The sequence below is a fragment of the Carex rostrata genome, chromosome 4 (genome assembly GCF_964058835.1).
Source record: "Carex rostrata chromosome 4, lpCarRost1.2, whole genome shotgun sequence".
Classification (NCBI taxonomy): domain Eukaryota; kingdom Viridiplantae; phylum Streptophyta; class Magnoliopsida; order Poales; family Cyperaceae; genus Carex; species Carex rostrata.
This window is the reverse complement of record NC_135921.1, coordinates 13222729-13289180: the sequence shown is the minus strand read 5'-3', so window position 1 is coordinate 13289180 and position 66452 is coordinate 13222729. Positions and strand designations below refer to the sequence as shown.

Sequence of the window (66452 nt, the reverse complement as noted above, 5' to 3'; positions counted from 1 at the left end):
CGGTATAGCTGTTTACTAAAACTATAATTTTGGGAAATAAATACAAAGGAAAAAGCGCCAGACTACAATTTTGATGCTGGACTATACCTTCATCCGGATGTCTCGCGTGTAGTCACCTACTTTCCATCGGGATTCCATGAGTCAGAGATAAGATAGCAAAATTGAGGATAATGAAAACCTAAAGTACTTCTTTTTGCCTGAAGCTCAGGACATCGGGGAGGTATCAAGAACCGTAATCGACGGTCCAAGAAAAGTAGAAATTGGTGGAAGTAGTAGAACGCGTTGTTTTCAACTTTTGTCACTATGCTCTATAGGGATAATCCACGAGCTCGTAACTACTAATGTTACGAGCTCGTTAGTAGTTACTCGCTGGGGAAAAGAATTTAACGGAGAGAAGGGAAGAGCGTAAGAAAAGATTAGTTGTTCACTTGACTTGACTCCTTTCTTAATCACTTGAGCTTGCTGCCTTTGTTGCCGCCGCTGCCGTGTAGTGGGATTAGGGTTGTGGGAGGCTGGGAGGTACGGTCCATAAAGCCGCCTCTGATCTTTCTCACTAACCATCTTCCTCCTCATCTTTTTGAGCTTCCTTCCAATGCTCTCCTCCCACAACTCAAAAAAAGCAAATGAATTTAAGTTCTTTTTTTGAGTTGCCCCTGTGCTTCTATTTCTTAAAAAACTCGTCGCTTGACTTTCTGGTACGAAGGAAGGGGCTAAGCTCTCAACGTACCACCTAATATGACTAATGCATAGGAATGTGATCCACTGGTTAGTGTGGAGCTCGAGAGTACTCCGAATTCTCCAATCAAGCTCTTGCTCTTGTGGAATATTTTTTAGAAAAAAACACACACCTAATCTTATCAACCCAAGCCGAAAAGCAAGGCAGGAAAGCACCAACTACACAAAGAAAAGAAGAAAGAGGAGACCTCAAATTCCCACGTTCCAGCGTGCATTATGCCAACAGGTCCCACGATGAGCACTGCTTTCAGAAGCAAGTCGATTTTCCTACTTCTCCGATCAGTACCACTGTCCCCTCCATTCTTCCTATGCCTCTCTTACTACTAATTAGTTCCTCTTCTTCTGCACCTACCACGGACTCGTCAGTGGATCTCTCCTCAGAGCCCTCGAGGAACCTTGCCTGGTGGGCCCTTAGGTGGATCTATACTTGTGCGGATTACTTTCAGTCGAATCAAACTCAATCCGATACTTATTTAAATTTAAAAATAAAAAATTTGTTTTAAAATTCGTGCCAAGTTAAAAAAAACGATAGGAATTTAATAATTACACGTGCGGTACCAAGATGATCCAAATTCCTCCCTTACATTCAAACTAGAGAACGACACTTTAAAGTCTGTAATTATCAGTGGTATATAATTTTTTATTTTTTTTGAAAATGCTGAAAATAAGAATATTATTTATTATTAAATTGCCGCGATGAGATGAAGGAATAGAATTGCCATTATAGAGCCTTAAAAGGACTTGGTCCATTTCAGGTTGATGTAGTACTCTGACTGAATTATGCTATTGTATACATCACAATTTTTTTTATTATAGATTTCATTATTGATACGGTACTAGTGGCTTTGTTGCGGCGTTGCCGCAACTGTTTTTTGGGGAATTCACATCCTCTCCAATACCTGATAAGGGAATATTTTACAATTACTAGATCTGAACCGTACTTTTTAACTTGGCACGAATCTCAAAGCCCAAAAATACAGCCCCCTACAGTGATCCAAATCCCAAGCTGATTGAGATTTAATCTCAAACCGTAAAGTAAGTGATCCTCTGCAATATCTGTGCAATACCTGAGAGGATACGGATTCTTTTTTGGGTGCGTGTTTGTGTAAAGTGGAAATTAGGATGGTATACTTGGGAATTTAAATTTGTTATGGCTTTACAGTACGGCCATTACAGGAGGTTATTTTTTTAAAAAATGGAATTTCTACCTCTTCAGCACTGATTACTTGAAAGAACATGAAATGGTATGGCACCAATTGTCAGACCTTGTACGAGTTGGGTCATTTTCATGTGTAAGAGCATCTACATCTCTGAAACTCTTTGAGTTTCTAATATGATGTGGCAGTTTTTAAACCAGTTTCAGGGATGCAGATGAGTTTCTTATTTAGCAACTTTGCTTCAAAGTTTCTTAATAAGAAACCGTTTATAAATTCTGACGTGGCCAAATAATTCGCTGAAATTCTTTTCTCTTGTAATTTATTTGCTAATGTGGCAATTAAGAAACTCTAATTTTGAGTTTCAGGGATGTGAGAGTTTATAAACTTTCAGAGATAAAGTTTCTAAAAAGATGCTCTAACCTGATGGATTGATGTAATTAAAATGGTCTGAGTTGAAGAATGACTGTGTACGTTTCAGGAAGTAATTTAATTCACCATAATTAATCTGCTGGTCCAAAAATGTGGCTCCTCATAATTCACACCTAATATTTTTTCGTATTTTATTTGAAGGAGATCGTACGGAAAACAAGATAAAATCGAGAAATTTCAAAGATGAAGCTATTGAACTTGAATTTAATCCCGATATGTTTATTCTCCAGGTGATTTTGTAACTTTAGTTTCGCTTGAAATAATCGAAAGTTTGATCGAACAATTGTTGAAACTAGATTTGGGCCTTAAAACTTTTTTTTTGGTATCATATCAAACAGAGGTGCTTTTCCACACAAATTCGCTCCCTTTCTCTCAACCTTGTTTGGATGGAGAGTAGAGGAAGGAATGAGAGGTAAAGAATATAATGTAATAGAATGGAATAGAAAGAAAAATTAACATATTTAACTTTTTTGTGTTTGAATGATTAATGAGAGAAAATAAATTTAACTTTTTTTTCCGTCTTATTTCTTGTTTGGTTGATTAAAATTTAGGAGGTTAATGAGAAATTCGGTGACTGTTGTAGGTTTGAGGGAAAAATAAAATTATATATGTAAGATATAGAGTTGGGCATTTGTATAATTTTTTCTAAAAATATTTGTAATAAAATTTATTTTTATCTGTTACACTCCAATTTGAAAAGGAAACCGATTCTATTAATTATCATGATACAAGGTTAAACCTTTTATCTACTGTACCCTTCACCTCCGACATAATTTTATCAACCAAACACGATTCAACGGAAAGTTTTTGTTCCTTTCCATTCCATCCCTCCCTCGACTCTCCATCCAAACAATTACGTTTGAAGGCAGGCGAACCAGAGTCAAATGGTATTTTTTTTTTTTTCCGAATGTCTGATCCAATCGGATTTCAGATTAATATATGTTTTAATATATGTTTCTTCCTTGGTATCTAAGATTGAAATTATTTCTATCAAGTTTGAAGTCTGGTTGTTCAACAAAGTTCTTTATGAGAGTTGAGCGGTTGCTTAACAGAATGGTGGATTGAAGGAAGAAGACGAATAGACTGAAAGAAATATTTCGAACGAATTCTTTTTTCTGATTCAATGTCTGTTGCAAACTTAACTTAATGGACACCTCCATTTAGAATTACAGGTCAATATAATTTTAAAAATGATTAAAAGGGGATACAAGAAAGAATGTTAAATTTGTATGAAGATATTTGATATTATGATGTTTTAATAAGTAAATTGGCTATTTCAAAAGTTTGGATGGGTACATTGAAATTTTTTTCTTTTTTTGAATGTTCAAACTATTAATATTAGCTATTAAACACGACCTTTGGATAAAAGTTGTACATAGAAATCAAATTTCATATTTTTGAATTTTTAATAATTTTATAGATAGATAAAAAATCACAATTTTCGGCCGTTCATAATTTTTATATCAAGTAATTTTTCACATGAATATCGTAATTAATGATTTGAATTAGTTGTTTAAACTTTAAAAATAAAAGTATGAATCTATAACACAGATAATACCTTAATATGCACATTATCGTAGACTCACTCATTAAACTGGATCTGGATCCCCGAACGTAACTCAAATTTTGAGTTACGATCCGGACCATCCAGTTGAAATCCGAAGAATTTACGGAGCTCTTTAATATTTGTGCAATTCTGATCGTCAGATTTAGCCAAAAAGGATCTACCCAAAAAAGGATTTAGTCCTAATCATTTGTCAGATTTAGCCAAAAAGGAACTCAAAGCTCTTTAATTATAACTTTTGAAGTATTAAATCCTAATAATTTGTCAGATTTAGCCAAAAAGGAACTCAAAGCTCTTTAATTATAACTTTTGAAGTATCAAATCCTAATCATTTGTCAGATTTAGCCAAAAAGGAACTCAAAGCTCTTTAATTATAACTTTTGAAGTATTAAATCCTAATCATTTGTCAAATTTAGCCAAAAAGGAACTCAAAGCTCTTTAATTATAACTTTTGAAGTATTAAATCCTAATAATTTGTCAGATTTAGCCAAAAAGGAACTCAAAGCTCTTTAATTATAACTTTTGAAGTATTAAATCCTAATCATTTATCAGATTTAGCCAAAAAGGAACTCAAAGCTCTTTAATTATAACTTTTGAAGTATTAAATCCTAATCATTTGTCAGATTTAGCCAAAAAGGAACTCAAAGCTCTTTAATTATAACTTTTGAAGTATTAAATCCTAATCATTTGTCAGATTTAGCCAAAAAGGAAATCAAAGCTATTTGATTATAACTTTGGGGCCCACACACACCCGTCTCTACGTGACCTTGTTTTATAGTGAGTGCTTCAATGTTTACTAATTTGAACTCAAATTTTTTGTTTAAAAGTTTTAACTATTGATCTAAATATAAATATTGATCAATAATACGGATCCATATGCGCTGTATAGTCTCACTCTATTGCAAATACCGATTACTTTATTTTGGTGTTATAACTAAAATTAATCTTAACAACAAAAGCAGTTGCGTAAGCAAACTAGTGTCCTGGATTCATAATTCATAGTATTAATTACTGGGTGGGTTGGAACAAATGAAAATTTTATACTTCTAAAATAAATATAAGCTTAGACAATATAATTCACAATTTTACTTAATTTGTGGACCTTGTATATTCATCATTTTCATTTTGTCCGGAAATTTTTATTTATATCTTTTAAAAATAAATAAATCAAAACACCTTCAAAATAGAGGAATTTCACATATACCGGGGCCGCTAAGCCAATCTGCGGCCTATTTATGGAGATGGCGCATATTGGCTTAGAGGTCCTCAAATTTTAAATATACTCAATATTACAGTGTATTTTTTGGGCTTCTGGGAAGCCGCCAAGCCAGTCTGCAGTCTCCCATAAATGGACCGCAGACTGACTTAACGGTCCGGATAAATGTAGAATTTCCCCATTTTGGAAGTGTTTTTTTTTTTTTTATTTTTTTTTTATGCTATTAATAAAAATTTCGGCATTTTATCCTTATAAAAATGGAAAGAAATTATAATCGATCTGATCATAGTCATTTGATAAATCAAACATTATTCTCACCGTTGGATAACAAAATCACACAAACATATATGAGTAAAGCTAGCGTGTGACATGCTCACCAAGAAAGTTTGGTGAGCATAACTCTAAAAGTATATCGGATCGACGTCAAATGTCAAATCCAAACCGTTGAAATCCATGTACTTTATGAGTGATGCATATATATGCAAAATTTTGAAAGTTTCGAGTTTATTTGCTACACGGTCAAGTGGTCAAAGAAATGAACATTTTATTATAAGTTATTTTATATATTCAATTTTTATTATTTCTTTGACCACTTGACCGTGTAGCAAATAAACTCGAAACTTTCAAAATTTTGCATGTATATGCATCACTCATGAAGTATATGAATTTCAACGGTTTGGATTTGACATTTGACGTCGATCCGATATACTTTTGGAGTTATGCTCACCAAACTTTCTTGGTGAGCATGTCACACGCTAGCTTTACTCAACATATATAACAAATCTCTGTAATATGACCAACCACATACACCAATTAAATCAAATCACACCTACTAGACAAACTACACATTATATTGCATAAATATTTGATATTGCTTGATATTGCACGATTTCAACTTCTTACATTGATGTTTTTTATCGGATACTTGAAATTTGTCGAACAATAAAAAAAAAAAAGAGCTGGAGGGGTGAAGGCTCAGAGAGCAATTTGAGACAAAAAATGAAAAACAAGACTATGTTTTTTTTATTAAAACCCGAAAACATAGAAAAACAAGATTACGATCATGATTTGAGGAGCCTACTCGATTATGGGTGATTTCACCTAAGCTTCAATCTAGGTCTTTAAGGTTCTTTTCCGATGTCATCTTCAACAAGTCCACAAGTGATTAGAAGAGGTGAACATCAAGTCGACAAGTGATTAGAAGAGGTGGACAACGTAAAAAATGAGAGACATGACAGAATGAGAAGGGATAAATGAATCTATTTTTATTAATTACGCAATTAATTATAGTTTTAAAATATTAAACAAGATTAACATGTTTTTGGTAATATGTGAGTTATTATAATTTAGGAGGATACATATATTACTGTAGACCTCTTCGGTCGATGCCCATAGAGAATAATTAATATATAATAAATTTTATTTTGAATATTATAATTTGAGGGGATTCAATTAAGCCGCCTTCATTTTTTTTCCTTTACTAGTCAAGTGCCCACGCGTTGCGGTGGGGATTGACAATATTAATGCATTTCTTTGAAGAGTGACAAAATTAGTTTTAATAAAATTCACGTATCATTGATTTTGATAGTAGACTAATTGAAGAGGGAATTTTTTTTTTTCCATTCTTTTAAATTTATATATATGTATATACAAGGAGAAATTCTTATCCATTTGATCAATAAGGTTGAAGTTTTAAAAATAAGACTTAAATTTGATCAATTTGAAAATTTCCATATGATTCAAACAATTTGCCCAAGTCACAGTGAAAGAAATAATTATTATTTATTATCAATTTTTTAATGCGTTTAACAAGCATTTATCTTTCTTTTAAATCCATGGCATAAGTTCAAAGTTATTTGGTTTCAATAATTTAGAGCTTGGACCATAAATCAACGAGGAGGGTTCAAATGCCTCCATGTTTTTGTGGCTCCATCATGCCTCCATCTCTCCCTATCATTTTCAAAGTTCAAACAGTCGATCCGAACCGCTCAACCTAACATCCATACTAAAATATGTTTGGAGATCAAATTTTATATTTTTAGGAATTTTTTTACTATTTTTTTAGATAGGTACAAAATCAGTAAATCTGAACCATCTAAAAACAGTATTTTTGTATCTATCTAAAAAAATAGTACAAAAATTTCTAAAAATATAAAATTTGGTCTCCAAACATATTTTAGTATGGAGGTTAGGTTGAGCGGTTCCGATTGACTGTTTGAACTTTGAAAATGATGGAGAGAGATGGAGGCACAAAAACATGGAGGCATTTGAACCCTCCTCTAAATCAACTCATAAATAAAAATCAGCCCTAAAATTAAATTATTTTACGTGACCGACTTGCTCGTTGCTCAGATTATCATTAGTGCCAGTTTTAATTTCACTCTGAGATTCATACATAACATAATTGCACGGTTGCTATTTTGTAAAATAACATGCAAAATATGAGATATCCGAACTCTGAGATCTCTATACACCAGGTAAATTGTACATGCCTCTCTATACACCACGACTTTAATAGTACATGCCTTGTTTACTGTTATTTATAACAAGAATTCCAATAAATTGCCTCACAGTATACAACAAGATGCTTTGCAACAATCAACATTTAAAGTACTTCCAGTATATAATCCAATATTTCTCAAATTCACAAAAACACCCAATTATGTACAAAATTGCATGCCAAGATACCAAAGTTCATAATCTAAGGCATTGTACCCTAACCTTGCCATCTCCATGCTTTTATCACTTTCGAAGATGAGAAGCACAGGGTCGAGCGCCACGTCATCAGCAACCTTCTAGCTACAGCTCCGGCCGAAGCGGTGGCGATGGCGGCGCTGGAAGAGCCAGCGGAGACGGAGACCGCAACTGGTCAGCATGGAGAGAGGCGGAGCCGTGGAGGTGAGGATGAAAGGGAGAAGAGAGGAGAATGGAGAAGGCATGGAAAATCCTAACTCTGTCTTCGTCGGGGAGGAGGAGTGAAAAGGAGAATCGAGAGGCGCGCTAACGCGTCTGGGAAAAGAGAGACCGACAGAGAGGAGAGAAAAAGGGCGTCTGGGAAAGAGAGAGAGAAAAAAAAGAAAACGCGTATTATGCCTCGGAAGAAATCAAGACGCGTTGAGAAAAAACGGAGACTGAAACAATTTCTATGTAGCTTTCCACGTGACGAGCACTTTTCGAACTATATTAAATTTCTACACGTTTGATAACATGAAATAGGTGCATAAAATCGAAATTAATGATTAATGGCTAAGATTGAGATGTATTTTTGATGAGCGGTTGAGATCTATTAAATCAATGGGTGAGATTTTGTCTGGGTGAATAGAAGCTTGGGACCTAAATTTTTTTGCGTGGTATTTAGTAGTGAGGAACTGAGGATGACGATTATAGTTTTCATCTTTTTATTTATTAATAACAAAAATTATAAAACTATTATTTCAAAATAAAATCATTAGATGTGATCTATATTATTTTTCTATATAAGTTTTAAAAGTTATCAATTTTTTACTTTGATTTTATGTGAATAAGTTAAAAAATCAACGATTAAGTTTTTAGTGTCAATCAAAATTAAGTTATAATATTGATTACATCTAACCATTTGATTTTGACAATTAAATTAAAAATTTTAAGTTATTAAATATATAAAAATAAATACATAACACAAACATCTAATGAATTTTAATTAGTATTAAATTTTAAACTAAATTTAACAATACCCGATGAAATGGTCGGATCCGTCAGAAATTGACATCATTTTCTCCCGCTGACAGGGTAAATATTTTAACAGAGTCAACGGCCGAGATAACACCTTTCGATTCGCATCCATACGAAACAGCTAGAAATTCCCCCGGATTCCCCTATTAGCAAAATTGACATCATTGTCTCCCGCCGACAGGGTAAATATTTCAACAGAGTCAACGGCCGAGATAACACCTTTCGATTCGCATCCATACGCAACAGGTAGAAATTCCCCCGAATTCCCCTATTAGCAAAATTTCGGGTAAAGATTTTAACAGTTAGTTTTGGCTTCATACAGAGAACGAACCATATGCAGTGCACTGTTGATTCTATAGTCCGAGCGTTGCATGAAGCCAAATTTGCTTTGTTAAAGCCTTCTGCTTTTGGTGGGTCTCATTTGTCAGTGATAGACTGATAGTTAATCACTTACAGTAACAGTAAAAAGTAAAAAGAGTGTTGCATTTAGAGAAATAATTACGAAGACAAAGTCTTCTCTGGTGTCCCTCTCTGCTCATTCCTTGGTCCACCTCGCGCCTCCCCCGAGGAATCCGTATCCTCTGTAGTATTGTAGAGGATCACCCTCACTTCATTCTTCTCCCCCGAGTGAATTCTCCCCCGAGTCCCCCCTTCTTCCTCAATTCATTCTTCCTTCAAATATTTTCAAACACAAATTGCAATGTTGGCAACTTATTTCAATTTATGCTACAAAAGGGTTCTATGTTCTCATTTGGTTCAAAGGCAGATCAGGAAAAAAACGCCCAAGAAAACCCACTTCGTTGTTTTGGAGAGGTTCCAATTTGGTTTGGTTCTCTTCTGGTTTCTAGGGATGTGGTGTCAGTGAAAAATCAATACAAAAAGGTGTTGAGATTTTATCTTTTGTAGATATTTATAGATGCAACGATTTTGCCGCTATGAGTAGATTTAATGGCGAAAAGTTTGAATCGAGAAGATTTAACGGTGAGATGTCTTTCTCGAAGCAGAGAACTGTAAGGTTAGTTGTGCCTTTTAGAGCTCTCAACGGTTTCTATTCGAGAAGCACACCATTACAAGATTGATTTTATTTTTGGAATATTTTTTTGGATAGTTAGAGGAAACCGCCAATTTTGATTGGTTTTAGTTAGGTTTTGAACATTTTTAAGTTGGAAGTCAAAATGGGTTGATTGCTTCATCTTCTCTCTTTTGGTCCTACCATTTTATATTCCTAATTAAGAATAAATAGTTTTTCACCATGGGAAAAGAAGTAAGAGTTTTCAATCTGGAGCTAGCAGTTACTGGGCTAAGCCTGTTTATATTCCAGACCCGATTGGTCTGTTATTAGAAGGAACTACTTATTATTGTGCTCCAAATCAATCTCGGTTTGTTCTATGACTGGTATGGACTGGTAAAATCTGGTAATAATACATCCATAGTACCAGACCCCATTTGAGTCATCTCAAATTTTATTCTTTATATTATAGGTTCTATGATGAGAGGCAAAGACTGACAGTACCGACTACTCAAGTATCCCGACCTGGCATACCAACCAGTATAAAACCCTTAAATCACAAGGGCCAACCTGATAATTTTCCATGGCACAAACGTATCTTTGATCCTACAAGTGACTTTGTTTTGCGCTGGAACCGAGTCTTCCTTTTCTGTTGCATTTCTGCACTATTCATTGATCCGCTATACTTCTATGTACCGGCAATTAATTATGATGATGAAAACGGAACCGCTTGTGTCAAATCAGATACACAACTGAGTGTGGCTCTGACATGTTTAAGAACACTCTGTGATTTGTTGTATGTGATTAATATTATAATCAAGTTTCGCACTGCCTACGTAGACCCAAGCTCAACTATGCGGGTTTTTGGGGGAGGTGAATTAATCAGGGACTCAAAAAAAATTTCTTTGAGGTACCTGAAGTCAGATTTGGCCATTGATGTTGTAGCTGCTTTGCCATTACCACAGGTAATTCATGTTTTTTTTCCCCAAAGTCTAATTCTTGTAGGTATTGTACTTCCAGTTGTATTTCCTTGAGAGTATTGCACAAATTCACTGTGTTGATAATCAATTATAATCACTTTCTGGTGCAGTGAGGCCCTTTCCTAAAAAGGGGGATAAAGAAATAATCTTTACTAGGCATAACTAGAATCCTTGATAAAAGATTACCTATTAATGAAGATATGCAGTCGTAGTACGGACCAAAGTGCGGTATGCATAGTACCATAGCCTCTCTTGTCTGTATATAAATGCTAACTATACCATACATCTTCATTTTGCAGATAGTAATGTGGTTGATAATACCTGCAATTAAATACTCAATGTCAGAGCACAACAACAACATAGTGGCATTGATGGTGCTGTTGCAATATATTCCAAGATTATATCTCATATTTCCTCTCAGTTCCGAAATTGTGAAGGCCACTGGTGTGGTTGCCAAGACTGCGTGGTTGGGTGCCACATACAACTTTGTCCTTTACTTGATTGCTAGCCATGTATGCTACTGTGTTTTTACATGTTTAAATCACAATATGGACTATTATTTGTTTGGTAACGTGTGGTATTGAGCGAGTGTGGTAAGAACAATTACATAAAACATACCCAGAGAGTTTGATAAAAGTACAAATAAGAACTAAAGAGTTGACAAGTATTATATTTTACCATGGAACGGTATTGTTATCTTTGATTAGGTTGATTGAAAACAAAAAATCTTATATCCCACTGGTTTATAAAAAATTGCCAAAAATGGCCCTTCATACCAAGCATATAACACTTACCATCTAACCAGGTGTTGGGGTCACTGTGGTACTTGCTGACAGTCGACAGACAAACCACATGCTGGAAGGAGAAATGCACTCAAACTCAAAGTATACAACCGAGTTGCAATATCAAATACCTTGACTGTTCATTTTCGAGAGATGAAGGTTATGAGAATTGGATAAACAGCACTCAAGTGTTTCAAAACTGTAATGTCTCTAACACAAACAGTACTTTTAATTTCGGTATGTTTATACCGGCCTTGAATTATGAATCTCCTGCCAAGGGATTCATCGTCAAGTACTTGTACTCCTTCTGGTGGGGCCTTCAAAATCTAAGGTATGTATGGATGCACATTATTGAGTCTTACACTTGTCATTTATATTACCTTATTTGCAAATAATCCTACACTTTGATCAGTTTTCCTAATTAACATCAATTACGTTTTTTTTTGTTTGAAAGGTCTTTTAACATCAAATATTATTTGGTGTCCAGTTATTAGATAGAGATTTAGTTAGACCAATAAATGGCTTATTTGCCCTAAGTTTGTTGTACTGGCTTATTATATCTTTTCGTTACTAACATAAATTTGGGTAGATTCCTAACTCCTGTTGGCTGAGTTCTCTTTGTTTTCATTTTAGTTTTTTTGGGACTTGGGATAAAAGAAACAGTTAGTTCCATTTAGGGCCAAAATAGTCAACACTCAGTGGGATACCCCTTTTCATCATTTTTTATCAACAATTGAATTGTAAATGTCTCGGAAAAAATATTATATACAAGTCATAGATATGAGAAATATTAGGTCTTATCTGCATATTTATAACTGTATTCCCAATCATTTAAAATTTCTAAACTCAACTAAACCTAACTATTTGTTTGGACTGAATTTGCAATGGATCCACTGTTTTCTTTTAACTCAACTTGCTTACCATGTTTTCTCTCTGCTTTGTTTGATCAGTTGCTATAGCCAGACACTGACAGTGAGCACATATATTGGCGAAACATTGTATGCTATAATTTTAGCAGTTGTCGGTCTCGTCCTATTCGCCCTTTTGATTGGAAATGTGCAGGTATTGTGCAAATCAAGGATTGCCATTTGAGGTGACATCAATTGCATATTTCATTAATGCTAATTTTGCCTCATAAATACAGACCTACATGCTATCAGTTACGATGAGGGTGGAGGAGTGGAGGCTGAAGCAGAGGGATACTGAAGAGTGGATGAAGCACCGGCAACTGCCTCAGGAGTTGCAGGACAGAGTGAGGCGCTTTGTCCAGTACAAATGGCTTGCCACCCGAGGTGTTGATGAAGAATCAGTTTTGGAAACTCTGCCTGCTGATCTGCGCCGAGATATTAAACGTCACCTCTGCTTGGACCTTGTTTGCCGGGTAAACAACTGCAAACCATATTAACGTATCAGAATTTAAAATCTACCTGCAGACTAAATTTTACATATTTTTTTATCTCTGTTTTTTTTTTTTTTTTTTTTACTATTTTAGTATATAGGTAGAAAATCACTCTTTTTGAGGTTGAGAATCCTTAGATCAAGTGATTTTTTACATATCTAAAAAAAATAGTATAAAAATAAAAAAAAATGTAAAATTTGATTGACAAGTCCATTTTCATATGGAGATCATGTTGAATGGTTCAGATCAATTGTTTAGACTTTGAAAATGAAGATATTGATCCATAGTATGGACTAATATGCGCTATGCATAGTACCATAGCCTCACTCATATAGTATTTAATGCTGGAGAGCTATTTTTAGGGGAGGTACTACGGAAAAGGTGCGGCTGCAAATATTAAGAACTAAACCCGATGCAAATTAAGTACAGAAAAATCAAAGTTGATTATCTTGTTGTTCAGCTTTCAAAGAGCTCTTATGTTAAGATTTATGAAATTTTTGTTATTTTTTTTTCTTCTCTTCCAATCCAGGTCCCACTGTTTGCACAAATGGACGAGCAACTCCTGAATGCGATATGCGAGCGACTGGTCTCGTCACTGTGCACAGAGGGCACATATGTTGTCAGAGAAGGCGACCCAGTGACTGAAATGCTCTTTGTAATTCGTGGCAAGCTAGAGAGCTCCACCACTAATGGCGGCCGTACCGGGTTCTTCAACTCTACTATCTTGAAACCCGGGGACTTTTGTGGAGAGGAGCTTCTTGGGTGGGCTCTTGTCTCAAAATGCACCATCAACCTCCCGTCTTCCACCCACACTGTTAAAGCCCTCGTGGAGGTGGAGGCATTCACATTGAGTGCAGAGGATTTGAAATTTGTGGCCAACCAATTTAGGAGGTTGCATAGCAAGAAGTTGCAACACTCTTTCCGGTTTTATTCCCACCACTGGCGCACGTGGGCCACGTACTTCATTCAGATGGCATGGAGGAGGTACAAAAGAAGAAAGATGGCGAAGGACTTGAGTACGAGAGAGAGCTCGTCTTTCAATTCGGTTCGGTCCGAAGAGGAAGAAGAGGAAGAAGAAAATGCGGGGCCTTCATGGGGCAAGCAAAATTTCCAAAATATAGGGTTTAAGATCGTGGCATTGAAAATGAAAGATAGCGAATTGTGCAAGTTGCAAAAGCCTGAGGAACCTGATTTCTCAGTAGATGGTTTTGAGTAGGATCTTGTATATTTGAACTTTTAAGCTATACAACAAAATGATTTTTGTTTATTTTAGATGGAAGGATTGCGTGGCTGGTTAGTCTTTGAAGAGATGTTGGATCTACTTATATGATGATTCGACAATATTCACGGGCAAAGTTTGAGAATAGGGTTTATTGAGGAGTGTTAGAGTTTATATTGATTAATGAAGTTTGAGCATTGCTCAAGAGTAATCTCGTTTTATATCCTCTTGTAAACTGCAGTTGTGTTATGGTTCTTGTGAGAAGGAACTTCTAACATGGGAAATAGGATTTTTCTTTTTCTTTTTTATGGCTATATAGATATTATTCCTTTTTGTTTTGTATCAACATGTATTCTTTTACGATGTCACCATTAGGAGCTGAATTGGGGATAATTCAACCCAATTTTGACTCGGTCAAACGAAGCGACGGAGAAGAAAGAAAACTGGGTAGGACTGGCAAAGCGGAAGCAATGACGGTCAGTATAATTACACCCATTGAAGCTCTGACAGGGGGACCAGAAGAGAATAATGGGAAGGCGACCGTTGAAGCATCCAGTTTGATAAACATAGGCTGCGAAGTGGGACCAACGCATCAAAGGGACATACGCTGAGTCATCCACGTAAGCGCTGAGATGGCAAGCGGAGATTCAATCTAGCAATCCAACCGATGGATTGGATTGATTCCAGCTCAAGAAGCATTGTCTATATAATTACAACTAGTGTAGAGATTTTGATTATGTATTATGTTATTGGATGTTTCTAATTTCCTAACTCTTATCTGTTCTTTCTAATTCTTCCGTTGTAACCATGATTCTTGATTTTAATCAAAATTGACAAGTTTGAGCTTACCTTTTTGTGTGAATTGAGTGTTTCTGTATACAAGGTCATCTCATACGATGTGTATTCTGGATTGGGTTCATCTTTATATTGATCGAATGGATCGTTCTTGCCCTTGCTTGTTTGAAGTAGATACTATAAATCAAAATTCTCATTCTGAAACTTTGTACATTATTTTACAACATCTGTAGCAAATCTTAACATATTAAATTGAAGTACAGATATGATCGAAACCAAGACCTGTATTGAAGTCCAGTTGTGCAGAGCGGTGACTCACTGTTGCAGCTCCATACCCTTGGGATTTTGTAGAGGAATCTTTAAGCAATCGTTTGTAAGTGATTCACCATTTAATCACATTGCATTACTTATCTACTGTCTCATGACATTCTATTTTCTCCCCTAATTTTTATTCTATTTCTCCCACCTTATATCTAAAAACGACCGGGAAAGTGATACAAGAATGGAAAAAAAAACAACCGTAAAATCTTTTTTCAGTAAATTAAAATAGCTAGTTACTTTAACTAGAGCTTGAATGAGTACTTTAGCACTCACCCTGAATATGCATTATAAAATCTCTCCCTTTAAAACATTTGTTCTATGATCAACTCATTTGTTCTCCAATTAAATCAAGACCCACTAATAGAAAAGCAGCTCCTTGGAATAAAAGGAAATAAAAGTGCATCCCTCTAGCAGATAAGAGGCTCCTAATGGCTGCTATAAGAAGCAACAGAGCAAGGGCTAATTCCTTTTTGTAAATTTTATTCGTCCTCTTGATCTCCTTACTGGTATCTTCTTTACTTGGGTCTTTAATATTATCATCTTTTATTATTTTCTTCTCCATTTGGGCTGCTTAAGCTGATCTCCCTGTGATAAATGCAATTTTTTTGTACTGTTTAGATATCAAACAAGTGGTATTAGTACAGTAAAAAGATGCCAAATTCAATTTGTTACAAACCTGCTTTCTTTGTGACAATCCATTCATACGAGTTCCTCAATTGAAGCAAACCAGATAGCATAGCATTGAACTTAGTGACCGACATGGTATTTTCGAAAAGAAGATACGGTATTAGAGAAGGGAAATATTGTGGTGCCGGGAAAACATTTAAAAGGGATAGAATCACTGGTACGCAGCAAATGAGACAACGGTAGCTCGGTTTCCGGTACAAACATTGTTAGCGGGAGAATGATGCAAAATAGCATGAAGGAATACAATGGAAGAATTAGCTTTCGCAAGGGGAAAAATAACAAGATTAGGTTTGCCTTCTTCCATATAGGTATCTGCATTTGTGAAATTATAAACCTGTGTTTGCACTTAGCGGACAAAGTAAACCACAAGTTGGATTTGATGGGGCAATTTCATGTATACCCCTCAAATTTTTTGAAATTACGTATTATCTTCTCTAAAATTTATAATATCATATTTACCCTTTTAAATTCCAAAAACTCACAGATTTACTCATTTTATTGACTTTTCTGTTAAAATTCATTTTTATAAAAATACACATTTTATCCTTCATTAAGAATAAAAAAAAAAATCTATCTGATCATAATCATTAGATAAATCAAACATTATTCTCACCGTTGGATAACAAAATCACACAAACATATATACCAAATCTCTGTAATATGACCAACTATATACACCAATTAGATCAAATCACACCTACTAGACAAACTACACATTATTTTGCATAAATATTTGATATCATACGACTTCGACTTCTTGCATCGATGTTTTTTTTTATCATATTACACGGACACTTAAAATTTGTCAAACAATATAAAAAAGAGAGCCGGAGAAGTGGAGGCTCAGGGAGCAATTTGAGAAAAAAAAAATTGAAAAACAAGACTGCGGTTTTTTTTTTTTTATTAAAACCCGAAAACATAGAAAAACAAGATTACGATCATAATTTGAGGAGACTACTCGATTGTGGGTGATTATTCCACCTAAGCTTCGATCTAGGTCTTTAAGGTTCTTTCTCGGTCATCTTCAATAAGCTGACAAGCGATTAGAAGAGATGGACAACGGAAAAAATGATAATGAAGTCGAGAGCAAAGAATTTTTTTGATAATTTATTTGAAAAATGAGAGAATGAGAAGGGATAAAGGAATCTATTTTTATTAATTACGCAATTAATTATAGTTTTAAAATATTAAACAAGATTAACATGTTTTTGGTAATATGTGAGTTATTATAATTTAGGAGGATACATATATTACTGTAGACCTCTTCAGTCGATGCAGGATAATTAATATATAATAAATTTTATTTCGAATATAATAAATTGAGGGGGATTCAATTAAACTGCCTTCATTTTTTTGGTCTCTGTTACAGTCTTTACTTTTTTTTATTTTTTAATAATAAAAATTATAAAATTATTATTTCAAAATAAAATTATCAGATGTCATCTATATATAAGTCATCAATTTTTTACTTTGATTTTATACTTTTATGTGAATAAGTTAAACAATCAACGATCAGAAATTATTTACATCAATTTATTTTTGCAAGCTCTTAGTGTCAATCAAAATTAAGTGCTAATATTGATTATATCTAACCATTTGATTTTGACAATTAAATTAAAATTTTTTAAGTTATTAAATATATCAAAATAAATACATAACAAAGACATCTAATGAATTTTAATTAGTATTAAATTTTAAACTAAATTTAACAATACCCGATGAAATGGTCGGATCGGTCAGAAATTGACATCCTTTCTCCAGTAGACAGGGAAAGATTTTAACAGAGCTGATTTGGCTTCACGCAGCGAACGAAACACATACAGGGCTGTTTTTATTCTACAGTCTGTGCGCTGCTTGAAGCAAAAAATACTCTGTTAAAATCTTTACCCCGCTGACAGCCAATGAGCCAACGGCCGAGATAACACCTTTCGATTCGCATCCATACGTAAAAGGTTAAAATTCCCTATTAGCAAAATTTCGGGTAAAGATTTTAACAGAGTAGTTTTAACTTCATACCGAGAACGAACCATATACAGTGCTGTGTTGATTCTATAGTTCGAGCATTGCATGAAGTCAAAATTGCTTTGTTAAAGCCTTGTGGTTTACCCAAAAATTTCAAGCCTTCTGCTTTTGGTGGGTCTCATTTGTCAGTGATAGACTGATAGTTAATCACTTACAGTAACAGTAAAAAGTAAAAAGATTAGAGAAATAATTACGAAGACTAAGGTCTTCTCTGGTGTTCCTCTCTGCTCATTCCTTGGTCCACCTCGGGCCTCCCCCTTTCTTCCTCAATTCATTCTTCCTTCAAATTTCTTCAAACACAAATTGTATTGTTGGCAACTTATTTCAATTTATGCTACAAAAGGGTTCTATGTTCTCATTTGGTTCAAAGGCAGATCAGGAAAAAACGCCCAAGAAAACCCACTTCGTTGTTTTGGAGAGGTTCCAATTTTGTCTAGTTCTCTTCTGGTTTATAGGGGTGTGGTGTCAGTGAAAAATCAATACAAAAAGGTGTTGAGATTTTATCTTTTGTAGAAATTTATAGATGCAACGAATTTGCCGCTATGAGTAGATTTAATGGCGAAAAGTTTGGATCAAGAAGATTTAACGGTGAGATGTATTTCACGAAGCAGAGAACTGTAAGGTTAGTTGTGCCTTTTAGAGCTCTCAACGGTTTCTATTCGAGAAGCACACCATTTCAAGATTGATTTTATTTTTGGAATATTTTTTGGATAGTTAGGGGAAACCGCCAATTTTGATTGGTTTTAGTTAGGTTTTGAACATTTTTAAGTTGGAAGTCAAAATGGCTTGATTGCTTCATCTTCTCTCTTTTGGTCCTACCATTTTATATTCCTAATTAAGAATAAATAGTTTTTCACCATGGGAAAAGAAGTAAGAGTTTTCAATCTGGAGCTAGCAGTTACCGGGCTAAGCCTGTTTATATTCCAGACCCGATTGGTCTGTTATTAGAAGGAACTACTTATTATTGTGCTCCAAATCAATCTCGGTTTGTTCTATGACTGGTATGGACTGGTAAAATCTGGTAATAATACATCCATAGTACCAGACACCATTTGAGTCATCTCAAATTTTATTCTTTATATTATAGGTTCTATGATGAGAGGCAAAGACCGACAGTACCGACTACTCAAGTATCCCGACCTGGCATACCAACCAGTATAAAACCCTTAAATCACAAGGGCCAACCTGATAATTTTCCATGGCACAAACGTATCTTTGATCCTACAAGTGACCTTGTTTTGCGCTGGAACCGAGTCTTCCTCTTCTGTTGCATTTCTGCACTATTCATTGATCCGCTATACTTGTATGTACCGGCAATTAATTATGATGATGAAAACGGAACCGCTTGTGTCAAATCAGATACACAACTGAGTGTGGCTCTGACATGTTTAAGAACACTCTGTGATTTGTTGTATGTGATTAATATTATAATCAAGTTTCGCACTGCCTACGTAGACCCAAGCTCAACTATGCGGGTTTTTGGGCGAGGTGAATTAATCAGAGACTCAAAAAAAATTTCTTTGAGGTACTTGAAGTCAGATTTGGTCATTGATGTTGTAGCTGCTTTGCCATTACCACAGGTAATTCATGTTTTTTTCCCCCAAAGTCAAATTCTTGTAGGTATTGTACTTCCAGTTGTATTTCCTTGAGAGTATTGCACAAATTCACTGTGTTGATAATCAATTATAATCACTTTCTGGTGCAGTGAGGCCCTTTCCTAAAAAGGGGGATAAAGAAATAATCTTTACTAGGCATAACTAGAATCCTTGATAAAAGATTACCTATTAATGAAGATATGCAGCCGTAGTACGGACCAAAGTGCAGTATGCATAGTACCATAGCCTCTCTTGTCTGTATATAAATGCTAACTATACCATACATCTTCATTTTGCAGATAGTAATGTGGTTGATAATACCTGCAATTAAATACTCAACGTCAGAGCACAACAACAACATAGTGGCATTGATGGTGCTGTTGCAATATATTCCAAGATTATATCTCATATTTCCTCTCAGTTCCGAAATTGTCAAGGCCACTGGTGTCGTTGCCAAGACTGCGTGGTTGGGTGCCGCATACAACCTTGTCCTTTACTTGATTGCTAGCCATGTATGCTACTGTGTTTTTACTTGTTTAAATCACAATATGGACTATTATTTGCTTGGTAATGTGTGGTATTGAGCGAGTGTGGAAACATACAATTACATAAAACATACCTAGAGAGTTTGATAAAAGTACAAATAAGAACTAAAGAGTTGACAAGTATTATATTTTACCATGGTACGGTATTGTTATCTTTGATTAGGTTGATTGAAAACAAAAAATCTTATATCCCACTGGTTTATAAAATATTGCCAAAAATGGCCCTTCATACCAAGCATATAACACTTGCCATCTAACCAGGTGCTGGGATCACTGTGGTACTTGCTGACAGTCGACAGACAAACCACATGCTGGAAGGAGACATGCACTCAAACTCAACCGAGTTGCAATATCAAATACCTTGACTGTTCATTTTCGAGAGATGAAGGTTATGACAATTGGATAAACAGCACTCAAGTGTTTCAAAACTGTAATGCCTCTAACACAAGCAGTACTTTTAATTTCGGTATGTTTTCACCGGCCTTGAAGTATGAATCTCCTGCCAAGGGATTCATCGTCAAGTACTTGTACTCCTTCTGGTGGGGCCTTCAAAATCTAAGGTATGTATGGATGCACATTATTGATAGTCTTACACTGGTCATTTATATTACCTTATTTGCAAATATTCCTACACTTTGATAAGTTTTCCTAATTAACATCAAGTACGTTTTTTTTTGTTTGAAAGGTCTTTTAACATCAAATATGATTTGGTGTCCAGTTATTAGATAGAGATTTAGTTACACCAATAAATGGCTTATTTGCCCTAAGTTTGTTGTACTGGCTTATTATATCTTTTCATTACTAACATAAATTTGGGTAGATTCCTAACTCATGTTGGCTGAGTTCTCTTTGTTTTCATTTTAGTTTTTTTGGGACTTGGGATAAAAGAAACAGTTAGTTCAATTTAGGGCCAAAATAGTCGACACTCAGTGGGATACCCCTTTTCATCATTTTTATCAACAATTGAATTGTAAATGTCTCGGAAAAAATATTATATACAAGTCACAGATATGAGAAATATTAGGTCTTATCTGCATATTTATAACTGTATGCCCATTCATTTAAAATTTCTAAACTCAACTAAACCTAACTATTTGTTTGGACTGAATTTGCAATGGATCCACTGTTTTCTTTTAACTCAACTTGCTTGCCATGTTTTCTCTCTGCTTTGTTTGATCAGTTGCTATGGCCAGACACTGACAGTGAGCACATATATTGGCGAAACATTGTATGCTATAATTTTAGCAGTTGTTGGTCTCGTCCTCTTCGCCCTTTTGATTGGAAATGTGCAGGTATTGTGCAACTCAAGGATTGCCATTTGAGGTGACATCAATTGCATATTTCATTAATGCTAATTTTGCCTCATAAATACAGACCTACCTGCAATCAATTACGGTGAGGGTGGAGGAGTGGAGGCTGAAGCAGAGGGATACTGAAAAGTGGATGAAGCACCGGCAACTGCCTCAGAAGTTGCAGGACAGAGTGAGGCGCTTTGTCCAGTACAAATGGCTTGCCACCCGAGGCGTCGATGAAGAATCAATTCTGGAGACTCTGCCTGCTGATCTGCGCCGAGATATTAAACGTCACCTCTGCTTGAACCTTGTTCGCCGGGTAAACAACTGCAAACCATATTAACACATCAGAATTTAAAATCTACCTGCAGACTAAATTTTACATATTTTTTTTACTATTTTAGTATATAGGTAGAAAATCACTCTTTTTTAATGGTTGAGAGTCCTTAGATCAAGTGATTTTTTACATATCTAAAAAAAAGAGTAAAAAAATTTTAAAAATGTAAAATTTGATTGACAAGTGCATTTTCATATGGAGATCATGTTGAATGGTTCAAATCGATTGTTTAGACTTTGAAAATGAAGATATTGATCCATAGTATGGACTAATATGCGCTATGCATAGTACCATAGCCTCACTCATATAGTATTTAATGCTGGAGAGCTATTTTTAGGGGAAGTACTAAGGAAAAGGTGCAGCTGCAAATATTAAGAACTAAACCCGATGCAAATTAAGTACAGAAAAATAATAGTTGATTATCTTGTTGTTCAGCTTTCAAAGGAATATGCGCAAATAGACGAGCAACTCTTGAACGCAAATTAAGTGCAGAAAAATAATAGTTGATTATCTAGTTGATTATGAAATTTTTTGTCATTTTTTTTTCTTCTCTTCCAATCCAGGTCCCACTGTTTGCACAAATGGACGAGCAACTCTTGAACGCAATATGCGAGCGACTGGTCTCGTCGCTGTGCACAGAGGGCACATATGTTGTCAGTGAAGGCGACCCAGTGACTGAAATGCTCTTTGTAATTCGTGGCAAGCTAGAGAGCTCCACCACTAATGGCGGCCGTACCGGGTTCTTCAACTCTACTATCTTGAAACCCGGGGACTTTTGTGGAGAGGAGCTTCTTGGGTGGGCCCTTGTCTCAAAATCCACCATCAACCTCCCGTCTTCCACCCGCACTGTTAAAGCCCTTGTGGAGGTGGAGGCGTTCACATTGAGTGCAGAGGATTTGAAATTTGTGGCCAACCAATTTAGGAGGTTGCATAGCAAGAAGTTGCAACACTCTTTCCGGTTTTATTCCCACCACTGGCGCACGTGGGCCACATGCTTCATTCAGGTGGCGTGGAGGAGGTACAAAAGAAGAAAGATAGTGAAGGACTTGAGTATGAGAGAGGGCTTGTCTTTCAATTCGGTTAGGTCTGAAGAGGAAGAAGAGGAAGTAGGAAATGTGGGGCCTTCACGGGGCAAGCTAAATTTCCAAAAGTTAGGGGTTAAGATCATGGCAGTGAAAAGGAAAGGTAGCGAATTGCGCAAGTTGCAAAAGCCTGACGAACCTGATTTCTCAGCAGATGGTTTTGAGTAGTATCTTGTATATTTGAACTTTTAAGCTATACAACAAAATGATTTTTGTTTATTTTAGATGGAAGGATTGCGTGGCTGGTTAGTCTTGAACAGATGTTGGATCTAATTATATGATGATTCGACAATATTCACGGGCAAAGTTTCAGAATAGGGTTTATTGAGGAGTGTTAGAATTTATATTGATTAATGAAGTTTGAGCATTGCTTAAGAGTAATCTCGTTGTATATCCTCTTGTAAACTGCAGTTGTGTTATGCTTCTTGTGAGAAGGAACTTCTAACATGGGAAATAGGATTTTTCTTTTTTCTTTTTTTAGCTATATAGATTTTATTCCTTTTTTTTTTGTATCAACATGTATTCTTTTACTATTTGCATTCTGGATTGGGTTCATCTCTATATTGATCGAATGGATTGTTCTTGCCCTTGCTTGTTTGAAGTAACTATAAATGAAAATTCTCATTCTGAAACTTTGTACATTATTTTACAACCTCTGTAGCAAATCTTAACATATTAAATTGAAGTACAGATATGATTGAAGCTAAGACCTGTATTGAACTCCAGTTGTGCAGAGCGGTGACTCACTGTTGCAGCTCCATACCCTTGGGATTTTGTAGAGGAATCTTTAAGCAATCGTTTGTAAGTGATTCACCATTTAATCACCATTTAATCACATTGCATTACTTATCTACTGTCTCATTTGACATTCTATTTTCTCCCCTTTCTAGTTTTTATTCTATTTTTCTCACCTCATATTGCAGCTCCATACCCTTGGGATTTTGTAGAGGAATCTTTAAGCAATCATTTGTAAGTGATTCACCATTTAATCACCATTTAATCACATTGCATTACTTATCTACTGTCTCATTTGACATTCTATTTTCTCCCCTTTCTAGTTTTTATTCTATTTTTCTCACCTCATATCTAAATACGACCGGGAAAGTGCTAAAAGAACGGAAAAAAAAAAAAAAAAAACAACAGAAAAATCTTTTTTTCTTTTTTTTGTTGTTGTTGCTGTCCGTAGGCAGTTTCATTTCCTTTCAACTCTGATTACAGTTACATTGGCTTGATAAATATAGTAAAAAGAAAGCCCTCATACACTTCTAATCGATATGTAAATCCCTTGTAATACTTTGCTGATTAAACATAGGATATGTGAAACCAGTATATTCCAGTAAAATCTTTTTTCAGTAAATTAAAATAGTTACCTTAACTAGAGTATGAACGAGTACTTTAGTACTCACCCTGAATATGCATTATAAAATCTTTCCCTTTTAAACATTTGTTCTATGATCAGCTCATTTGTTCCCCAATTAAATAAAAACCCACTAATAGAAAAGCCGCTCCTTGGAATACAAGGAAATAAAAGTGCATCCCTAGCCTCTAGCAGATAAGAGGCTCCTAATGGCCTGCTATAAGAAGCAACAGAGCAAGGGCTAATTCCTTTTTGTAAATTTTATTCGTCTTTTTTATCTCCTTACTGGTATTTTCTTTATTTGGGTCTTTAATATTATCATCTTTTATTATTTTCTTCTCCATTTGGGCTCCTTCAGCTGATCTCCCTGCGATAGATGCAATTTTTTTGTACTGTTTAGATATCAAACAAGTGGTATTAGTACAGTAAAAAGATGCCAAATTCAAAATTTTGTTACAAACCTGCTTTCTTTGTGACAATCCATTCATACGAGTTCCCCATTTGAAGCAAACCAGATAGCATAGCATTGAACTTAGTAACCGACATGGTGTTTTCGAAAAGAAGATACGGTATTACAGAAGGCAAATATTGTGGTGCCGGGAAAACATTTAAAAGGGATAGGATCACTGGTACGTAGCAAGTGACCCACAACGGTAGCTCGGCTTCCGGAACAAACATTGTTAGCGGGAGCATGATGCAAAATAGCATGAAGGAATACAATGGAAGAATTAGCTTTCGCAAGGGGAAAAATAACAAGATTAGGTTTGCCTTCTTCCATATAGGTATCTATTTGTGAAATTATAAACATGTGTTAGCACTTAGCAGACAAAGTAAACCACAAGTTGGATTTGATGAGGGAATTTCATGTATACCCCTCAAAATTTTTGGAATTACATATTATCTTCTCTAAAATTTATAATATCATATTTACCCTTCTAAATTCCAAAAACTCACAGATTCACTCATTTTATTGACTTTTCTATTAAAACTATTTTTTATAAAAATACTCATTTTACTCTTCATTAAAAAAAGTATGTCATATGTTTAAGAGAAATATTTAATCTTCTAATTGGTCGGTTATGAGAGCTAATGGTTCATTTTATACTTGTAATATACACACCAGTATATACATAAATGCCATCGCGTATGCGTCAAAAATATAGAAATGAATCATTTGTCCTCGACAACCGATAACTTAGAAGACATAACATTTTTCTTATGCAGACTACATATTTTTTATTATTTAATAAAGGATAAAATGGTACTTTATATAATTAAAATGAGTTTTAATAGAAAAGTCAATAAATTGAGTAAATTTATGAGTTTTTGAAATTTAGAAGGGTAGATATAATATTATGATTTTTAGAGGAGAAAATACATAATTTTAAAATTTTTGAGAGATATACATGAAATTCCCCCTTAAATGTATCAATCAATTGCTACTAAAGAGAGAGCTTGTTGATTCTAAGTAGTGTCAAAACCTTGGAAGTTATAATGGATGGAAGGCACAGTCGGAAGAGATGCATCGGCTCAGAATGCCACCAGTGTTGTTGCTTTCTATATGCCTCGTAAGATTCAGGAACCTCACACAATACCTAAATTTAGAAATAGTTTCTTATGACTACTCTAAAACAAGTAATGCCACAAAAGAGAAAAAGTTATAGAACTAAAACCAAAGAATAAATGTAAGACTGTTGTCAGCATTTCTCTCAAAATCAGATGGAAAATGAATCAATAGTTAGCATATTGTACGACTAACAATGCTTATTCCAGCCCACTAGGTACCATTTAGTGACTACCATATTCCTGTTTACTAACATTTAGGTGTTATCCTATACCAACAGTAAATGTCAGTCGCGCTGTACTTGTACTGGTTTGGCGCGTTCAGGGATAGAACTAGAAATTTAAATTGGGGGCCGAAACGTAAAATGCAAAAATGTATTGTGTGGTAGATGGAATTTGAACTCAAGTCCCCACAACCACAACATGGGAAAAAATAAATTAAATTTCAATATACATTATTAAAAAACTTAAAATCATAGGGGTGACTAAGCACTTTTGGTTTGCATTAAGATTCGCCCCGGACAGTTGTTATCTTTGAGATTGCTTGGTGCTTAATTGCAAAATAGAGGCTTATCGAGGTAAAACAATTCACAATATGTTTTTTAATTACCATTACATCATTTAAAATTATGAACTTCCCTCCATTGACATGCGCTTGAACAGCTATATCCATGTCTTCGGCAGTAGTTCTCTCAAGCCAGCCTCAGGAATCTTCCAAGGCCTTAATCCTCCAAATGCCGGCAGTGCCATTGAATCCGAAGAAATTTAGAAACACGCCATTGACTTGTTGTTCCACCTCAAAATGGAAGCACATGTTTATGTACTGTAGCCGGGTCAGTAGATTCTCGTCCTTTGTTAACGAAGCTCCACCGTGTTTGTACCAACCCGGTACAAACACGGCTCAGTAGATTCTCGTCCTCTTGCTAACGGATTAAGATATTGCCAGCACTGTTTTGGCTTCATGCAGCGCATAAGTCATATTTTTTTTTTTTTTTTTTTTTTTTTTTTTTGACTCTATTGTACTTGCATTATATGAAGCCAAAACAGCACTGTCAATATCATTACCCTTGCTAGCTATTAGCAGTCTCTAATTGCCTAGAAATGATAAACAAAAATGTGTGGAATTGAATCTAACTAAGCTTGATCAATTGTACAATTTGAACCTCACACCAATTCAATTTTACCATAACTATTCCAAAACGGGACAATGTTGCCTATTTTTAGCAAAACATTGATTTTTCTATCGGGCTAACTTCAAACAACAAATCTAAATGTTGAAACCAATGACCTACACGAATAATGCATTTACATATAAAATTTATAAATTTTTGAATCTAATTAGTATAAAGTAAAGTGGTAAGATATATATTTATATATTAATTTTAATACATTTATTATTCATCATTTTTTTACTATTTAACTTTATGTTAAATTAATTCAACAATTTATAAATTTTGCATATAAACACATAACTGATGAGCAGTTTTTACAATTTGAATTCATTGTTGAAAGTTAATCCGATAGATTTTGAAGTTAAACTTATCAAGATACTTCAATGAACTTAAAAAACGTTATAATTTTCTCTAGTAGAAAAAAACAAGTTATTGCCTAAATTCTACCATTTCTTAATGATATATATAATAGTCTTCACACACCGTACCTAACAACTTTATGCCGATGGGCTCTAATGCAAAAAAACAATAGAGTAAAAAAAACAACTTTGTTTGGAGAATTTTAGCTTCTTTCGTTGACAAAAAGAAAAATAATGTATTTCTCGTCTTTTTTGCACCAAATACACAAAATATAGGGACCTATTTCCGATAACAGCATGCAGAAGATATAGAGAGGTAGAAATTTATTCTCTTATAATCCTGACAGCATACACAAGAATTGCTAGCTCATACTTCTTGCAATTTGCTTCTGAACACTATTCGTTTCTTGCAATTTGTCTAGCGTCAGTTTCCACTTTCCAGTTGACTTGAGCAGTCTATTCCAACTGCTCATGCTTCTTTGTGGTGTTTCTCCATACAAATAATAGACATGTCAGCCTTCACATGTGCTCTGAGGAGATCATCTGGTCAACTTTATTAGCTGCACTTTAACCTTTAGCATGCTATTTTACATTTTAACACTTACCAGATGAACTTAGAAGAACACCATTGTGGATACAGCTGGCGTACTGATTTCACATTTTCACTTTCTCTTCTTTTGTTAAACAAGTTGTCTACATTTTTTACCCAAGTTTTTATTCGTAGGATTTAAAAATAAAATAAAATACAGGGTTAGCAAACCTTCTCAAAAATCTCAAATGTTAGCACGTCTGAATTTTGAGATTTTTAAAAGGTAGGCTATTGAGCTTTTGAGATTTTTAACATTTGAGATTTTAAAAAATCTCAAATGTTAGCACAGTCAAATTCAGAAAAAAATGAAGGGCAAACAAAGAAAGGAAGCTGATATGTTGTTGGAGAAACTTAGCAACACACCTCAGGAAAATTACCAATTAGTCCCTCTTAAGATTTCAATATCAATTACATTGATTGTAGATCAACAATTAGTATATATAGCAGATCAATCATAGATCAATTAGCATTAATTGGTAGATATGGCAAATTATGTAATTAGGAAACTATAATAGTTAGCCTATAGTACATCATGTAATTAAACAACAGAAATCAATTAACCATAAAATTATTTCTCTCATTCAGTTTGTATCATGATAACTACTAGAGCCTTCAACAGATGTGTACTGTAAACTAATTACTAACTGCTAAAGCACTTATACTGACCGAACTTTTGCACTGGTATGACTTTCATGTGATACAAGTGACATGCAACTCGTAAGAAATTGGGAATTGCACGAGCCCCAAACTATATGCATTGAGTGCTATAGCTCAAAATATCTAACTAATCAATCAAATATTTGAGCTTTGCTAAATGTGTCTCTACTTTAGATGTACTCAAACACGTGATGCCAATTTATGAGCTCTCTTCTTCTGTTTGTACTTTGCGTAGGAGTACCAAACACCACCAGTTGTATTGATTACCAACCCTATAATATTAAGAGCATGCACCTGCACTCCTCCCAATATGAAGAAGCCAAGTGTCTGCAAAACCACACCACAATGTTATTAATAATTTTTTCCAATGTAGCCCTCCGAAGTTCATAAATTCCCAATTTGTCAGACAAAAGTAGTTGCATTGTTGGTATTTTTGAAACCTTCATTGACATTGGACAGTTCTTAGCAATGAATCAATTTTACATGCATGGGGAACTTCTGAATTTAAGAAGGCTATATTTGAAAACTTCAACTGAAATTAGGTCAAAATCATACATTTTTTATATAAGCATGCAACTATGCAACTGAGATGATGTAAAAATACATGTAACAGTTTAAATTTGTTAATTTAAGCATGCATCAAAAAGTTAACACATGTTCAGCGCCAATGACATATGGTTATGGATCCCTCCTCGTGAGATATTAACAAGGATGACTAAACCATTTTCATGTAGGGGTGTGACGAGTTAGAGAGGTTTAGACCGTTTCTTGCACACATGTAGTCACATGAATACAGGCAGACACGGTGCAAAAAGGGGGGAGGGGGGGGGGGGCAGAGAGGGCTTACCGTAGAACCAACACCTTTTAGCACACCTACAATTGTGGTGGTCAATGCAGAGTTGACTATGGTGCACAGAAACATGGTGTAGTTCAGAACAATTCCCATCACGAGAGAAAGAGCAAGAATTGCTAAGAATCCTATAGAAATTGCCTACAAAGCCAAAGCAAAGAGAGAGAAGGAAAAAGAAAAAAAAACTCAATGGTCAGCTAAGAATTACATAATTACACTAGGAGCCACAACGTTATTGTGTTATTTTAATCTATGGGTGAAGAATATAGTAAGGTAATATGTTATTTTGCTTTTATTTAGGCTGTTCAATTTTTCCGTGGATAAATTCTTTAATAGTCAGCCAAAAAACGCACACTCACACTGGAAAAGAAAATTGAATTAGATCTTTCGTTGGAATACTCTTGCAAGATTTTCAGTTTTTTTTTTTTTTGACAATTGTAAAATTTCAATGTGGTGATTTTAACTTTAAGTCAACAACACACCATGAATGCAACTATGATGTGCTTGAATATTTGAAAGGAGAATTTTTGTGGCTAACCTTGTCAGACAGGACAGAAAAGGAAGTTGGGAATTCGCCAGTTGCAATTATAATAAATAGCAGAAAGGGAAGGGAGAGAAGACTGTTATAATACATAAGCTCGATTGATGAAAGCCCATCCTCAGCACCAGATTTTTCAACGAGTACCAAATACATTGTCTACAGTCCAAATTCAGTAGTTACTTTCAAATAATGATAAATACGAGTACCAAATACTGTATGTCAAATAATGACATAAAAGTATTTTCTTTGCATTTGTTTTAGCATAATATTACCTGGAAAAAGACAGAAGTGAGAGCCATGATGTATCCAATTAAGTCAAAAGAAAAATCACCTAGCGCCGCAATCAAGACTCCAGCAGCTGTACATAGCACAGCAAGTGAGACCTATTACAAATGTAAAAGAAAATTCATAAACAAATAAAGAATTTAATAACAGATTGAATTAAGAAAATAAAGAATAAAGGAGCAACATTCTTAGTGATGAAAAGATAGACAACATTTTTTAGTATTCCTCCAAGCATCCTCCATTTTAGATTACATATGAAAAAAACACTTATCATCACCGTCATCACATTTAAACCCAAGTATTGTTTAATGCACACCACCAAGTTATTTAATCAAAGGTCTAAATAAAATGCATATCTGTACTGTCTAGTAAATTAGAATAAGCTGTATGCCAGTCTGAAAAATAAAATAATATATATAATTTCTTATGCCATTAGTAGATATTTGATAGGTTGAAGATCAGAAGATTTCGTTATTAATCTAGTTTTATTGATGGAAAGTAACAACAGGGATGACAATTTTCGTAAATTTGTAATAATATGGGAACTTCATCAGAATTTTTAGCAACATAATTTCTTCGTTTCTATTTATTTATATTTTATTCATATATGCATATCAGAGGCCTTCTACAAATTTCACAAATAAAGGAAATATTTCAGATTTCACTGGCAACCAACCTTTATAGGTCTAGTAAGCACAGGCACTTACAATACCTATATTTGACCTAATTAGTAACCACGGTTGGCACGGAATTCCTTGCATAAAACACATATCACTGACCTGCGTAGGCGGCTTCGCTTTTCCTCGAAGTACACCGGTCACTAAGACAGCAAGAGGAGTAAGTCTCTTTATTGCAATGTACATTGGTATATTGACCCCCTTCAAGCTGGCCAATGCGAATGCCACATTTGCATTGTAAAACACTGAGACGGGAAGAAGCTTCTTTGCTGTGGCCATATTAAATCCCTTCCCTTTGGTAAGCCCCATTACTTGACCAAAGTATATCAATAAAGTTGTCCCCAGTTGCTGTCATGATTACATTGAAATTATGTATTCAAAGCATAAGGGATGTTGTCCAAACCAATGCTGGTATTCTTATGCCTTGTCAATAACAGTGGTATTTGAGATTTTTGAAACCAATACTAATTTGGGTACCATTTAGCATAAACATTTTCTGATACATTTTCCTTGTTTACTGATTTTTTGGTGTTTACAATCACAACAACAATATTTTGATAAAGATGAAAAAAAACATATTCAATTCAGAACCTGTAAAGTTAGAAGAGTCATGGAGTAAGCATACTGCATGAGAACAGCTTTGTTGATGAAAACCATGGCCATTGATGCAATTCCATAGGATAAGGCTGCAAATAAGCTGTAGCAAGGCATAAGAATTGAAGAAGTGAAAAACTACAATTTTTAAAAGAATGAAACTTCAGAGCTCATGCTTTAGCAACCTGATTTGGTGGATGATACTATTAGATATCAATCGCTCGTACTGACTAAACAAGATAATTCTTACTTACTGTTCTTACCTCCTTCGAGAAGCTGACATGTTTACTAAGTTACAAATTTTCTTTCTCTGAGGTTGTTTACAAGTCAAAAAGTTCAATGGAAAAGACCTTTCTGACCAGGCATTTCCATTCTCAAAATGCAAATCAAATGAACAAAAGGTGAATTACCTCATGAAAGGGGTAACTTCACCAGCTCCAATTTCCACTGCCATCATATGACAAGAGTACCACGTTGGAAAACCAAATTACATGTCCAGCAGCTCAGATCAAGCCTCGACTCCCCAATTCCAACAGTGATGTAGGACAAAGAAAAGAGAAAAATAAAACCCCAAGGATCTCAGTCGAAGGTTGAGATTGGAAGACGGATGGGGAATCACGATGCTTTTATTAGAGTGATACAGATTCAAGGCGAAGGGGGAGTGTACAGCACGGGAAGAGGAGTATCCCCTGCGTTACTCTACCGCGTAGAATTACTCCCAGCCCAGCTGAAATCATGGGTATCCGATTTAAGATGCGTGCCAGATTAAAATAAACGATGCAGATCTCACCCTACACACTACGATACCGCACTGGATATGAACTCCGGTAAGAGAGGAGCCAGGTTGTGCGGGTTTACCGAATTAGAATTAGGCAGCCTGATGGAGGCATAGATATAGACTATAGAGGGTTTGGTTGATAAAAAAATAGAAAAGGTTGCTTGGGCCTGTTGTTTCTATTTTGGATGCTGTTCCTGCGGTTGGTTGGGAATTATGGACCGAAAGTGTGTTAGTGTAATAGGTCTGGTATATGGACTATGCGGATCCATAATACTGAACAACAAATTTCTTCTCAACTCTTTGATGCTTGTTGAGTAGAGCAATGATGTTTTTAAGTTTATTAATTTTTTTTTTTTTTGTGAACTCAGTTCTAAAATTTATTCGATTGTCTTTAAATGACGAATCTGAATTGTTGAAATCTATCTATTTTATAAGTGATGTGTTTACATATGAAAATTTTAAACTTTTAAATTATTTTAGTATAAAGTCAAGCTGTCGAAATTAGAAGGTTTATAAATTAATTTTAATGTATCTATTTTTCTAAAATCGTACCATAAGTAATTAGTTCCACAATGGCTGTAAGCCTGTAATGGCCGGAGAATAGTCCAACAGAAGGGAAGAAGAGGGATTTGTGATTAACTATAACTTAAATAATATTAAGTATTATTAATTTCAGTTATCGATTAATAATTGAGTAAATATGTGAGTTACTAGAATTCAGAAGGCTAAATACATTATTATAGAATTTAAAGGAGAAATACATAATTTTGTAGTTTTTGAGGGGTATACGTAAAATTCTCTCTTAATTTGAATTTAAATTTTTTTTCCTGACGAGGTATCTGACAAAAATAAAATCAGGCATCTTACATAACATAAGCAAGCCTCACCCTGATTGGTCACTTTAAGATGCGTGTTTTGGAACCTTCACGCAAAATCCAGAATTCCAGATTGCTGTGTGGGCCTTAGCTGGCACCACATGAGATAATATCCACATTATCAGGAAAGACAGGTGCGATGTTATCTTTTGTCAATCATACACGTTTCACAATCCCTAGCAAAAAAAAAGATACAATCCAATCCATTGACGCTTTCATTGTATACGAAACACAAAATATATTAAAATGTTTTGAACACATCCATTCGATGTCGATCCAACTAAGCATAAATTATTTATCGCTGAACTGTCATTGGCTACAAACGATCATTATTTTGATCCAACTAAGCATAACATGTTAGTATTTTTTTATTTTTTATATATTATCATTCTCCTTTTCTTATTCAACAATAAAGTTAATATAGTCAAGACAGATCTAGAATTTTTATCAAAGGGGCAAAAAAAATATCAAATCGGATTTAAACCCATTAAATAATTAGATACTCGATAAAAAAAATATTTAAACTTATATTTTTCAATACTCTGACTTGTAATTTATGATTATCTAACCTATAATTCTAATTATCAATCATAATTCAAAAAAATTATTTTAATTTTAATCTTAAATTCAACCCGAATTACAAATCAAACATTCAGAGAGGGGCAAACAAATTTTCAGAGAGGGCAAAGTCGGTTGAAACGTCCTGATTTCCACTAAAACTCAAAATCCAGAGAGAGTGAAACTGCCCCCCATGTGAATCACATTTTTTTTGTTGCACACAGAGGAGCGCAGACAGTCAAATGAAATACAATCCACAAAATAAACATATTCCCCTTTTCCTTGGATTATCTAGTCAAATGAAATCCAATCCACAAAATAAACATATTCTTTTTTCCCCTTGAATTATCTAGTCAAATGATATCCAATCCACAAAATAAACACATTCCTTTTTCCCTTGGATTATCTAATATATCAAGTCAGAATAAATTAAATATAGAATTGAAAAAGTTATTTATGGTTTGAATGTTACTAACTTACTATCAATGAATTGATTAACTTGAGAAACGAATTTAAATTTTTTGTGGAGGTTCATGATCTAAAAGGGAATATGTTGAAGATGAAGATTTAGGAAACATCTAGTAAAAATTTAAATTGGAAATGTATTAGTTATATCTTCTTTTCTTAAATATTTGGTTTGTTGTAATAATACCTGCTAAATAAGGGTGCTAATTTTAACACTACTATTTTTTTATTAACACAACAGTTTAAAAAAAATTAAGTGTATAGACAGTTTTGTCCCTCATTTATTGTTGTTAACTTGTTATAGCTTACCTTATTTGATTATGCAATTGATACTTTCACTTTATTTTCAAAATCAAAACATTTCCCTAACGGAAGACAATAATTAGAATTTAAAACTCATAATTAACGAGATAAAAAATCAATTTACCAATCAACAATAAAAAAAACTTATAATTAAATTAACAGATAATACATTGTAGATTTTATTAATTGAAAATAACATATTTAAAGATTAAATTATCTAAGTATTTAGTTAAGTTATATAATTTACAGCTAACAAGAAAATATTTTCAACATAATTTTCAATCAATTGAATAAGATAATTAAAAGTAGGAAGTAATTACATCAACAAAAAAAGATCTAAGTTGCAATTGGGACATATAATTTCAAAATTTAATTAGTTAACATGCTAAATAATTTCTTCTTCTTTTCATTGTATAGTACACAATTAGAAGATATCATGAATGAAGGATGCAAAATTTAGAAGCTGATATTTAAGAAACTTGTTAATTAAGAAAAGAAACAAATGATGCTTGATTGAGAAATAAATGGAGGGGTAAAATTGTCTATTTATTAAAATATTTAAAGTTTGTAGTGTTAATAATATTTTTTGTGGTGTGGATATCATCACCCGCTGAATAAGGTTTTTCATAAATGACTCGGAAGGTTATACTAGGAAATACTCCAACGGCTTTTTTCCGATTTTTTTTATTAATATCTAACATTAAATAAAAAATTATGAAAATTACATCCTTAATTAATTAGATTTCATGCAGATATATTGCAGTGAACAATGTAGTTGCAGGTACTGGATAGTCAAATATAGAAAGCATATAAACACGACTAAATACTTTCCAAATTCATATAGGTGCCACAACTCTTATTTATGTAGAAATAAATAAATGAGGAGGGTTCAACTGCACCCAAATGCACTCTATCTTTTTTCTCCGTTTTCAAAGTCCGAATAGTCAATCTGAACCGTTAGATGCGATCTACATATTAAGATTTGCTTGGAGGCCAAATTTTATAATTTTTGAAATTTTTTTTTACTATTTATTAAGTCAATTTGAAAATCGCTGATCTAATGGTCCATAAAATGTAAAATCAATGATTTTCAAAGTGGCTTAATAAATAGTAAAAAAATTCCAAAAAATGTAAAATTTGGTCTCCAAGCACATCTTAATATGTAGATCGCATCTAATGGTTCAGATTGACTATTCGGACTTTGAAAACGGAGAAAAAGGATAAGGTGCATTTGAGTGCATTTGAACCCTCCTCTAAATAAATATAGTGTTGTAAAATTAAGATAAAGTTGCAACAAAAGTAAAGTAAATAACAAGAGAGATAGAGAGAGCAATAACAGAATTTTATTCTCCACTATTGTATATAATATGTGTCTCATTTTCTCTATTTACAAAACCTCTATTTATATGCTAGAAAGAGATGTTACAATAATAAAGGAGAAAATAAATGTCCATGGTAGTGGAGATAGTGGAGGTAGTGGAGGTAGTGGACAATGAAATGATAATTAATATTGAAAGTTATAGAATGAACATCCACATAAATATATTTTATAACGCTTCCCCTTGGATGTTCATCTTTCATTATACGCTGTTAATATGATACTTCAGGATCGATATTAACATGATACTTCAGGATCAACATGATACTTCAGGACCATGTACTGCCTCATTAAAAACCTTACCAAGAAAAACCCATTGGGATAAAAACTTGGTTAAGGGAAAAAGAGTACAGTGCGTATAATGCTTCCCCTCATTTTGATATCATCGAATATCCTTCAATCGATGTAGACCTATCTTCTTTGTGAGTTGTACAAAAATCTTTGTCGGTAAAGATTTTGTGAATAGGTCTGCCAGATTGTCGATTGATCGGACTTGGCAAACATCTATTACGCCTTCCTTTTGTAGGTCATGTGTCGAAAAGAACTTTGGTGCAATATGTTTAGTTCGGTCTCCTTTGATATATCCTTCTTTGATTCGTGCAATGCATGCTGCATTATCTTCATATAGCGGAGTAGGATTTACCTTGATGTTTTCAAGTCTGCATTCTTCTTGAATATTTTGAATCATTGACCGTAACCAAACACATTCTCAACCCGCCTCGTATAAGGCGATCAGTTTGGCGTGATTTGAAGATGTAGCTGTAAGAGTTTGTTTTGTCGATCGCCATGAAATTGCAGCTCCACAATAGGTGAATACATATCCCGATTGAGATCGTGCTTTGTGTGGATCTAATAAATATCCCGCATATGCATATCCAACTAAATTGGATTTTGTATCTTATTAATAGTATAACCCCATATCTCTAGTTCCGCAGAGATACCGAAATACTTGTTTAATTCCATTCCAATGTCTTCTGGTTGGTTTGGAACTATATCTTGCTAACACATTTACTGCAAATGAGATATCGGGTCTCGTATTATTTGCAAGATATAATAATGCCCCGATTGCACTTAAGTATGGTACTTCAGGACCAAGCACTTTTTCATTATTTTCTTGTGGGCGAAAATGATCATTTTCTGCATTTAGCGATCGTACGACCATTGGTGTGCTCAAAGGACGAGCTTTATCCATATTGAATCTCTTTAATATTTTTTCAACATAATATAATTAATGGATAAATATTCCATTCTTTAGATGTTCGATCTGCAGGCCGAGACAAAATTTTGTTACACCATGGTCTTTCATCTCAAATTCATTCTTCATTAATTTTGCAGTATTCTCAATCTCTTCAGGAGATCCAATAATATTTAAATCATCAACATACACTGCAATGATTGTGAAACCTAGATTTGATCTTTTAATAAAAACACACGGACTAATTATATTATTTTTATATCCTTCTTTTAGAAAGTACTCACTCAGTCGATTATACCACATTCGACCAGATTGTTTTAGTCCGTATAAAGATCTTCTTAATTTTATAGAGTACATCTCTCTAGGTTTTGACTTATATGCTTCAGGCATTTTCAATCCTTCTGGGACTTTCATGTATATATCACTGTCAAGTGAACCATATAAATAGGTTGTTACAACATCCATAAGTCGCATTTTTAGATTTTCTGCAACTGTGAGACTTATTAGAAATCTGCGAGTTATCGCATCCACTACAGGTGAATACGTTTCTTCATAATCAACTCCAAGTATTTGTGTAAAGCCTTGTGCCACTAGCCTTGATTTATATCTCACAATCTCATTTTTCTCATTTCTTTTTATGACAAATACCCATTTGTAACCTACAGGGTTAACATCTTTGGGCGTTTGGACTACAGGTCTAAATACTTGCCGCTTTTCTAATGAACTTAATTTTGCTTGTATGGCATATTTCCATTTAGGCCAATCATTTCTATGTCTACACTCTTCTAGAGTTTTTGACACATTATCTTCTTCGTTTATAACATCGCTTGCTATAGCGAATGCAAATATTTCATCAACATGTGTTTTATTTCTATTTAATATAGTACCATTTATTACATAATTTATAGAAATCTCATAATCATTTGGTACTTGAGTTTCTTCTGGAACTTCATCAACCTCTTCTGGGTTTTTATCAACTTCTTCATGAGTTCTACCATTAATCTCTTCTGGGATTTTATATACTTCTTCAGGAGTTTTACTATCAACCTCTTCTAGGGTTTTATTGACTTCTGCTGGAGTTTTACCATCAACCTCTTCTGGGGTTGGACCAACTGCTTTATTCTGCTCTTTTCTTTTACGTGGATTTACATCCTTAGAACCAAGTGGTCTTCCACGTTTTCTACGCACATTAGATTCATTATATATTTTTGTAATGTCAATTCGAGCAGGTGCGTTTATAGCTGGAATATGTGATTTAGTAACTCTATTCGTATCTGTGAATGCATCGGGCAATTCATTTGCAATTCTTTGCATATTTATGATCTTTTGAACTTCAAGTTCACATTGACCACTTCGGGGGTCAAGATAAAATAACGATGAATTTCAAGTTACTTGTTTATCCAGTTTTTGTTTTTCTTCCCCTAAATTTGAAAATATTGATTCATTAAAATGACAATCAGCAAATCTTGCTGTAAAAACATCTCCTGTTAATGGTTCTAAATATCTAATAATAGAAGAAGAGTTAAAACCAATATAAATTCCCAACCTTCTTTGAGGTCTCATTTTTGTGCGTTGTGTAGGAGAAATTGGAACATATACTGCACAACCAAATACCTTTAGATGGGACAAATTTGGTTCTCTTCCGGAGACCAATTGTAATGGGGAATATTTATGATAAGCAGTTGGTCTTAATCTAATTAGTGCAACGGCATGTAATATGGCATGTCCCCATGCGAAAGATGGTAAACTAGACCTCATGAGTAATGGTCTAGCAATTAATTGTAATCTTTTAATCAACGATTCTGCTAGACCGTTTTGTGTATGAACATGGGCCACTGGATGTTCTACCGTAATTCCAATAGACATGCAATAATCATTAAAAGTTTGAGAAGTGAACTCACCTGCATTATTGATGTCACATTATTAGACCTATTATATTGACTTGTTTCCATACAGAAAATGATATTTTGAACCAACAAATAGCACCTTTTACATTGAATATCCCTAGAATGTGGTACTGCTATGTTTTGGTTCCTACTTTGCAGGAATCAGGTGAAATCAGGCAAAAGGCAGACTTCAGGAAGCTTTGATGCGAGTCGCATTCACCTGGTGCGAGTCGCATCCAAGCCCAAAGCGACCTGCGATGCGACCCTTACTGCTCTCTCTTGAAGACCATCTGATGCGAGTCGCATCCAGTTGATGCGAGTCGCATCAACTGTTGCCGCCCAATTCAAATTCGACCTGATAAGCTCCAAGTCAGAGCTAATGCCTATATAAAGAGGTCCTAAACCAGAAATTAGAGAGCTTTTTCCCCCTCTACATTCCAGAACACAAAAAGAGCGAAGATCAAGAGAGAAGAAGGAGATTGGAGCTTGATTGAAGAAGAAGAGAAGGGAAGATTTCAAGATCCTCTCCAATCTACTTTGGATCTTCGAGCTCCATCATGATTTGCTTATTCTCTCTCTCTTTTATGCTTTCTTTTGCTATGCTTGAGTAGATCTCTAGTTCTTAGGGTTAAGATGTAATCTCTAAACCTTTTCTTTGAGTTGAATGATGTTTTGATCTAATGTTGAACTTGTGTGATTGTTGTTTGAGTATTCATCGTTTGCTTGATTGTGATTTCTTGATTGATTCTTGATTGTCTACTGTTAGATGTCTATAGCATCTCTTCTAGTAATTAGGCCTTGATGTATCTTGCAATTGTAATTGAGCACTTGAAGTAGATCTAAGATCAATAGTAACCGAGAGGTGAAATTTCTATTATCGAGAGGTTATAGATACTTCTAGTTAACCAGACAATCAATTTAGGATAGATACCAGTAGGCGAGAGCCACAGGTTGAAGCCTCGCACAAGAAATCAACTTAGATACGAACTCATGTCAGCTCTGCTCGATGGCCATGCGACCCGCATCAGAGATGATGCGAGTCGCATCACACAGGTCGCATCAGAGATGATGCGAGTTGTATGATAGGTCCAGAGAAGGAAAAGTTTGAGATGAAGTCTGAAACCCTAAGAACGCCTTTTATAATTGATTCAAAACCAAATCTTTTAATCGCTTTCATTTACCTTTAATTGAATTGTCTTTTGAAATTAGGAAACATAAACAAATCAAACCCAATTCTTCAAACTTCTAGTAACTAACTTGGATTTGTGAAAGTCTAGAATTGAGTTTAACCGTCCCTGAGGATCGATACCTTATTTTACTACACGGATAGGATTGTACACTTGCAATCCTAGACGTGAGTGGATTCAAGGTTTAAAACAAGTACAATTAGTTGTATTTGGAACTTTGTAAGCACACTCTGAGAAGCGAACAATTATCAAGTCGGATTCTTCTAATTTGATAATCCGGAAAATTAGCTCTCAATTGGATAATTTGTGCTAATAGTCTAGCAAATGCAACATTTCTTGTTGTTAACAAACTCACATGTGACCAGCGTGTTGATGCATCAATTAACACCATAAAATATCTAAACGGTCCACATGGAGGTGTAATAGGTCCACATATATCTCCTTGAATTCTTTCTAAAAATGAAGGAGCTTCAGGTCCAACTTTATTTGGAGATGGCCTAATAATTAGTTTTCCAAGAGAGCATGCTTCGCATGTCATATCTTTTGATAATAGGATCTTCAGGTCCTTTAGGGGATGCCCATTTGCACTTTCAATTATTCTCCTCATCATTATATTTCCTGGATGACCCAATCTGTCATGCCATAATGTAAATAATTTTGGATCAACTAACTTCTGGTTAGTAACAACTAACTTCTGGTTAGTAACAACTAACTTCTGGTTAGTAACGGCTAACTTCGGGTTAGCAACCATATTTGATTCTATTTTACTTATATAAGTACTATATAATCCAGATGACATTGCTTGCATCTTTTCAATTATGATCTTTTGGCCATTCTTAATAGATGTGATATGAAGATACTCGCAATTTTTCTTATTCATAGTTTCAATATGATAATCATTCTTTCGAATATCTTTAAAGCTTAGTAGATTTCTTCTGGATCTACTTGAATATAATGCATCGTCTATTATTAATTTTGTTCCTTCAGGTAACAAAATACAAGCTCTTCTGGAGCCTTCTATTAAATTACTTGTGCCAGATATAGTGTGAATATTATTCTCACCAAGATGCAATTGTGAAAAGTATTTCTTACTTTTCAATATGGTATTAGTTGTTCCACTATCTACCAGACATGGATCTTCATTACTTATCATTGCGTCAGCCATTTTCCTTTAAAATGCAAAAATAAATTATTTTTATTCATTAAACTTATTTGCATATAAAAATTTAAAAAGTAAACTAAACTTTTATTAAACATAAATATAAATTTTTATACTATATTTTCTTCCTAAGTAATAATATATATTTCTTCATTGACATTATGGAAGAAATCTGATACATCAAGATGTGTATCCATATGGCATTCATTTTGGGATCATATTCAGTAAAGTTAGTTTCCACATTTTCTCCTTATTTCTTGATTGTGGCTTGATATAGCTCTACAAAATATTTTGGCGTACGACAGGTACGCGACCAATGATTTATCATCCCACATCTGAAACAAACATCTTCATGACGTTTTTCTTTCTCATTAATATGTATTTACAACATCAGGTTATTACTACCATAACTTCAAGTTATGATAAATGAAAAAGGAGATAAATTCAAACTTTGTGAGATTTGTCATATGTACTACAAAATAGATACGCATTAACTTCAGGTTATTAATGCCATAACTTCGGGTTATGAATGCCATAACTTCGGGTTATGAATGCCATAACTTCGGGTTATGAATGCCATAACTTCGGGTTATGAATGCCATAATTTTGAATTATCAATGTCATAACTTCAGGTTATCAATGTCATAACTTCAGGTAATTAATATCATAACTTCAGATTATGAAAAGGGAGATAAATAAATATAAATAAAAGAATATGTAAATTGCATGAATAAATAAATAAATAAATTTAAATGTATTAATAACTTCATGTTAATATTATATAACTTCAGGTTATAATAAAATATTTTATTTAATAACTTCTGGTTATTAAATTGCTTGGCTGCGCAATTGCAAAATTTAATTTGAAATAACTTCGGGTTATATTTTCATCCAATGACGTATAATAACTTCCGGTTATTATATTGATTTTATATAAAAATTTCTAATAAAACTTCAGGTTTTTTTTAATTGAGAATAATTTCAGGTTATTATTCATCCAGTGGCTTATAATAACTGCTGGTTATTATATTAATTTTATACTAAATTTCTAATAGAACTTCAGGTTGTAAATAATTCTAATAATAACTTCAGGTTATTATTCTATTCAAGTAATACGAACTTCGGGTTCTTGATAAACTTTTAGTTTCGATAATAACTTTAGGTTATTATTTCATCATTCACTTCAAGGAATGATTCTTATAATAAAAGAGAAAATAAATGTCCATGGTAGTGGAGATAGTGGAGGTAGTGGAGGTAGTGGACAATGAAATGATAATTAATATTGAAAGTTATAGAATGAACATCCAAATAAATATATTTTATAACATAAATATATTTTATAACACTTCCCCTTGGATGTTCATCTTTCATTATACGCTGTTAATATGATACTTCAGGATCGATATTAACATGATACTTCAGGATCAACATGATACTTCAGGACCATGTACTGCCTCATTAAAAACCTTACCAAGAAAAACCCATTGGGATAAAAACTTGGTTAAGGGAAAAAGAGTACAGTGCGTATAATGCTTCCCCTCATTTTGATATCATCGAATATCCTTCAATCGATGTAGACCTATCTTCTTTGTGAGTTGTACAAAAATCTTTGTCGGTAAAGATTTTGTGAATAGGTCTGCCAGATTGTCGATTGATCGGACTTGGCAAACATCTATTACGCCTTCCTTTTGTAGGTCATGTGTCGAAAAGAACTTTGGTGCAATATGTTTAGTTCGGTCTCCTTTGATATATCCTTCTTTGATTCGTGCAATGCATGCTGCATTATCTTCATATAGCGGAGTAGGATTTACCTTGATGTTTTCAAGTCTGCATTCTTCTTGAATATTTTGAATCATTGACCGTAACCAAACACATTCTCAACCCGCCTCGTATAAGGCGATCAGTTTGGCGTGATTTGAAGATGTAGCTGTAAGAGTTTGTTTTGTCGATCGCCATGAAATTGCAGCTCCACAATAGGTGAATACATATCCCGATTGAGATCGTGCTTTGTGTGGATCTAATAAATATCCCGCATATGCATATCCAACTAAATTGGATTTTGTATTTTCATCCAATGACGTATAATAACTTCCGGTTATATTTTGTATTTTCATCTAATAAACCTGAAATAACTTCGGGTTATATTTTCATCCAATGACGTATAATAACTTCCGGTTATTATATTGATTTTATATAAAAATTTCTAATAAAACTTCAGGTTTTTTTTAATTGAGAATAATTTCAGGTTATTATTCATCCAGTGGCTTATAATAACTGCTGGTTATTATATTAATTTTATACTAAATTTCTAATAGAACTTCAGGTTGTAAATAATTCTAATAATAACTTCAGGTTATTATTCTATTCAAGTAATACGAACTTCGGGTTCTTGATAAACTTTTAGTTTCGATAATAACTTTAGGTTATTATTTCATCATTCACTTCAAGGAATGATTCTTATAAACTAAAACAAATATAATAAAAAATTTCGGTTATGAAATTTAAATTAATGAAAGATATAATAATTAATCACACAAATTACTTACATGATTACTTTGCAACTTCTTCCGAGCAATTCGTGCTGATAACGTGTTGTAAAATTAAGATAAAGTTGCAACAAAAGTAAAGTAAATAACAAGAGAGATAGAGAGAGCAATAACAGAATTTTATTCTCCACTATTGTATATAATATGTGTCTCATTTTCTCTATTTACAAAACCTCTATTTATATGCTAGAAAGAGATGTTACAATAATAAAAGAGAAAATAAATGTCCATGGTAGTGGAGATAGTGGAGGTAGTGGAGGTAGTGGACAATGAAATGATAATTAATATTGAAAGTTATAGAATGAACATCCAAATAAATATATTTTATAACATATAGATATTTTTCCTTAATTATTTAGTGAAATAGTTGATGGAATTGGCGGTTCAAATGCTCAATTATATCGAGCTGGTTGCAAAATATTATCTGGGGTTTGTTCAAAGGGACTAGGACAATTTTTGTCCAATCCCAACATAACCGTCTGATCTGCGTCAAAAGTCGTGTACATGATTTAAACTTTAATAAATTTAAACGGTCCCTTTAATCTAAACCGTTGAAGATGATTTGGACGCTAATCTGACGGTTAGATCCGGTTTGGGATGATGATTTGTCCAAATCCCCACATTGTAAAACTATAATTCCAGAGAAGTAGGCCAATGACGCATGGCACGGGTCTTAACTGAATTATGCAGGAGCGCAGAAAAGGACAAACGCTTTACAACCTCATCCCCACGTGGCAGCGTCGTATAAATCGACACTGTGCTTGCGAGTTGCGAACGACTTATCCCCAGTCCCCACATCTCCGAACAGCAGAGGCAATGTCGGACAAGAACGAGGAGCTGTTCATGGAGGATGGCCACAGCGATCGCGATTTAGAAGATAATTCCGACAAGTACGACGATAGTAGCGATGAGGAAGAAAGAGGAGAAGAGGAAGATGCGGCTTCTACTTTCTACTCTCGCCAATGGCCCCAGAGTTATCGGTAATGTTCTATTTAATCTACTTACTATACTTTTGTCATTCTAATTTCAATCTTTTTTTCTTGCTGTTTTATTTGGGAACAATATGATATCAGCATTACGCCCTTGAACTTTATTTGAACAAAATAATTTAAAATGAACAATGGTCTTGATTGGTCATTCAAAAGGATTAAAAGATTTGTGAGAGAGATCTAGATCCTCTTGATAAATAGGAATCCGCATCGTCTGCATCAACTCAAAAGAGCATAGATATCGGCCGTCCGATTGTAAGGGGAGCCCATCCGGCCTCCCCCCTAAAAAAGGGTCTTTAATATTAGTGCGAATTTAATTCGCACGAATCTCAAAGCTGGTCGGACGGTCCAGATGTATTAACTCAAACGATTCCTTTTTTGAGTTAATGCAGAGGATACGAGTTCGATAAATAGGGCATTTATTGGATTGTCCCAAGCGATATGGTACTGGTTGAATGATTCAGATCACTCCAGTCTCCAGACAGTATAGTTGCCCAAGCTGGGTGCTACTTAAACGGATTCCAAATCAATGAATTGTGTACAATAAGAAATAGAGCTGAACCTATAACAGAGGTTTAATTGGGTACAGCCTAAGGAATAATTTTGGTCCAAATAACACAAATGCGTTTTTCTAGATAATAGCCGGGACCATTGGCTGAACCTGTCAGAACATACTAAATAATGTAGGGCTTGTTGTTATTGCACATGTTATAATACAAATTGCACTTGGATTGCTGGCACAAGAGGTTGGTACTTATTTACTGAGTAGCTAGGTTGAACTGTTCGTAGGTCGATGCTCTTTATTTTAACCTTAGCTATTAAAATTTATGGGGAACCATTGGAAAAGATCGGATTACAAATTGTTAGATAAAATCATAACAGAGTTTATAGTGTATATGTGTCTCATCATCTAAGACGTTTCTTTGATTACAAATTGAACAATAAATAAAAACTATTACATGAGTAATATAATCTTCTACATAAACATTTTTATATGATTAGATTACATAAATCATTAAGAAGATAGCACCTATTTTTTTTGTTTACCAAGCAATTGCCTTGTATGGTAAGGGTACAAAGTAACTCTTACCCACACCCGAACTTGAAAACTTAAAAAAAATGTTTTTTACTTGTACCCTTATTCCCATAAGGCTAACTACAAATATCCAAATCCATGCCTACCATAGGAATATGGTACTGGTTGGTCACACATAAACAGGTTCTATTAGAAAATATATTTTTCCCTCAAAGTACCCTATAACATGCTAAACTATCTTCTTCCCCTGACATTAACATTTTAATAATCAGATATAAATATTTTCAAAATATTTGAATAATGGCCATTTTGTCAAGTTTAAATGGAACAGTTGTAAAGAAAAAGAATTGGGATTTACTGCTGTTATAGAAACATGTACCTGATACATGATAATTTTATTCTCTTTGTATATAATTTAGGGAGGCAACTGATACTTACACAATCACCGCATCTCCAGTCTTTGGATTTCTTGGCCGTTCTTCTTTGGATATCAGCAGAAGTGGGCTGGGTTCTGATTTGAGGTTACCCTTTCTCTCTGATCATAACATAGCGTCTGGAAAGCAAGAGTCAGAAGCGACACTCTTGCCGGAGCCTTGTACTTCACAAATAGATGAATCGATTTCCTTTCATCTACAGCATGGTGGATGCAGCTTGACACAAACTGTTTTTAATGGTAAGCTTTAATATAAGCATTTCCTTGCGTACCCAAATGACCTCTCTTTGCTATTTTCTGTTATCTAGATATGTGTTTTTGTTGATAAATTTATTTGCTTCTACTGCGTAGGAGTCAATGTGTTGGCAGGGGTTGGCCTTCTTTCAACTCCCTTCACAGTTAAAGAGGCTGGGTGGGCCAGCATGGTGGTTTTGATATTTTTTGCCGCTGTTTGCTGTTATACGGGTATTCTAATGAAGCATTGTTTCGAGAGCAAAGATGGGATTTCGAGCTACCCTGATATTGGTGAAGCTGCTTTTGGAAAATTCGGTCGTCTTTTTATATCAGTATGTAAATGAAAAGACAGATACTTCAGTCCTTAATTGAAGTTTGAGTCTTACATATAGATTTAATTTTATATTAATCGTTTGTTTTGTTAATTTTTTTTTTTTTTTCAATCGTGCAGGTTGTGCTTTACACAGAATTATATGTACGTAAACCTTTGTCTTATATATAATCTCCATTTCAGAAAAAAGTTCTCTAACAATTGAAAATTGTATGTTTTCTTTTTTCCAAATGTAGTCGTACTGTGTGGAGTTCATTATTTTAGAAGGAGATAATCTTACTACTTTATTCCCTGGTGCTTCCTTTGACTGGGCTGGCATTCATATTGATAGCATCCACTTGTTTGGTTTGATCACAGCTCTTATTGTGTTGCCAACTGTGTGGCTTCGAGACCTTAGAATTATCTCTTACCTCTCTGGTATGTCCAATAATAAGTCCATTTTTTGTTTTAATTTACTGGTACCCATGTAATTAACATGTTAATCACTGTTTATTTTGTTTTACAGGTTATATAGAATTAAAACTTCTAGTTTTCTTAGCTGTGTAATTTACTTTCATTTAAAAAATGCATATGATTTGCATTTCATGTTAATTAAGTATTGTTTGTTTTACAGCTGGGGGAGTCATTGCCACTCTTCTGGTTTTCTTGTCAGTAACACTAGTTGGTACAACAGGAGTAGGGTTTCATTCGGGTGGAGAGCCGATTAAATCGAGTGGTCTTCCTTTTGCCATTGGTGTGTATGGGTTTTGCTATTCGGGTCATTCAGTTTTTCCAAACATCTACCAATCAATGTCAGATCGCACTAAATTCAGCAAAGCTTTGTTCATATGGTAAGGACAAGGGAAGTTTATTAATAATAAAAGAAAAATGGTTAGTGAATTGATTGGGTTCCAGCTTCTGCGAAGGTTTTCAAAAAAGAATTGATTGGGTTTTCTGTTGGTTAATTTGTTGGATTTTATTCTGAACAGTTTTGTTATATGTACGGCAATATATGGATCATTTGCTGCTATTGGGTACTCGATGTTTGGTGAAAGCACTCTTTCTCAAATCACACTCAATCTTCCAAAAAGTGCTTTTGCCTCCAAAATTGCACTATGGACAACGGTATGATTTATATCCATTTATGATGACTAATTCTTTAGTTAACATGAATTCGACGAGTTATATTTTCTTTCATAAGTTATAAGTTCGTTTTTTTTCTTGTTGGCAGGTTATCAACCCCTTCACAAAGTATCCTTTCTATGCAAGAAGTTTACAAACTCCATGAGTGAGGCTATGGTACTATGCATAGCGCACATTGATCCGCAATATGGATCAATATCTTTGTTTATAAAGTCCAAATAGCCGATCTGAGCCAATCAGTATGATCACCATATGAAAATGTACTTGTAGATCGAATTTTACATTTTTTTTAGAATCTTTTTACTATTTTTTTAGATAGGTAGAAAATCACTTGATCTAAAGATTCTATACCATTCAAAAGTAGTGATTTTCTACTATTTGGGCTTTGATAGTGAAAATATTGATCCGTAGTACGGACCAATATGCTCTATGCATACTTGCATAGCACCATAGCCTCACTCCTTTAATAATATGCTACATAAATATATTGAGCACGGTAAGAGATTTTTTCTTAAATCTGTGAAAAGATATGCTCTGTTGCTGAACCCTTTGGCGAGAAGTATAGAGGAGTTGGTCCCAGAGCACGTCTCAGCTCAAGCTTGGTGCTCTATTTTGATCAGAACGGCTCTTGTTGCCTCTACTGTCTGCATAGCTTTTGTTCTCCCTTTTTTTGGTATGTTTGTCAAAGCATGATATAGAATATAATAAGAAACCAATTTTATGCTTTATGCCGAATTGTTTATACTTTATGTCAGTACCATTCAGTAGTACACCAGCCCGTACTTAATTCAGGTAATATAATCCTTGTTTAACCCTCTCAATAATTGAAATTCTTGTTGCAGGTCTTATGATGGCATTGATCGGATCACTTCTTAGTATTCTTGTCGTAAGTTTTACCTGAATTATTAGTGCTTACTGCATTGGAACACTGACAATACCAGTACTGGTACAGTGTATGTCATATCATCAGTCTGTACCAGTAATATAATAAAAGAATAACTTTGATGGTATGCTTGAAACGAAAATGTTCAATATAATTTCAAATAAAGCTCTTTCAGTATATTTTTAGCACTTTTTAAGTGAAAGTTAATTTTCTCTCAGGCTGTGATAATACCAGCTCTCTGCTTTCTAAAGATTGTGAGGAACAAAGCAACACGTTTTCAGGTATGTTTCCCTTGTTTGTTTGACTTTTCAGTAAACATTTTGTAAGTATTTCCATTTGAATTTTGATTTATGATAGGAAATTGAAAATCATATTAAAAGTGACCACAACATTACTCTGGGCACTGTCAATCTCTGACTGTTATAAAATAATTGGAAAGGATTTTTATTTCCAACTTAAATATCACCAAAGGATCACCAAACTGCACCAAGTATAGATTTTCATAACACAATAGAAGATAAAACCTTGATCGAGTATGCTAAGTCGTTTTTCAATCTAATATGTCCCTTTAATTCGACAGTTTTCACCTGTTTCTAGCAATTTTTCTTTTTAGTATACTATGCAGAGTCAATATTTCTTTTTTGGTTTCTAGTGAAGTTCTGGACTTCCTACTTTTGTCTTTAAACTGTTGTATTTTGTACATTCTTTTCCCAACCTTCATTCGTGAGTTACTAACACGAAACATCTACTGTTTGAAAATATTTAAGGGTTTAGCATCAATTGGGATTTCTATCCATGTTTTGTATGTATGGACCAAAATAACACAAGTTGGAAGACTTGGTCATAATTGGAAATTCCTGATCAATGAGATCGATGGGAAATTGACAGCCTCTGTCAGCTTTCTCAAAAAAAAAAAAAAAAGAGATCGATGGGGAACATCAGTAGTACTTTTGAGAGTATTGGGTAATCTAATCTATGCGTACTAATATGTGTACTATATTATGTTTTTGTTGATTCTCCTTGGATATGTGTTTCAGGTGATATCATCCGTTGCAATTGTTGCACTGGGTATCATTGCTGCCACCCTTGGAACTTACTCGTCTGTGTCACAAATTGCAAGCAATTACTAATGCATGATTTGTTGGGGTTATTGGATACGAGTTTGTTTTGCCATTTACTCGATTCTATTATTTTGTTGCCAAATTATAGAATTGTTGTGTCTAAAAACTGGGTACTTAGTGTCTTAGACAAGCTTGATCTCCTCACCGTCCCTCATATATAGAAGGGGAATTTTTTGCACTTTCATGAATGTTAACGTGTGCTGCCTTTATTGATTTACTTTCTTTCTTTCATAAATGAATTGCTAATTGGTACTTGATGTCTTGTAAGCAGTTTGTAGATTGCAAGCTGACGTTTTTTCGGTTTAAGCTTCCAAAAGTTACGAATTGCATATTTAAAGCAATCGATCTGTAAATTCACTTCATAAACACTTGTCAATTAATTTTAAATATATTTTGAGAATGTACATTTTTTATTACCTCGATGTACATATGCCAAGTACATGTTTATGCATAATTCTTAGACAGTTGTCGTACAGTTTTAATAAAAAATATCAAAACGTATTTTGATATTGACATAAAGTCAAAATTTTTTTTTTGTATATTTAAGAGTTAAGACAAATGTAAACAGTTTTTATACAGTTTTAATCAAGTAAAAACACGGTCATTTTTTTTAATACCCAAAATAAAAAACAAATTTACCAAACTAACCAATCTTTTGATTTTTTTTTATTTCTACCCAGACCGCCTGGCACACTGGCGGTCCAGATCTGTAGTGAACTGCCAGGTGGTGGGGCGGTCCACTAGGAGACCTGACTGCCCACAGCCCGGGCGATCCACTATGCATCAATTAAATCTGAACCGCACATCTTAATGGGTAACTTAATCTGGGCCGTCGGTTAAAGGATTTTCATTCAATTGACTTCTCTGAAAATCCTTTAACCGACGGCCCAGATTAAGTTAATATATTTACCCCATGCAAATTATAATTGAAATTAATAGTAGATGAAAAGGGTTACTCTAATAATAATATCAGGGGACTACATCAATCCAATCCAATTCAATAAAGACATATCACCAAACAATTAATGCCCTTCAAGGGTGCTGTTGGATGCTGGCACGGTGTTCCTTGAAGGCAAGGGACACCACATATGTTTTCTTAACGTTCTTATCAAATTTAGCAAATCAACAAAGACATCTCACCCATAAATATGCCCCTTCAATATGCTTTGCTTTAATTTTCAAATTTAAATTGATGCTAATTATGTACTCCAAATTGAAATAAGGAAGTATAATAAAATTATATGATCAGAACTAGGATGTTCTTTTGAGCTCATCCAAACAAATCGGATTGAAACGGCGAATCATAAACCGTTGATACTGATCTACTATACGAGTGATCCATGCATTTACATTTAAAAACGTTGCAATGGAATTGTGGCATTATCATACTTGTTCATTCCGTTCTTCTCACAAATAAATACAGATAAGCACAGATGGTGATATAATTAATTAGAGGTTTACATCGGTGGCTTTCAAGGATGAGTCATGTACTCTGGAATTATTTATCTTGAAAATTGTATCGCAAAAATCCAAATCTTTTTTAAGTAATAGAAATTTGAAAGGGAAAAACTCATTACATTATATTGTTCAAGAAATAATTTCGATAATTTCTTTAATGAGGCTTATAGTTAATACAAATATATATATATATATACAAATATATATATATATATATATATATATATACAAATATATATATATATATATATATATATACAAATATATATATATATATATATATACAAATATATATATATATATATATATATATATAACTCATATATATATATATATATATAGATAGATAGGCTAATGTGCTTCCATAAGCACTTGGCCCGAAGTGCTGCCACCCCATTTTCGATTTTTCAAAATCCAAACAGTCGATCCGAACTGTTCATCTTGTTCTCCATATTAATATCTGCTTGGAGACCAAATTTTACATTTTTTGGAATTTTTTTGCTATTTATTAAGCCACTTTGAAAATCGCTGATCCAACGGGGGCTTGCCAAACAGTAAAATCAGGGGTTCACCGTTGGATCAGCGATTTTCAAAGTGGCTTAATAAATAGCAAAAAAATTCCAAAAAATGTAAAATTTGGTCTCCAAGCAGATATTAATATGGAGAACAAGATGAACGGTTAGGATCGACTGTTTGGATTTTGAAAAATCGAAAATGGGGTGGCAGCACTTCGGGCCAAGTGCTTATGGAAGCACATTAGCCTATCTCTATATATATATATATATATATATTAGATGAATTGAAAAATAAATATACGCATTTAAAATATTCTTCATTATTGGTGGGTTAGAAAAGTATCAATAATTTTTACATAGTCTAATATTGGGGTCTGTCTAAATTGCTGCTGGCAGCATTTCAGCAGAGGTGCTGCCGGGGCTATATTTAGCCGTGTGATGTCCAAACAACAAATCCAAACCATTAGATGTTTAATCTATATTATAATCTACTTGGAGAACAAATTTTACATTTTTTGGAATTTTTTTACTATATATTAAGCTGGTTTGAAAACTGCTGATTTCAGTAAATTTCTGCAGCATTGAAATCAGCGGTTTTCAAACCAGCTTAATATATAGTAAAAAAATTCCAAAAAATGTAAAATTTGGTCTCCAAGTAGATTATAATATAGATTAAACATCTAACAGTTTGGATTTGTTCTTTGGACATCACAAAATAAAAAAATAGGCGGCAGCACCGCCGGCAGCAAATTAGCCACAGCCCTAATATTGATAATTTTTATTGCTAAAAAAACTAGGATTATTTTCAAACAAAATTTTTTCAAATAATTTTGACTGAGTCTTAGATTTGTTTGACCTTATCAAAATGATTTTTTGATCAAAACACTAATTAACCATGTAACGGGTTTTGGTCGAGGTCTAAGCGTTCAGCTATATATGGCAGCTGGAATTCAAAATGAAAGAGGTTAGACTGTATGGTTTAGCATAACCATGTAGTTTGTGTGGAAGCAAAGAAATGAGAAGGTCTTTAAGAGAAGGTGTTGTCTTTAATGAATTTAGTTGATTGAATTCATGAGGAGGGAATTTTGTGGATGAAATTTTGCAGGGACAAATTGAGATAGATATAAAAGGCTGTAAGGAGAGGTAATGAATGTAATTTTTATTATTTTTTGTTTCATTTTTTGGTTTGGTAGCTTCTACCGACATTGTCCAAAAAAAAAAAAAGAGAACCTATGTAACGGGTCAGTGACGCTGTAGTTATATTTTTTTTCTCTCTAGGTGGGGATAGGCTTATTAATTATTTGCTACCAACAATGTTTACTCTTTGCATGCCACAGAGATTATGACCGTCCATAATTTTGTTTGAACTCAACTTTTGCATCTTTGGGGAAGCTATTTTTGTCTCTTTAGCTGTGTCTTTCACTCTGTTTCTCAGATCTCAATCTCTCGCTCATACCATCTCTCTTTTGATAATTCACTTCCTTTGATTTCGGAACTTCTTTTCTCTTGGAATCTCAATTCATCTTTCATCCATCAGTCCACTACAAACTTTTAGTATTTTGTAGTTCTGTACACAACACCCCCTTGTTAGTTAAACAAAAAAATAAAGGAGAAAAAGAAAGAAAGAGAGTAAGTTAGAAGAAGAAAATCTCCATGGAGATAGCTCTTACCGTTGCTAAATGGACGGGATCTGCAATCATTAGGAAACTAGTCGACACAGCCTATTCGTACTTGGGCAAGCATATGCTGCCAGCTGGTACTGAATCCCAGCTAAGTAGACTGAATGCAGCTCTTCCCAAGATCACAACTGTCATGAGTGTTGCCGAGGAGCTGAAATTCAAGCATCCAAATTCAGGGGTGAATTCTTGGCTGGAGCAATTCAAACAAGCTTTCTTAGCAGCAGAAGATGTGCTTGATGAACTGAAGTACCGGGAGTTAGAAGATCTGGTGAAAAATAAAGATCAGGTGAGTGGATTTTTCTATTCAATAGTTAACTGGCTGAAGAGAAAAATTGAGATCAACTGTCATGTGTGTTTCCGAGGTTCTACCATTAGTAGAGATACATTGAAGAGGTTGAGGGGGGCTGTGGAAGCATTAGATCTTGTTGCCGCAGATGTTGGCCATTTCTTCGAATTTGCTACGGCACTAGATGTTCAGCCTGTTTTCACTTCTAATCGAGAAACAACTTCCATTTTAACTGAAAACAAAGTGTTTGGCCGTGAGACTGAGAAGGCCATCATAATAGACTGGTTAAAAAAACCAGCATCGCACGATCATTTATCTACTTTTTGTATTGTGGGGGCAGGTGGATTAGGGAAAACCACTCTTGCACAGTTAATATTTCAGGAGATTAGCATAGAGAACCATTTTGACAAATTAATTTGGGTTTGTGTTTCAACAAGCTTTAGCGTTCAAGATATAACAAGAAAAATTCTCCAAGAACTAGGGGTAATAGGCCATGATAATGAATCACTAAATCGCCTTCAGATAAAATTGAAGGAAGCGATAATTTCAAAGAAAATTCTTTTTATTCTAGATGATGTGTGGAATGACGACAAAATGTGTGATTGGGAGAAATTGATTGCATCCTTGAAATTTGTACAACAAGGAAGCAAAATTTTACTCACCACTAGAATGAAATCAGTTTCTGACATGCTTGCTCGTGTGCTAAACATGGAAGGAGAAAATCTAATGTTCGAAGGCTTGGAAGAGCCAAAGTTGCTAGAGTTGTTAAATAAGTATGCATTTTACGGTTTTAACCATGATAATCATAAATATTTGCAAAACATTGGAAATAATATAGTAAAGAAACTCCGAGGTAGCCCCCTAGCAGCAAAGGTGATTGGAAGCTTGTTGAATTCATGCATAGATATCCATTACTGGAAAAGAATTTTGAACCATGATTCACTGATCAACTTAGAGCAAGCTACGGATATTGCAGAAGTTCTAAAATTGAGCTATTACCATCTACCAGCAGATTTACAAGAATGCTTTCGATTTTGTTGCATATTTCCTCGAGATTATTGTTTCAAGAAAGATGAGTTGATCAAAATGTGGATGGCCTCTGGATTCATACGACAAGAGTTAAATGGAGAAGAAAGACCAGAAGATATCGGAGAAGAGTACTTCAATCACCTTTTTAGGAAATCTTTCTTTGAACGACGATCTATGTATGGAAGCTACTACTATGTTATGCATGATTTAATGCATGATCTGGCACAGAATGTATCAAAAGGAGAATGTTGTAGAGTAGAATTTAATGGCAAATTTGATGTTATACCTAGCACCACACGACATGTCTCTATTCATGAAAGTAAAATCAAAATGATGTTCAATCTTAGGAATTTGCGCACCTTGGTAATAACCTTCTCTGTAGATCATAATAGTCGAGATCCATTTGTTCTTCCAAATGGATCCCTTAAGGAAACTTTACGTGTATTGGTTATAAATGGAGCTAGATGTGAATTGCCGGAGGAGATTGGTCGTTTGATGCACCTTCGCTTTATAAAGGTCAATGAATGTATTGTTGGGCAATTATTTAGATATTTGCTTCCGAATTCAATTTATAATCTTTACCATTTGCAAGTGCTACAAATGTCTGATGGGTATTTGAATTCAGATTATGAGGGTGTTGAAACAACTGGAATGACCAATCTTGTTAGCTTACGCTATATGGACCTTCCCTACCGAGTGTTGCAAACTATTCACGGAGTACACAAGCTGACCTCTCTTCAAGAGTTAACATTTTGGGTTGGGCGGGGCAGTGGTAGCCATATAGATGAACTAGAGATGCTAAACAATCTTCGAAAGCTTTCTATTCAAAAAATTGAGAATGTAGGGAATCCTGTTGAAGCTATGAATGCAAACCTATCCAAAAAGGAAAGTCTTATTTCACTTTCCCTATTTTGGACATACTATGGAAGAAATCCTAACAAACCTGAGCAAGTCATTGATAACCTCCAACCCCATCCAAATCTCAAGGAATTGACAATCGACGGTTATGGAGGCCACAAATCTCCAATTTGGATGAGGAATTTACATCATATGGACCTATCATTCCTAAAACTTTGTAGTTGTCTTCGTTGGGAAGCACTACCGTTCCTTTGGAAAATACCACATCTGAAAACTCTTTATCTTGACAAAATGGAAGGAGTGAAAGAAGTGCACTATTCAGATGATAGCACAAATAATTGTGTTTTTCCATCTTTAGAAAGGCTATATTGCCGGAATATGCCAAACTGGAAATCCTGGGCAGGACCACACAATTGTTATGGCTTTCCATATCTGAAAGAACTTAAAATCGAAGATTGCCCAATCCTGGAAAAATTACCTATTATTCCTGTTTCTCTTGTAAAATTTGAAGTCAATCATGTGGGACTTAATTCTCTTCCAGATATGCACTATGGTTCCAGAATTACAGCTCCAATACTAACACGTGTGAAATCATCACTTAAAGTAGTAAAAATTATCGGCTGTGCCAAATTAATATCATTGAATGGATTTTTGCAGCAACAAAACTTAGATTTACAAGCAATTGAGGAACTAACAATCCAAAATTGTAGGAATCTGTTACAATTGCCAACAGAAGGATTTGGAAGCCTAAGTTCCTTGAAATACTTAACCATTAGAAATAGCCCACAGCTGGCCCTGGTGGATTTTCAGAGCAACCTTGTACCTGTCAAGCTTCAGAAACTTACCATAGATAAATGTGGTGAACTTGAAGTACCACTACTTGAGGCATCATATGGTCTCACTAATCTCACTGAGTTGATATTAGGAAGTGCAAATATTACATCCATTACCCCACCGGCATATGCATTTCCATCTCTCAAATACTTGAACATTAAATATTGCCCGAACCTGACCAAATTTCCTAATCTGCCACTTTCTCTAAATAAGCTTACCATAAGTCGTGTGGCAGTGAGTGATCTTCCAGAATATTTTCAAAGTTCTCACTCGAGTGGCCCAACATCATCAGCACTAACAACATCACTCAGGGATGTGAAGATGTACAGATGCTCAAACTTAACATCCTTAAATGGATTTATGCAACAGGAAAACATAGATTTACGTTGTCTTGAGAATTTAAGCATACAAGACTGTGAGAATCTGGTTCAGCTACCAACCGGTGCATTTGGGAAATTTGTGTCACTAAAACACCTAGCTATAAAGGGAAGCCCAAAGCTGGTAACAATTGAACACGAAAACATCCTCCTGCCTTTGAAACTAAAATTTCTTGAAATGGGAAAATGTGGTGAACTTGATGTGCCATTGCTAGGGTCAGCATCACGGCTCTCCAAACTTGATAGGCTTTATATTAGAAACAGTGTAAATATTACTTTTATCCCTTCCTCTGAAAATACATTTACTTCTCTCCGTCACATGCAAATCTATGGATGCGACAAGCTCATTGAACTTTCATCTATGAAACAAGCACATACTGTCAACGCAGGAAATAACTTGGTCTCTTTAAAGATCAATTCTCTGTACATTGATCACCTCTGTCTCCTTCTTATTGAACCATTTAGAAGCCTAAGATTTGTTAGTAATCTGAGAGTTGACAAGTCTTCAGGGATGGAGAACCTGCCTGAGCAATGGTTGTTACAAAACAGTAGTACCCTCAAGGAGTTTGTCATCCGTGATGCAAGCTCGCTGCGGTCATTGCCTGGTACAATGGTGATGCTCACTGCCCTTGAGAAACTCCACTTTTACGAGGCCACTTTACTGGAAGAAATCCCCGAATTGCCTTCTTCTCTGATTTTTAAGAACATTAATTGTAGGTCTGGAGTGACTTGGAGTTACGGGGATGATGAGTAGTAAAGATATATTACTCCTCTGTCCTATGCCTTCCGCTGACTCTATTTTGGCCTTCTTTGTAAGCATCATTATAAAAAAATTTCTACCTATTTTTTCTCGTTTTGTGCTCTATGTTTTTCCAAATTCTGAATTCTCCCATGGCTCATGCAATTGATTAGGTTTTCATTTGCAACCGTCAGTCTTCGTAATTTGTATAACTTCTTACTGATGATTCATGCTTACACAAACATTGACCCCACCGAAAAGTGCCACATTGTTGTTGCATAGGTGTGAAGGTTCAGAGGAGTAGAGGATGGAATTATGCAAGCTTTACTACATTAAGCACAAGGCAAAAATGAATACCATGTACAAGCTACAAATAACTGCCAGTGTGGTTTTTTCATGTAGGTATATTGTTATATTGTGAAGCCTAATAAATGGGCCCGGCCCATGTCACTATTTTCACGAAAATTATTTCAGATTGAAAAAGGGAAAAATGGGACGGAAATTGTAAGAAATTAGTGTATGAAATTGTAAGAGTATGAGAGAGAGTGTTATTGGCTTGATTATATTTTTGTATTGTAAAACTCTTTGATATAGTGATTTTGTGCCGTGCTTCCGTGGTTTTCTCCCGCAAGGGTTTCCACGTAAAATCTTGTGTCTCTCTTTTATTTTCTATGCTTTATTCCTTGTTGTGGTTGAATTTTTGTGTGCATTTCATTTGTCTCCATTTGGTCAGGTATTGGTATATGTCCGCAAGGTGTTCAACGAAATTACTCTTTGACTGTCCCCAACATCCAGACCTATCATTTTTTAGTCATTTTGATGTTGTACCAGTCATTGCATTTTGAAGTTTGTTTCATCTCTAATGACATCTTCAGTGATTCTTAATTAAATTTCCTCTAACAATACCTCAAATCTGTATTTTTAATTTCACTCAGTACGAATCTGTATTTTGACTGGACTATATCTGTTTCATTCATTAATATATTAAGATAAGAAGAACATGAGGTTTCATTCATGATCAAGTAAAAGGAAAAAGTTTCAGTGAGATGACTTCAAAGGATACAAGTGCCAATTCCAAAATGGGGATGCACTACAACTCTGATAAGGTAAGAAGAACATGAGGTTATAATTAGATCCAGTTGTTGTATTCTCATGCTGATTCCTTTTTCAAACATGTGGTTTTTTACAGCTATTATTCAGATCAATGTTATCAGAAGACCGGGCATCGACCCGGCAAAGCTTCGGGTCAATGGTTCAGTGGTCGAACCGATGGGTCAATCGGTTCAACTGTTGATTTTTTAAAACAATTATAACTTAATATTAGTGTCAGTTGAACATCTTTGAAGCGAAAGTTGCAGCTCGTAGGAGATCTAATCAGTGTACTTACTTTGATTCATATATGATTTTCCAAGAATGATTCTGGCAAATCCTCAAAAAATTATGAAATTGACTCATTAAACATTGATTGTTATTACTGTGTACTTAATTTATATTTTAGATGAGGTATTCTAAACAAATTTGCCGATCATAAAAATTCTACTTTGATTTGAGCATTTCATCAAACACCTTAAATGCATTGATTTATTCAATAAAATCAACTAAAATATTAACCTTTCAAGTGTTCTATCAATTTAATCATTGATTACATGAGACTAACTAGAGTATTTGATCTCGACAGTTTCTAATATAATTTCGTTTCAAAATAAATCTTGAGAATGAGTAATGGTTTTGTGCATAGGAGAGGAGATCAGAAAATCGAGAAAAAAAAATCAAACCAATTTTCTTATATAATCCAGCAGTATTGTTTTGATCAATTCTATCCGGCTTAGGAAGCTTCGCCCTTGCTTTTCTACTTATTTTGTTTATCTTGTGTCAAAAGACGGAGCCACAGCTTCATACATGGGTGAAGCTCATAGTACCTCCTATCTTTGAATTCTAGATTTCTGAAACCATTATTTTTGTTGAGCTTATTATTTTGCACATTTCTCCTCTCTCCCTTCAGTCATCTTGCCTTGTCTTCACTCATCAATAGAGACAAATCGAAACGAAGGAGGTTACGAACGGTGCGAAAGAGTTGGGAAGAATCTGTTTTGAACCGGGTTTTTTCGGATGGTTTGTTTCATCGTTTTTTAATAAAACCGGTCGGTTTAACCTGTTTCGGCTGGTTTATTTACACAGACGATTCTACATAAGAACCGAACCGAACAAGAGACCGGTTCCTGTTTTTTCCGGTCGAACCGACCGGTCCGGTCCGGTTCTGATAACACTCATTCAGATGGGTATAATTAAAAACTACCTGTTACCTCGTATGATAATGTTTGAGCAATAATTAGTGATGATAAAATTTATTTGCGTGATATTTCATATGATAATATTTGAACAAATATTAATGATATACTTTTATTATTTAGTATATGTATTTTTTTATTAAAAAAATTGTTAAACATATAACTTGTATTTACATGTCTTGTTATTTAGTTAAATAATTTAATTTGTCTGAAAATATATTTGTATTTTAAAAAAAAATTACTTTATAAAAAAAATCTATTGAACACATGTTTTCTCATTCAAATACCCGGTTTGCAGGCCAATTGCATGCATCACAAAAGTATTATAATCACAAAGATCAAATAAAAATATATATGGTCGGCATAACAATTTCAATTCAATGTGAAAATTGACAAGATATAAATTGTCGTAGATAAAATAAAAATGGTCGTAGGAACTGACATTCACCAAAAGTGTGTCTGAATTTGTAGCCAAAATTATGGGCTCCAACTAGAAAAGTCGTTGAAGGAAGAAAAGAGGCGCTCGGTTGGAAGTTGAAACGGGCCGAAGAAAAAAAGAGAAAAGACGTTTGGGCTAGAAACGTAAAACAACTGGGCTGAAAGAGAAAATAAACGGGCCGAAAAGCGGGCTATGGGAGAGCTTGAAGGTCCCTTCGAACAAATGATACCGTGTTAGATTTATTTTAACTCAACTCCTGTTACTTGCTACTGACAGATGGGACCCCCACCATGCGCGCTCTCTCTCTCACACTTATGAGACTCTAAGTGAGATCTGGTTTTCACAAGAACTAATGCTAGTATTGTCAGAAAACTTCCTTTTTAATTACCAATTCAACTTTAGCTATGCTATGCATATCAGGGGCATTATGGGTTAGAGTATGGTATTAGTATAGCTAAAGTTCCCAATTTTAAGCAAATATATTGTTTTGCTAAATTGCCTTGTTTTTTTTTACCTATATTGAATATAACTTATCTGCCCTTTTAGGATTTCTTTTTAGGGTTGCTGGTACTGTTTATTTTTAGGGTCATTTACTGTCAAATCATGTATAGGCAAGTAACAACTAAAAACAAATAAAAGAAAAGACACATATCCTTACAACTCACCAATGACTATGAGTCAGCAAATGATTGATTTGAGGTTCTAATTACCAGGATTTTTTCTCAGGTTTAATTCAATATTGAATCAGCTAGGAAATCTCTTTTATTCTGGGATATATCTTGTATTAAATATGATTATTTAAAGACTCATTACCTTTGTTTGGACTACAATTAATGTTCACCAAAAGTGGTGCTTATTAATTTTGAGAATATATTTTAATGCACAATTTCCGAAGTGCATTTGCAATGACTGCTTGAGATTGGGTTTGTGCTATCTGTGACATGTTAAGGTTTGTGCTCGATCGAGGACTCGGGGGCTGGCCGAAAGCGAGGTGGGAGGACTCGGTATCAACCAACTCTCATCCTAGTTGCGATTGGAAACAAATTTTTGGTTATTTTCTGTGTTGCCTTGTGATTGGAAACAAATTTCACCTTTATTTACACAACCCACCTATATGACACAGAAAATTCAGTGCCCTCTCAGTTTCAGTTCTGTTGCCCAGCCCATCTAGAAAAGTGTTGTAGATCACGACATCACGCGTCTGCCCACAACCACGCTTATTTTTTTTATGTCTACAAGATTGTTTTATAGTTAGGATAAATTTCTATTTTATTTCAATTTTAATATATTTTTATGTGTATTAGTTATCTTCTTTTTTGAAACCTTAACAGTGACTATCAAGTAAAAAATTTATTAAATAAAATATAAAGTTACATCTATCATCGATTGTTTCACATCTATAACACCATCAACATCAAATAACTTCAACAATCTAAAATTCATAATATTAACATCTAACAACACAACAACAACATCTAATAATGCAAAAATATAAAACAATACAACGACATCCTTTTTTTTGGGAGGAGGGGGTGGGGGGTAGATGGCAAGGGGTGGGGGAAGGCTGACATGGCCTCAACCTCTCCCTATCCAGTCAATGGTTTTGGTTTAGCGGCTTTTGAAGTAAGGATACTCGAGGCCGACAAATCTATGGTTTAGGATGGATTTAGAGTTTAGAGGCGTGAGGGTGGAGGGGTATTGAAGTTGGGAGGCGGATGTGGCGGCTAAAGAAGACATATGCGAGAGATGGCCGGAGAAAGTAACGGTTGGAGATAGCAAATGAGAGAGAGGCAGAGGGGCTACGCCTCCTTTCCTTGACCTCCTTTCGCTATTTCCACAAACTGAGCTCTAGTATTTGAGAAAAAGTAAGAGCTGATGATTCACGGTTTTCACCGAAGAAAAAGAAGAGACGAAAAGAGAGGAGAGCTAGCCAACGGAATGGACTGAGATGGACTTGGAATGGGCTGGTGGGAGAGGAGGGAGGGGGGAGGGGTGTTCGCGGCTAGGGTCATGTGTATTAATTATCATTTTATCAAATCTATTTTCACATAGTTGTTTTGTAAATTGTATATTTCCATGTGAGTTTTATGGTATTGTTCAGCAAGAGTCACATGCTTAAAATTTAAGCTGCACTAAGGAGCACCCGTTCGGCAATAAAGTTGAAGAATCACTTTCTTAAGAAGGCCTCGAGCTTGACAAATTGCTTAAGTCATGTATAACTATAGCTTAAAATCTTGAGCAAGCTTAAGAAAAGTGAGCAAAAGGAGCACTAAGAAAGTAGTTTTAAGCTTGATAAAGGAGCACCCGTTCAGTGAGCTTAAGACTCCTTAGAGCACTAAGGAGCTCTAAGCCATAGTTGCCGAACACTACCTATGAAATGAGCTATAAATTGGCAGGTACATGCATGGGTATCTATTCTAAACATTATGAGTTTCAAATTCAAATTCAAATTCATCTATTTGGAGATTCGTGCATAAAAAGTAAGTGATTTTGAATGGAGTAGATTAGAATCACAGGATCCTGCAGATTTATTCCCCATGTTGTATGGTAGAACAATCATTAATTGATTGAATTGAATCGATTTTAATATTTATTGAATAATTGTTCATATTCTTACAATTCGGTCTCATTTTTATATATAATTTACAAGATGTTTACTAGCTGTTACAATGAAACCTAAAAATGGAAAGAAGTATTGGTACACCAGCTATTAGGTTGCACTGTTAGTTCTTACCAACAATTATTAATGTTTTTTCTCTTCTCTCGGTTTTCAGTTGTTAGGCTGCACTGTAGCTAGCTTACGAAAGCCCTGAAAGCAAGTCGAGCAAATATTACAAATCTGGTGCACAACCTTCAGTTTTTCAACCTTAAGAGCATGGTAGCACATATAAGGCAACGGATCTGAAAGAACCTACGCAACCAGCGAGAAAAACTGCAGTATTTGCCACCACAAAAGAAGTATTGTCCCCTAATGAGGAGATCATTATGCAATTATTCTGAAATTAATAAAAATAACAAAAATAAGAATAAGAGATTTAAATACAGTGAGTAAATCAATCAGTAAAACTTTAAAATGAAACAAAAAATAAAGAAAAATAACCATACATTACATCTAGAAAAAAAAAAGTAAAAACTTATCTAAATGGACCATGAAATACCTAAATAGTTATATTTTCTTCAACCCCATCTCTAAATGTTGCATGGGCATACGATTATTTGATTTCCTCCAACATTTTAATTATTATTGACGTTATAAAAATTTATATGTTTTAGTAAAGTTTTTAAGAAAAAGAATATTTATGAAGCAAAGTAGTATTTGTTTTTAAAAAAATGGATAACATATATAAATGTTACAAATTGCAATTAGCATGATTCAACAATACTTCTTACATGACATGAAAGATAATGTAATTAGCATTCTATGCATGAGCATTTTATGCATGAACCAACAATATTTTTTATATGAGCATTTTATGTAATGAGCATGAAAAATTATATGTGCATTTTATGTATGAGCCAACAGAAATTGTAATGAGTATTTTATGTATGAGCCAACTAGGTGTACAATTTTTGGATCAACATTATTTTAAAATACAAAAAAATATATGGTGCCCCCTATGTTCATTGACAAAAGAGATCCCTTTCAATGTTTTACGAGTGGGTCTCAGATGTAGTGATAACAGGTGAAATAAGGGGGCAATATTTATATTTGGGTATTATATCAGTGTTTTTTTTAAATATTATTTTCATTAACATAATAAAGTTGAAAAAAAAAAATCAACCGTTTTGACAGTTCAGATGACACGTCATGTTAAAGTACATAGAATATGTTAAATATTGTATGTTAGAAAAAAAATATGCATAAAATATTAAAATTTGATCCTCACGGAAGCAACTTTTATTTTTCAAACTTTTCTACCTAGAGTACAATGCAAAATTGAGAAGGATTTTTTTTTTTAAAAAAAGTCGGTCTAAATGACCTGTTTCGCAATTGGTCAACAAATCATGAACCAGTACCAAACCCGTTTATAATAGAATCTGTATCCTCTACGGTATTGCATAGGATCACCCTCACTTTACGGTTTGAGATTAAATCTCAACCGGTTTAGGATTCGGATCGCAATGGGGGGCGGTATTTTTGTGCTTTGCGATTCGTGCCAAGTTAAAATGAACGGTTGAGATCTAGTAATTGTAAAAGATTCCCTTATGAGGTATTGAAGAGGATGTGAATTCATTATAATATGGGTCGTGATCTATTTTTTTTTTTTTTTAAGCCATTTGCCACTACCAAGCAATTTCAAAAAAAAAAAAAGAAGAAACTTTTCACCCAAAATATAATATTCGTTGTTAACACTTAACACATATTAAAAATAAGAATGAAACTATGATACCATAAATATCATACATTAGATGCATATTTTTATTTTTCAAAATTCAAACAATCAATTTGAACAATTAAATATAATAAAATGGACTCCCGTCTCCATTCGGTCACAGCTCTGGTCTTAAATCTTGTTAGGTATGTTTCTTTTTGGGCATTATACATTTACCTGATTTTCTCGACAATTTAATGGGTCCCGTACAAATTTAAATTATTTGATCCATCTTGAATTGGATCGGGTTCAGGTCAACACGACCTGACCCGATTGAATTGACTGGTCTAATCTTAATACAGGATACAATCTTTCTTGTGGATTAATTTGTGAATAATATTGAAGACCCAATTGGGATGAAAACATAAATATCAAAGGCCCATAGTTAATAAAGCCCAAGTCAAAAGTCATTTACGAGTAAACTTGATTTTATTTTCTTTTCTTTTGTTTTAGAATTTGAACGTAGGCAGTTAAGCTAAAGACATAACAAAGCTCACAGCTCATTCTCTTTTTTAGTCTAAAAAAAATTAAAGAAAACAAGAAAACACTTTCCAGCGGCTATTGCAATATTTGCGGTACCGGTGGTTTCAGATGATAGATGAATCCATTACAAAAATTCATAAAAAAGATTAAGAAAGAAAAATAATGCTGAATTTAGAGGACATGTTGCGGCACTCATGTTCTTCATGGTTTTAGTTGAATTCCTTTGAAATTGAACTTACAGGCATCTTAGAAACTCTTCAAAGATCATATCATAACTGAATGAGATTGTGTATGATTCCTGGCAGGAGGGAAAGATTAGGGTTCATATCACCTAGCAGCTACACTAGAAAAGATTACGATCGATTAGGTTTCTTACGAGAGGAAAGTAGATTAACGTAGCAAAAAGATACTCGAGAGCAAAGCCCACGCATGGCGATTATGAGGCGATTCTACGCCATTAACGTAGCTTGATAGAAACTATTAAAAGAAAAGATCCAGAACACAGTGTAATACAAAAAAGCAAAAAACAAAATAAATGGATGAAATGAGTAATCGCTTTGGGCCGGCCTCTCGTGCAGCTGGAATCTAGTATATTGAAAACGGGCCGGATCAGGCGGGTACCGCGCGGGCGGGGGATCGATTGGAACGGGCACGGATTTTTTGGGTCCGCGGGTAGCTCGGGTAGGGTAGCATGGGTTTATTTTCAAAAACCCTACCCTGGTCCGGCTCAACCCCGGGTAGCATGGGTCCGCGGGTTGGTTCGGGCGGATACGGGTCCGGTCTGGTCCGGACCGGTTTTTTTTTTCTTTTGCTGTTTTTCTTTTCTTTTTTCTTTTTAATAACATATATTGTGCTATCTATGTTCAATAACATATACCATCAATTTACTTTTTAATTTTCAATTTTTATTTGCATTTTCTTAAATTCATTGTTAAAAAAAAATAACAGTTGTCAAGTGTCACACCCCGAATCCCGGGTATAACAGCCTGCCGCGTATATTTATTAAGACATATATATACGCAAGGCAGTGGATCTTTTATATACATTACCAATAACACATTTACATAATAACCACATCCCTTTATTCCTTACAA

General features: G+C 34.4%; 6 protein-coding genes across 8 annotated transcripts; 4 read left to right on the top strand and 2 right to left on the bottom strand.

Annotated features, from left to right (window-relative positions):
• Positions 1-9309: 9309 nt before the first annotated feature.
• On the top strand, positions 9310-23432 carry LOC144553466 (cyclic nucleotide-gated ion channel 17-like). Its single transcript, XM_078301640.1, has 8 exons — positions 9310-9357; positions 18540-18648; positions 19114-19606; positions 19921-20133; positions 20428-20726; positions 21347-21458; positions 21541-21777; positions 22359-23432. Exons 2-8 carry the CDS (start codon positions 18569-18571, stop codon positions 23043-23045), a joined length of 2121 nt encoding a protein of 706 aa, XP_078157766.1. The 5' UTR covers positions 9310-9357; positions 18540-18568; the 3' UTR covers positions 23046-23432.
• On the top strand, positions 9419-14506 carry LOC144553467 (cyclic nucleotide-gated ion channel 17-like). 2 transcript variants are annotated; one of them, XM_078301641.1, is made up of 7 exons: positions 9419-9827; positions 10294-10786; positions 11101-11313; positions 11607-11914; positions 12534-12645; positions 12728-12964; positions 13512-14506. In XM_078301641.1, exons 1-7 carry the CDS (start codon positions 9748-9750, stop codon positions 14196-14198), a joined length of 2130 nt encoding a protein of 709 aa, XP_078157767.1. In that variant the 5' UTR covers positions 9419-9747; the 3' UTR covers positions 14199-14506. The 2 variants fall into 2 exon arrangements, with proteins under 2 accessions (XP_078157767.1, XP_078157768.1); XM_078301642.1 differs by lacking the exon at positions 11101-11313 and having other exon boundaries at positions 9423-9827.
• Positions 23433-24332: 900 nt separating the features above from the next.
• LOC144553470 (putative xyloglucan glycosyltransferase 5) lies at positions 24333-26679 on the bottom strand. The gene is given in 4 exon segments (XM_078301645.1): positions 24333-24601; positions 24696-25020; positions 25716-25829; positions 26408-26679. Coding segments are annotated over 4 exon segments (771 nt in total). The 5' UTR covers positions 26471-26679.
• Positions 26680-28357: 1678 nt separating this feature from the next.
• Positions 28358-32395, bottom strand: UTR7 (UDP-N-acetylglucosamine (UAA) transporter family). 2 transcript variants are annotated; one of them, XM_078301643.1, is made up of 7 exons: positions 31932-32395; positions 31519-31624; positions 31030-31275; positions 30238-30348; positions 29963-30121; positions 29422-29565; positions 28358-28901 (listed from the first exon to the last, which is right to left on the bottom strand). In XM_078301643.1, exons 1-7 carry the CDS (start codon positions 31976-31978, stop codon positions 28755-28757), a joined length of 960 nt encoding a protein of 319 aa, XP_078157769.1. In that variant the 5' UTR covers positions 31979-32395; the 3' UTR covers positions 28358-28754. The 2 variants fall into 2 exon arrangements, with proteins under 2 accessions (XP_078157769.1, XP_078157770.1); XM_078301644.1 differs by having other exon boundaries at positions 31519-31659; positions 31932-32383.
• Positions 32396-44475: 12080 nt separating this feature from the next.
• On the top strand, positions 44476-50235 carry LOC144553465 (Transmembrane amino acid transporter family protein). Its single transcript, XM_078301639.1, has 12 exons — positions 44476-44831; positions 46296-46549; positions 46661-46875; positions 46995-47018; positions 47111-47291; positions 47488-47704; positions 47843-47978; positions 48085-48104; positions 48524-48669; positions 48839-48882; positions 49098-49160; positions 49917-50235. The coding sequence occupies exons 1-12, from the start codon at positions 44536-44538 to the stop codon at positions 50007-50009; spliced, it is 1689 nt and encodes a 562-aa protein (XP_078157765.1). The 5' UTR covers positions 44476-44535; the 3' UTR covers positions 50010-50235.
• A 3100-nt stretch (positions 50236-53335) lies between these two features.
• Positions 53336-58401, top strand: LOC144553464 (putative disease resistance protein RGA3). Its single transcript, XM_078301638.1, has 2 exons — positions 53336-57848; positions 57949-58401. Exon 1 carries the CDS (start codon positions 53627-53629, stop codon positions 57788-57790), a length of 4164 nt encoding a protein of 1387 aa, XP_078157764.1. The 5' UTR covers positions 53336-53626; the 3' UTR covers positions 57791-57848; positions 57949-58401.
• The last annotated feature ends 8051 nt before the right edge of the window (positions 58402-66452 follow it).

Excerpts from the sequence above, each read along its gene's own strand:
- LOC144553467 (XM_078301641.1), top strand. The coding sequence starts at position 9,748 with ATGAGTAGATTTAATGGCGAAAAGTTTGAATCGAGAAGATTTAACGGT. Across the intron at positions 10,787-11,100 it reads CTGCTTTGCCATTACCACAG|ATAGTAATGTGGTTGATAAT; the intron begins GTAATTCATGTT and ends TTCATTTTGCAG. Across the intron at positions 11,314-11,606 it reads TTTACTTGATTGCTAGCCAT|GTGTTGGGGTCACTGTGGTA; the intron begins GTATGCTACTGT and ends CCATCTAACCAG.
- LOC144553466 (XM_078301640.1), top strand. The coding sequence starts at position 18,569 with ATGAGTAGATTTAATGGCGAAAAGTTTGGATCAAGAAGATTTAACGGT. Across the intron at positions 20,134-20,427 it reads TTTACTTGATTGCTAGCCAT|GTGCTGGGATCACTGTGGTA; the intron begins GTATGCTACTGT and ends CCATCTAACCAG. Across the intron at positions 21,778-22,358 it reads GCTTGAACCTTGTTCGCCGG|GTCCCACTGTTTGCACAAAT; the intron begins GTAAACAACTGC and ends CTTCCAATCCAG.
- UTR7 (XM_078301643.1), bottom strand. The coding sequence starts at position 31,978 with ATGATGGCAGTGGAAATTGGAGCTGGTGAAGTTACCCCTTTCATGAG. Across the intron at positions 31,276-31,518 it reads TGACTCTTCTAACTTTACAG|CAACTGGGGACAACTTTATT; the intron begins GTTCTGAATTGA and ends TAATCATGACAG. Across the intron at positions 28,902-29,421 it reads TAAAAGGTGTTGGTTCTACG|ACACTTGGCTTCTTCATATT; the intron begins GTAAGCCCTCTC and ends GTGGTTTTGCAG.
- LOC144553465 (XM_078301639.1), top strand. The coding sequence starts at position 44,536 with ATGCAGGAGCGCAGAAAAGGACAAACGCTTTACAACCTCATCCCCACG. Across the intron at positions 47,979-48,084 it reads AAATTGCACTATGGACAACG|GTTATCAACCCCTTCACAAA; the intron begins GTATGATTTATA and ends TCTTGTTGGCAG. Across the intron at positions 48,670-48,838 it reads TTTTGTTCTCCCTTTTTTTG|GTCTTATGATGGCATTGATC; the intron begins GTATGTTTGTCA and ends TTCTTGTTGCAG.
- LOC144553464 (XM_078301638.1), top strand. The coding sequence starts at position 53,627 with ATGGAGATAGCTCTTACCGTTGCTAAATGGACGGGATCTGCAATCATT.